Source organism: Marmota marmota, unplaced genomic scaffold, assembly GCF_001458135.2.
Source record: "Marmota marmota marmota unplaced genomic scaffold, marMar, whole genome shotgun sequence".
In the NCBI taxonomy this organism is placed as follows: domain Eukaryota; kingdom Metazoa; phylum Chordata; class Mammalia; order Rodentia; family Sciuridae; genus Marmota; species Marmota marmota.
Genome location: NW_026000048.1, coordinates 17,175,118 through 17,247,206, shown reverse-complemented (window position 1 = coordinate 17,247,206; position 72,089 = coordinate 17,175,118).

The window sequence follows — 72,089 nt, the reverse complement described above, 5'->3', positions numbered from 1 at the left end:
CTGCTGCCTGTTTTCTTAATCTCAATTATAAACTTACATGGTAATTTATTGATTTGTCAATATTTACTATTTGGGGGCTGGGGCTCTAGCTCAGTGGTTGAGCATTTTGTCTAATATGCACAAGACCCTGGATTTGATCCCCAGCACCACAAAAGAAAAGAAATTTTAAAAAATAGTAATAAGTAACATTTAACATTGTCTATTGATTTCTTGCTATAATAAGTCAAGATATAGCTCTTACATTCCACCATCTCCACTTTCCCAATCCCAACCATCCGATATATGTATGAAGTATAAATAGAAAGCATGTGATAGAATTATTTAAATAATAATTAGTTAAATCAATACTTTATATTTACATTCTTTTGTTTGTGAAATGCTATTTTGCTTCATGGCCAGGTAGTATACTATGATTACATTTCCTTTCTTGAATAATTATTAGTCTTTATTGACTAAGATTATGGATTTTTCCCCACCTTCTAGAATGAGGTTTAAGTATAGCAATAAAGATAAGGTAGCAAAAAAAAAAAGAAGAAGAAGAAGAAGTTAATTTTTGGCATGCCTAAACTGTGATCTAAAATTTTATATCCATTCTACCTATTTTAACGATAAAAAAAGATTTAAAAAATTGAGGCTTAGAGAGAATAAATAGCTTTCCTAAATTCACACGGCTGTTAAGTGGTAGGTCTCAGTAAAATTGAAGACTGTTGCCTTTAGGGCTATGTTCCCAACAACTGCTTTTCTGGTGGAGATAATGTCAACACCCAGGCTACAATTTTCCAAGGGGCCAATCTCATACTATAGTCTCTGGGTACCTTTAAACCAGTGGTTCACAAACTTCCATTTGCATAAGAGTCACCTATAGAGTTTATTAAAACAGTTTCCTGGGCCCCACCCCCAGATACTCCAATTCAGTAGGTAGGGATGGGGTCAGAGAATTCACTTTTCCAACCAACTCTCAAGTATGCTGCTGGAACAGAACTACCTTTTTTTTTGGCGGGGGAGGGAGGGAGATACTGGGGATGGAACCCAGGGGCACTCAACCCCTGAGCCACAACCCCAGCCCTATTTTGCATTTTATGTAGAAACAGGGTCTCCTTGAGTTGCTTAGGGCCTTGCTAAATTGCTGAGGCTGGCTTTGACTTGTGATTCTCTTGCCTCAGCCTCCAGAGCTGCTGGGATTACAAGCATGCACCAGTGCAGAACTTCTTTTTGAGAACCACTGGTCGATTGAACAGAGACCTCTATGGATCAGGTGCCCTTCCTGCTTGGCCAGAGCTATCTCCACTTCACTGGAGAAGAGTACGTGAGACTGTACAGTGCCTACCTCTCGCCATTCTCCCAAAGCCCTGACTGAGCCATGAAGCCAATCTGAAGATGAGGAAAAAAGAGAGAGAGAGAGAGACTCCTCCACTTTGTTCAGTGTTTAGTTTTAATTTAGAAAAGCCTATTTCCAGAGTACCTGTTATGACTGGAATCTGAAATCTCCCCCAAAGTCACATGTGTTGAAGTCTTGTCCCTCAGTGCAGCCACATTCAGAGGTGGGGCTCTTGGAAAGTAATTGGCATGAAGGATCTGACCTCATTAGTGGGTTAGTCCACTGATGGATTAATTCGAGAGATGATGGAAACTCTAGGAGCTGGGGCCTCTGTGGAAGAAGAACATCACTGGGGGCACGCCCCAGAAGGGCATACACGTCCTGGCTCCTTCCTCCCTCCCTCTCTTTGCTTCTTGGCCACCATGAGGTGAGCAGCTTTGTTCTGTTATGCCCTTCCGCCATGATGTACTACCTCACTAACATAGTACTAGAACCTGAATAGCTTCATTAATACCATAAAAAGATATTCATTTATTAAAGAAAATTCTCACTATAAAGTTAATGGTAAGGAATAATCCTCCAGAAAGGAGAACGTCAAACACAGAACATGGTCTCTTGTTGGTGACCATCAATTTACAATTAGCCTTTCATGGCCATTGCAAAGTCGATGAGCAAATGAGCACGGAAAGGGGCCAACTCAGTGCCCCTCTTGCTGGGAGTGGAGGCTTAGGGGAGAGTCACTGAGTTTAACTAGTCATGAAAGGGGGTTCCTCACCTGCCTCCCTCCAAGGAAGAAGTCCGAAACTCTGTTTAGAAAAACTGAATAAATGAGCATTTCTAAAGGGCTGCATCATGAAAGAAAACACCTGGGAAAGAGAGAATATTAAACCCAAGAGAGGAGAAGGCTTAAAAGTGAGAAGAAGCAGAGTTTATCCCATGCTTCTAAAATATCAAAGAGCTAATCAATTTAGACAAGGCATGTGTTGAACTAGTGTATATGTTATTCTATTTTTAATATACTGAACAGATAATGTGAGTTTAACTTAAATGTTTTCTATTAAATTAAGGATTGATAACAAGGAAATAGTGATTTATCCTTGTACTTACTAATATTTCCTAATCTTGAAATAAGCTCTCCATTGAGGGTTGTTCTTTGGTAACAGAACCATCTTAACCAGGAAAAAAAAAAAAAAAGAACCAGATTTCCAATAGTAAAAACAAAACCTATTCTTAAGTTGATGACACAGTTTTCTTTTATGAGTAAAGAAAATTTAGAAAACAGGAGCTATGGGCATAGCATTATTCCTGGATTGATTTCGGAACTCACTGACACTACCAGACACAAGGCTGTTTTCTATTTTTCTGCCCATTATTCTCAGTAAGTTGGCTTGTCGGCATCATCCCATACTATAATTCTGTATCCCCTAAAAAAATAATAATAATTCCTGGTTGTTCCCCTTCCCCCACCTACTGATAACCACTATTCTACTTTCTGTCTCTATGAATTTAAATATTCTAGGTGCCTCATGTAAATGGAATAAATAAGGCAGACACAAAAAGACAAGTATTGCATATTTTTGCTTATGTCCTCAAGGTTCATCCATATGGCTGAATTTTTTCCCTCTCATTTGAATGGACATTTCATAAAAGAAGCTTTGCAAAAGGCCAACAGGTGTATGAAAAATACTCAAAATCATTAACCATCAGAAAATGCAAATTAAACCCATAAGGAGCTATCACCTCACACCTGTTAGTATAACTAGAATCAAAAAGACAAAAGACAACAACTGTTGCAGAGGATGTAGATTAAAGGGAACCCTTGTACACACTTGTTGGAAATGTAAATTGTGTAGCCATTATGGAAAACAGCATGGAGGGGCTGGGGTTGTGGCTCAGAGGTAAAGCGCTGGCCTAGAATGTGTGAGACACTGGGTTTGATCCTCAGCACCACATAAAAATAAAATAAAGGTACTGTGTCTGCCTACAACTAAAAAATAAATATTAACAAAAAAATAAAAGAAAACAGCATGGAGGCTCCTCCAAATATTAAAACAGAACTCCCATGTGATCTAACAATCCCACTACTGGCTACATATCTACAAGGAAATGAAATCGATATACTAGAGTTACCTGAACTCCTTTGTTCACTGCAGACTTTTCACAATAGTTAAGATAGCGAATCAATTTAAGGGTCTATCAGTGAATGAATGAACAAAGAAAATGTGGTTTCTGTACATTGTGGAATTTTAAATGACTTAAAAATGAAAGAAATTCTATCATTTGTAATAACATGTATGAACCTAGAGAATATTATGCTAAGTGAAATAAGCCAGGCAGAGAAATAAGACAAATACTACATGATCTGACTCATATGGAATCTGAAAAAGTCTAACTCACAGAAGTCGAAAGTAGAAGGGTTACCAGGGTGGGGGGTGTGCCAGGGGGAGATGTTGGTCAAAGGGCACAAAATTTCACTTAGGATAAGTTCTGGGGATCTGTTGTAACTATAGTCACAACAAGGTAAATATAGTTAATATCAATCTATTATTGAAAATTACAAAGAATAAATTTAAAGTATTCTCATCATTAAAATTGATAAATACAGTACATAGGTTAATTATCTCAATTTAGCCATTCAAAAATGTATACATTGCAAAACAACATGTTGTATATGATAACTAAATATGATTTTTATTTGTCAATTAAAATAAATACAAAATTCTAAAAAATTCACTCCTTCTTAAAGTCAAATAATATTCCATTGTATAAATATATAACACACTATGTTTATCCACTCATCCATTGATGGACACTTGAGTTGCTTCTACTTTTTGGCTATTGTGAATAACACTGCTATGAACATGGGCATGCTTTCAATTATTTTGGGTATATACCCAGAAGTAGAATTCCTGATTCATATGGTACTCCTATATTTAATTTTTTGAAAGACCATCATACTATTTCTCTACAGTAGCTGCATTATTTTGTATTCCTTTAGTTTCCATTTCTACATAGGAAATGCCACATGAAAAAAATCCTTGGATTTCTTGCAGAATTCCTATCAAAGAAATCACATTTCACAATGGTCTCTTTCCCTCTATAAATGCCAAAAGTACTCTCATATTCAGTCTCTTTAAAATATGTTTGAAAATCTTTGGGCAACATGGTATGCCTCTTTTTACAAAGTAATAAAAGGTCTTATGGCTTTTTATCTTTCCCTTCTCAGTTGAGAAGAAACTCAGAGTTAAGAACACATAAACTCATGTTTTCTAGTACATGTTTCCTCTTCCTGCCCCATCCTATACTCCAAGTGTACAGTTTCTATCTGTGATATTTTACCTCAATTGTACTGATTTGGTAGTATCTGCTTCTTTATTTCCTTCTGGAGAAGTAGCTAGCCAGATCTATAATGATGGGGCGATTTTAACCTACCCAGATACAAATACAAAAATATAACTCATTCATTTTCTATAACAGTTTAATAAACCTCTTGTTAGCTATGGCCAGGCTGGGGGAAGGCTATTTAAACTTGCCAATTCATGGTATCTCAGCTTCATCAGGTTAAATAGGCCATTTCATTTAGGTCAGTCTCTTTCAAGTAACGTTCAGTATTGAATATTTTCTCCACCTGTGCCATAGGTTGACCATTGCCTCCCACCAAAATTCCAACTTGAATCTGTCAGTGTAATCTTATTTGGAAACATACATACTCACACACACATTTATATGTTAAGTCCTAGTATCAATATGATGATATTTGGAGGTAGGGCCTTGGGGGGTAATTAGGTCATGAAGGTAGAGCACTCACAAAGGGGATTAGCACCATTATTAATATGATGATGATGATGATGATGATGATGATGATGTTCTAAGGATTGAACCCAGAGGTGCACTACCACTGAGCCACACCCCCCTCCTTTTTGTTTTTTGAGTCTTTCTAAGTTGCTGAGGATCTCTCTAAACCGTTGGGGTTGGTCTGGAACTTTCAATTCTCCTGCCTTGGTCTCTCAAAACAACTGGGATCACAGTGGGGTGTCACTGTGCTTGGTGGATTAGTGCTTTTATAAAAGAGAGCCCATTGAGCTTCTTTTGTCCCTACTGCCATGTGAGGACACAGAGAAAAGATGGCAATGTGCGAACTGTCGAGGAATCCACAGCATCTTGTCTTGGACTTCTTGGTCTCCAGCTCTGTAAAAAATAAATTTCTGTCACTTAAGCCACCTATATGATATTTTGCTACAGCAGCCCAAAAGGACTGAGTCAGACCTCAAAATGGGAAAAAAGTATAAACTTCCGAGGCATTCAGCTTCCCTCTCTTGCTGCTTAAAATAAGCTCCATATCCCAGAATGCTGGACCAAGGAGGGAAGTGGGGACTCAGGGCTTCCGCTCCCCCTACCTCTCTTCATTCCACAGCCTCTGGACCAAGAGGCACCAGCTTTTCCTACCACCCGTGAACATCACAGACTCGGCTTATAGAAAAGTCTCTAGATTTTGATGTACTAAAGGGAGCTTAAGAAACTTTGAAAATACTTCCGCTATTTCAAAGTCTGGCTTTCCACCATCTTGCTTGTGGACTCAAACATCCTATTTTGGATATCAAACATGTAACATTGATTCTTCCTTTGTGCATTTCTGTGTAATAATCTTAATCCTTCCCAAGGCAAGGAAGCGCCCCTGGCAGAGTCAGTGAAAAATCACATAAGCACTAAGGGCAGAGAAGAAAAGCAAAAGTGCCTTGATCATCAGATAGACAGACAGACAGGCAGACAGACAGGCAGATATCCTTCCTTATTGGAAGGTGGGGGAAAAAATCCATTCCTTAATTTGAGGTGTCTTAGTTTTGGATTTTGTAACTTTTTTTTCTTTTTTTTTAGGTACCAGGGATTGAACCCAAGGGCCTCACACATGCCAGACATGGATATTATAATTCTTATTGCAAGTTTTTAAAGTACTGAATTATCCAAAAGTGTCAAGTTTATAGAGTACACTTTAAAAATGTCCCACTATGGCTTGCACACCTGTAATCCCAACGATTTGAAAGGCTGAGACAGGAGAACTGCAAGTTCAAAGCCAGCCTCAGCAACTTAACAGAGCACTAAGCACCTTAGCAAGATCTTCTCTTAAAATAAAAAATAAAAAGGGCTGGGGATATGACCCTGGGTTAAATCCCTTGTACCAATAAATAAATACATATTTTTTAAAAAAATTAAGATGGACCACTTCACTGGGAAGGAAAGATATGAATATACAGAACATGAGAGCTACACTAAGGCCACACGTGAAAGCACATACAGCCATCCCTCAGTATCTTTGGAGGATAATTCCAGGACCTCACCAGGGATGTCAAAATGTGCAGATGCTGAAGTCCCTTATATAAAATGACATAGTACTACCTACATGCATCCTCTGGATACTTTAATCCTCTAGATTACTTTTAATACCTAATAATAACACAAATGCTGTGTAAAAAGTTGTTACCCTATATTTATCCTGTATTGATTAGGGAATAAGGACAAGGGGGAAGAAAGTCTGTCCATATTCAACACAGACACAATTTTTTTTTCCCTGAATATTTTCAATCTGTGGCTGGTTGAATCTGTGAATGAAGCAAGTAGATCCAGAAGGCTGACTACAAGTAGCGTATCCTCCCTACAAAAGCAGAGCAGAAACCAGAGACTTCTGGCTGAGGGGTATCCAAAAGCAGGAGGCACAAATCACAAATAAAAGTGCATTTAGAAGGCAGGGTCCAAGGGGGAGAGGTAATCTAGACACCATTTCCCAATCCTTTTTAAGCCATGGCACACCGAGAAATAAAATATTGGCTTGGTATGCTGGCATAAACTAGAGAGTAAGGGAAGGAGCTACTTATAAAGTATTTAGTGAAAAAATCATTTCTTAACCTTTTGTAATTATAATAGGAAAAAGAAAATGCCAATTAATAGGGAATATATTAAATATGAATTTGTACAAATTTCCAAGCAAAATCATTTGATTTTTTTTCTTTTTTTGTGGGCGGGGCGGGGCTGGGGGGGGGGCGCGGGTACTGGTGTTTGAACCCAGGGGTACTCCACCACTGAGCTANATCATTTTCTTTAAACCCTTTTTGTAAATTTATAAATAGGGAAAAAAAGGAAAAAAAATTGGCCCCAATTAAAATTTAAAGGGTAAATGGGATAAATTTAAAAATTAATTTGAAATAAATTTGTTGAAACTTTGAAAATTTCCAATGACCAAAAAAATTTCCCAAGTTCGAAATCAATTTTTTTTGCTTTTTTTTTTCGTTTTTGGGTCGGGGCGGGGGCGGGGGGGGGCGCGGGTACTGGTGTTTGAACCCAGGGGTACTCCACCACTGAGCTACATCCTCAGCCCTTTTTATTTTTTATTTTGAGACAGGGTCTCACTAAATTGCTCAGGCTGGCTTCAAACTTTCAATCCTCTTGCCTTAGTCTTCCTACGTGCTGGGATTACAGGCATGCACAGGCTCATTTTGATTATTTAAATGAGAAAACTGAGCTTATATCTAAGAGTATAAACTTTTCAAAACAAATTATGCCAATAATGGCAAAAAATGCCAACAATGAAACAATTTAAATGAAAAACTTTTATGAGTTTTAAATGAAGAAACTGCACAAATATGTGCTGGAGAACTTAAAGCCATTTTTATATCCATCTAAAACATTCAGCAGTTGAAATATTTAAAGCCTTCTAATAGCTATTTATAGTTTTTATTGATAAATATAACCTTTAAATGTCTAAAATGTGGATGGATTCCGAAGTCAATCGGACCTTTTCATGTATAAAATTTCAAAATAATGGAATTGTGACCCATAGAGCGCCCATATGTATGTAGTTAAGGCAATTGAGTGGCAGCTAGTCTAGACACACTACTACTGCCCAGGCCCCAATGGACAGAAGTAGAGTAATAGGTGAAGCAGAAGGTTTGGGATTCCCCCAGAAGCTGCCCCACCAGGAGCCCCTGGCTGAAATGAACACATCTGCTCCTGACTGCCCTGACCTGGGCTTGTGCTTACTTCCTGGGGATCTGGGACATCAACTGAACACACCAGGGCTGCTTGTCCTCAACAGACACTGACCTGCTCTGTGGCTGGCTGAAGGTTGAAGTTCTGATGGTGGGAGCCTCGTTAGCCCATATAGTGTGCTGTGGTGGAACAGCACAGTGCCCGTGTCATTGGGACTCTCTGCCCAGGCACCAGCAGGGCAGTCTGGTAAACTACTACCCTCACCCTCTGGAGGGTCCCAAACAAATCCACTTGCATCTCTAGGTGACTCCCCAGAAAGCACCAGCCACACCAGGCCCCACCAGGAATCAAAGAGAGTGACAACCCATGGGTACATGTGCAACCCATGAGTGGCATATATGGGAATTAGAGCAAAACTGTTATGTCCAAAGGCCAGATATGTGAAATCAGCTAACTGCGTGTGTCAGGGATGGCAAAAAAAAAAAAAAAAATACCAATGGAGCAGGATGGAGAAACTACCTTCGACAGTAAGAGGGGATAAAAATGGATAGGCAAAGACAGCCAGAATCTGGTAGTAGAAGCTAAGGAGCTAATATGCCATTTGAAAATAAAGATCCACTAAAAAGTATTTGGCAGGGCTAGGGCTCAGCAGTAGAGCACTTGCCTAGCAAATGTGAGGCACTGGGTTCCATACTTAACACCACTTAAATATAAATAAATGAAATAAAGTAAAGGTATTGTGCCATCTACAACTAAAAGTATTGTTTTAAAAAAAAGTATCTGGCAAAGTATAAGCTGTGCTCTTCAATATGGTAGCCACTAATGATATGCAGTCACTTAAATTTGCATTTGAATACATTAAAGTTAAATTAAAAATTTAAATTCATTTCCTTAGTCACACTAGTCACATTTCAAATGTTGAGGAGATAGCATGTGGCTAATGGCTACTTTACTGGACAGTGTCACGGTAGTAAGTTCCAACGGGCAGTGCTACGTACGTCAAAGAACCTTCCTTCCTAACTGTGGATAAGTATTTTCACTTCAGGTCTTTAGCATCAGGGAGTAATCCAACCTCCAAAAGTGATTCACCTCCTGCTTTCTGAGACAAATTCTGGAGGTAAATTCATTAGTAAAGGTCTCTTTTTATTTCCTTTCCAAGTCAGGGTGCAGAGATATGCTGATTCATACTGGTCTGTGACTGTTAAGTTTCCAAGGATTTTGTAAGCCAGCTGTTAGACATAACAATACTTAAAAATTAAATTATACAAGCTTGCTATTAAATAAATTATATTAGAACACAGGCAGTTAATAATCACACCTACAGTTCCTAGATAGTTTTCTACACTTCATTTTTTTAATTTGTTCTTTTTAGATGTACATGACAGCCGAGTGTATTTTGACATATTATATATACACGCAGTATAATTTATTCTAATTAGGATCCAGTTCTTGTGGTTGTACAGGATGTGGAGTTTCACTGGTGGTACATTCATATATGAACATAGGAAAGTTATGTATAATTCATTCTACTGTCCTTCCTATTCCCATCCCCCCTCTTCCTTCATTCCCTTTTGTCTAATCCAATAAACTTCTGTTCTTCCCTCACACACCCTTTATTGTATGTTAGCATTTGCATATCAGAGAGAACGTTCAACCTTTGGGGTTTTTTTTTGGGGGGGGTGTGGCTTATTTCACTTAGCAGGATAGTTTTCAGTTCCATCCAGTTACCAGCAAATGCCATATTTTCATTCTTCTTTAAGGCTGAGTAATATTCTACTGTGTATATACACCACATTTTTAAAAATCTTTTCATCTGTTGACGGGCACCTAGATTGGGTCCATAGCTTAGTTCTTGTGAATTGAGCTGCAGTAAACATTGATGTGGTTATGTCACGGTAGTATGCTGATTTTAAGTCCTTTGAGTATATACCAAGAAGTAGAATAACTGGTATTGCTAACTATGCAAAATGGAAGTTTAGCGTATCTGCAAGTAGAAGTGCTGTATAATGGTGTGCTTACCACACATCTCTCCCCAGCTTTACACTGGTAGCTTGAAAGTGGCTATTGTTGGGAAAAGTATAAACAGCAGCCATACCCCAGAGAAGAAAACCCCAACATGGCGCCTAAGCACCTCTTCTTCCTACCTTCTTCTTTTCTGCAGTGGCGCGAAAAGTTCCCCCGTGTGAACTCTCCCGCCGGCGCCAATTTCAAACCTCGCTGGCGGGGAACCTTAGCCCCAATGAGAACTAATTCCTGGGCTCCAGAGCTGATATCTGAAAGAACTTGCCAATAAACGGGTTGCCTGCCATTTATCTAAACCCTACCATCTCCCCCTTAGTTCTATATAAGCACACTGCTTTTTGCAATAAAATTGGAATTCTCCCGGCGAAGTGTCTTTGCGTGGGGAATTCTTTCAGCTATGGGAAGAGCATTGAAACTATGGACCCTAAAAATAGGGCTATTGGGTCATAATATCCACTTTGGGGATATTATACACAATGCCGCTATGAACATACAAATTTCTATGTGGACACAAGTTTTCATTTCCCTTGGGTAGGTACCTCAAATGGAATTTCTATGCCAAAGGACAGCTCTCTTTGGCCTTTCAAGGAAATACCAGCCTATTTTCCGAAGCTGCTTCACTATTTCACATTCCCACCAACAGTGTTTGAGGGCTACAATTTCTCCACATTCTCACCAGCACTTGTTATTACCTCATTTTTTTTTTATTATAGCCATGCTAGCAGATGGGAAATAGGATCTCAATGTGACTTAAGCTCCTCTGAACCTCGAGACTTCCTGGGGAAGAAAAGAAGTGACACAAGACCTGCATTTGTAGTGGGATACTGTTGGCTTGAGTTGAAACTTGCAGAAAACAGGTCTCTGAAGCCAAGGCTAAAGTTAAAGAGGGCCCAAGGGGCACAGCATGAAAGAAATTCAGAAAAAGAAGGAGCCATACTGGGCTGGGAAGGCTCATGAGGGTAGCTGGGTCTGGTCTGGGTCTTGCAAGATGGTGGAATTTGGACAGCGAGAGGAAGTCAGAGGACTTTTTTTTTTTTTTTTTTTTTTGAGAGAGAGAGAGAGAGAATTTATATATATATATTTTTTTTTAGTTTTCAGCAGACACAACATCTTTGTTTGTATGTGGTGCTGAGGATCGAACCCCGGGCTGCACGCATGCCAGGCGAGTGCGCTACTGCTTGAGCCACATCCCCAGTCCCTCAGAGGACTTTCTGATCGAGGGAAATAATGTGATCAAGGTTGTGAGTGATGTGAGCATGAGAGTGACAGAGGATAAGGAGAAGCACAGAGAGCCTTGTCAAAGGGAGACATGGGAAGTAAGAGGAGTGGAAAGGGGCCAGGGGCCATTCTGCCTTCGTAATGGGCCGCTTGAACTAAAGGAACCAGAAGGTACCTGAAGCACACCACGTTGCAAATCTGCAGTGCATTAAAGTCCATCCACACTTTGATACTTGGGTCTCCTAAACCACTGGCTCTCGTTTATTCAGTCTGTTATGGTTTAGACGTGGAGTCCCCACAAAAGCTCACATGTGAGGCAATGCAAGAAGGTTCGGAGGAGAAATGATTGGGTTGTAGCCTTAGCCTAATCAGTGAATTAATCCCTGGTGGGATTAACCGAGTGGTAACTAGTTGGAGGCAGGTGGGGTGTGGCTGGAGGAAGTGGCTCACTGGGGGTTATGGGGTATATATTTTCTATCTGGAGATTGGAGTCTGTCTTTGCTTTCTGATCACCATGTGAGCTTCTTCCCTCTGCCACACACTCCAATATGATGTTCAATCTCACCTCAAGCCCCAAGGAATGGAGCCTGCTGTCTGTGGATGGACAGCTCTGAAACCCTGAGCCTCTGAATAAACCTCTTCTCCTCTACAATTATAGAGGGTCTTTTAGTTGCAACGGTGAAAAAGCTCACTAAAACACTGTTCCCTCAGCACAAATGCATTGAGACTTCCACGTGGGCAGTCCCTGTGCTGGGAGCTAAGCATCAAAGACAATCAATGGCTACTTTTGTCTAATGCTGGAGATTACAAGGAAAAAGAATTTTGCGGGGTCAGGGAGGAGGGTACTGGAATGAGCCCAGGACACTCAACCACTGAGCCATATCCCCAGCCCTGTTTTGTATTTTATTTAGAGACAGGGTCTCACTGAATTGCTGAGTGCCTCGCTGTTGCTGAGTCTTTCTTTGAACTTGCGATCCTCCTGCCTCAGCCTCCCCAGCCACTAGGATTACAGGCATGAGGCCACTGCACCCAGCTGACAAGGAAATTCTTTTAATGGAATTATAATAGCTAAAACCTTTTTGGGTCAGACACTATTCCAAGTGTTTCATGTGTTTTAAGTCATTTAATCATAATAACAAACCTGTGAGATAAGCACTATTTATTAAACTCATTTTATAGGTGGGGAAATTAAAGACTAAAGACATTAAGTAACTCACACCCAGTCACATGGCTGGTGAACCATAAAGCCCGCAGTGGATCACACAGTATTAATTACTAGGCCGTGCTGGTCCCTCTTGGGGGAAGAAATGGAAGAAAGCACCTGTGTGGGAAAAGAAGGGTTCAGCTATGAAAATAATTAAATAAGCCGAGCACAGTGGCGCATGACTATAATCCTAGTGGCTCAGGAGGCTGAAATAGAGGGATCAAGAGTTCAAAACTAGCCTCAGCAACAACAATGTGCTGAGCAACTCAGTGAGACTCTGTCTCTAAATGAAATACAAAATAGGGCTGGGGATGTGTCTCAGTGGTCGAGTGCCCCTGAGTTCAATCCCTAGCACCCTCCCCGCCCCAAAAAGAAAGAAAAAAAGATGATAAAATATGTCCCTGGTTCACTCCCAGGCTTACTTCCTAGGGCTCAGGATGCTGCTCCACCCTCTACCCCTCACCTTCCCTACTCCCAAAGTATCCAGACCTGGGGAGGATATATGCTTGTTGCTTAAACAGTGTCCACTCCAACCTCCAATCCCATCCTTGTCCCTCCTGATTTTTCTTTGGGGAGCTCTACTCCTCCTGGTGGAAAAGCCCTGTGTTTGGGGTAAGATTGGCCCTCACCCTCACCTTCAGACAATCACCCTGATTGTCCAAAACAAGTCATGAGAATTCCACCCCACTTGCCCAGGTGATGGATTCAGAGATGGATAGTAATTGAAGCCTAAACCAATAAGCCCTCAGCCTTTCCTTGACCACAGTGATTGCGAGAGCCCTCCTGAGGGGTGAAGGCAAAACCTAAGGTGGAATAGGAAGATGCATAACTTTGTTTTGATGTTTGAGAAGTGAGAAGCCCTCACTCTCTGAGCCCTGAAAGTGATTGGCATTCACCTTAAGCCAAGAGAAAAAGCAACCTTGGAATAAATCTCATCCCACTGGAGGCAGAGCAGGAAACTGGGCCCTTGCTATTACTGAACCAGCAAATCCATCCAGCCCAGCCCTGCCTAACTTCTGGGTTTTCCTGGGAAGCAAATCAATGTTTCCTGGTTGCTTGAACCAGTTTGCATTGGATTATGTTGAAACACAAGCATTCCTTAATGATCGAGGTCCACAGGAAGCCCTAGAACTAAACAACCCCTCCAAGAATCCAGCCCAGACCTCTGCATCTTCTGGCCCAGACAGGAGTAGGTCATTCAAACCTATTCACATAGGAGCCACTTCCCAAAGGCCCAGGAGGCTCTGGAGAGAGCCCAGGGCCCACAGTGTGCCAAGCCTGCTGACAGGGTTACTGATTCCAGACAGTCTCATGGGCTCCTTTATTCTAACATTACATTTTTCATTTTCTTGTTTGCATTACAAGCATTTACTTTTAATTTGGATAATTTCCCTCTTTTTCTTTTGCCTGCCTTTAAAGCAGATCTGCAGTGTGATGCTGCTTTATAAACTGCCCTTGATTTTGTGTTCATTTGTTCAAGTATTTGGTATATTTGCAGCCAAGAAGCCCCAGGCTCTGGATCATTATGTACCTCTGTTTTCCCTTTTTAAGTATTCATTTAAAACGCATAATGCTACCACACTGGCAGAGCTTTCTGGCATTCTTCTGATCACTAATGCCTCTTGCAGGTTGAGCCCTTCTTCCCTGCACCTCAGTCGGTTTCTGCTCTGTACGTAGTATCTCCTAAAAAAAAAAAAAAAAAAAAGATTGTTGCCTTTCGGTTTCCCCCTACTAAAGTCCTAGCTACACACAAAAGAGCCCATCCATCAGATCAGAAGAACTTTCTTAAGAGATTCTTCTGAAAGCTCAATAGCAGCAAACAACATAATCCAGCAGCAACACTTGCAAAACATGGAGAGACCCAGGCTCTCCCTATGCTTAAAAACCTCATGGAGATGTACAGAAGCACTGGTGTAGACAGGAAGTATTTCCCCATAAGTCAGTAAGAAGGGACAGCGGTTGGTGATGTGTGCTTTGATCTGCTGATCCCCTTATCGGATTTCTTTCTTTAACTCTACTGGTGGGGAGGATTGTTCACTGGAATCATTAATGCCTCTTGCAGGTCTTGGCTCAGACCTAGCAGACTAAACACACCCCAGGGAAATGGCGGGTAGTTCCAGTCTGTACACAGAAGAAGCATCAAGGCGGTGGAAGTCTACAGAGCTCCAGGTGTCTGATTAATGTCACTGACATTAAACTTCCAGAAGATTCTCTAAAAAAGAAATCAATATTATTTCAATTCTACTCTTCCATAAAAGAGGCTGTGGCCTCACAATGGATTTGTTTTCATCCCCATCACCCTACCTTTAAAATAAAGAGGCATGTCAGCTGTGACACACACCCCCACATGCCAGGCAGCCCTCACAGCCTGCTCAGGGCCACACACTCCCACTGTTGCCATGGTTGGCTCAGAGGAGCAGCCGCCGGGAGACAGCATGGAAATAGAGTGCACACTGGTTCAGTCCAAAATATCGCCTGGGATAATGAACAGAGGTCCATGAATGTTGAAAGCCAAAAGGCCCTCTCTTTTGTTAGGCTGCCCCCAACTGAAAGCAGTCCAAAAAAAAAAAAAAAAGGAAAGGACAAAATAAAACAGACTTTGTCTTATTAACCTGGCACGCATGCCTGGTGATCGGTGGCTTAGCTGGCAAATTGCAAGGGCCTCGATGGGAGATTCAAAATGCAACAAGTGGCTGTCACTATGGAAACCGTTCAAATGAACCCCAAGAATGAAGGACCTTGGCCTGGGGAAAATGCTGGAGAAAATGTGGCTCTGAATGTGCCCTCCTCTGAAGGCTGTGCTGGGGAGGAGGTCAAAGCGATTGAGCAATGTCTTTGCATTCTGAAGTCAATGCAAGAAGTTTGCCCTCAGGTCACAGGATTTAGGAAAAAACTGATATTCTCTGTCCCACTCAGCTTGGGGGGAACGAAGGCTGCATGAATCTTGGGAATCTCAGCTGGCTCCAGGGCACAGTTGGCCCCAGGCCTGTTGCCGCTGGGACCTCGGAAGAGTGTCCGCCCTGCAAAGGCCCATGGCGCCAGGGCTGGAAACCCTGGATGAAGCCAAAGGAAGCAACATTCATCTACGATAGGAAATTAGACTCCGGCTCTGGCTAATTCAAAGCTGTGGGCAGTTAAGTATTGGGCTGGCTTTTTCTCTCGGGAAGTGATCGGATTCAAGGTCATATTTTTAAAAAGAAATTTCCCCAGAAAAACACCATTTTCAAGATAAGACAAGGCTTGAGTCCAGGCACATGGGTCAAGCATAGGGTCCTACCCCAAGGTTAGGGCTGGAGATCCAATACTGATCTTAATGGCATCTGCTGTCCCTTTCGGCTCTATGATTCTGTGATAATTGGCTGGCGGCTATAGTGATTTTCCAGTACACCATGATTACAAGGCACTCTTTCAATGTACCATGTAGACATTCTAAATAGCATGGTTGTGGACAATTACCCAGTCAGGAGATTATACAAACGAAATAACTAACACAGGAGTAGGGTCCTCTTTCAGTATCGAGGAGCAGAAGAGGCTCTCTAATCATGAGGCCACAGCCCTCCAGAGAGGCATTTTAGGAGGTACATGTGTATTATTTACTTTGGGTCTCAGTGTACAAATGTCATTCCATGCTTGGTGCTCTCAAAGTAACAGTAGCAATATTAATAATAATGACAACATCAGATTGAACACTTACTAGATTCTGGGCGTATTCTAAACTCAGGTTGAGCACCCCTCATCTGAATATTCAAAATGCTCCAAAAATCTGAAATTTGCTGAGTGCACAAAGTTACTTAAAATATTGAATAAAATTACCTTCAGCCTATGTGTATGAAGTACATACAAAACATAATGAGTTTTGTGTTTAGTCTGGGGAATACTATCCATAAGATAGCTCATTAAAAATGCATACAAATTTTCCAAAACCCTAAAAAAGAAAATCCAAAATCTGAAACAAGCATTTTGAATAAGCAATACTCAACCTGTACTTTTGTGAGTATGAATTCTTCCATTCAATCGTCATAGTTACTTTTTGAGGCGTTCCTATTTTCCAGATCCTATAGTTAAACACTGTCCCAATCTTGCCCTAAGAAGTTTATATTCTGGCTGGGTTCGAGGCCTGCCCCCTGTCCCTGTGCCCCAGCTGTGTGGTTCTGAGGTGACATGGTCTGGGAGCATAGAGCTGATACACAAAGGGTGTCTCTCACCTGCCCCCACGATGGTGATGGCACAGCCACGGGCCACTCTCTGTGGCTTCCAGACAGCATGTGAGCTGCCCATAGGGAGCTGGAGAAGAGGCATTTGCTGAACCTTGGTTCTAGGAATGGAAGGGGCAGGCCGTGGCATCCCCACAAAAACAAAGGGCAAGGGAGCACGTTGAGACCCTTCCATAGGCTTCACCCCAATCCTCCTTCCCCCTCACTCAAAGCATTGGCCACGAAGGTTCTTACAAGATGTGAGGGGAAGTCACAGAAAAACTGCGTAAATTTACAAGTTCGAAGAAAAAGAAGAGTGACAGGTAATGCAAAGGGACTCCAGCCCCTGGTTAGGCGCATAAAAACAAAGCATGCTTTCTGTCCCTCTGGAAATCCCTGGTGTCTTAGTCTGAGTAATTTCTTTTTTCTTTTGCAGTCCTGGGGACCGAATCTGGAGCAATCTACCACTGAGCTCATCTCAGCCCCTTTTTTTTTTTCTTAGATAGGGTCTCCCTAAGTTTCCCAGGCTGCCCTCAACCTTGCCATCCTCCCATCTCAGCCTCTGAGTCACCGGGATTTCAGGCGTGCGCCACCACACCTAGATGACTGGGTAATTTATTAATAATAGAAATTACTTTAAAAATAAATAGAAATTTAGTTCTGGAGACTGGGGAGTCCATGGTTTACCCCACCCAGACAGGCTGTCCCTAGGCGGTCACGCTCCTGTGGCTCTAGCTTGCACGCTGTTCACACAGGTCCAGGCCAAGTCCAAGCAGGGTTATGGTTTAGATATTAGGTGTCCCAGAAGAGCTCATCTGTGAGATAATACAAGAAAGTTTACAGGTCAAATGATGGGATTGTGAGAGCCTTAACCTGATCAGTGCATGAATCCACCTGATGGATTAACTGGATGGTGACTGTACGACATTTTGTCCCTAGTGAAAGAGCTCTCTCTGCTTCCCGATTGCCATGTCCTGAGCTGCTTTCCTCCACTACACCCTTCTGCCCTACCTTGAGCCCAGACCAAGAGAGCTGGCCATCCACAGACTGAGACCTCTGAAACCATGAGCCCCCAAAACTTTTCCTCCTCTGTTTTTGTCAGACCTTTTGGTCACAGCAGCAAAACAGCTGACTAAGACACAGGTCCAGAAACCTGTCCTTTGTTCCTGCTCAAGGCAGGCCACAACTCGCCACACCCCTGGATAGGTGAGGCTCTCTCCTTGAGGGAGTGCCAGGATCCAAGCTTGGGAGAATATTGTTGGAAACCTCATTTGTCCTTGTATCCAAACTGCTCCCCATTGTGACCCGTTGGGAATGCCTGTGTCTCTCCTTAATCAGTCCAGAATCCCTAGGGAATGCACTATGGTTAATACCTCTCACACTCAACAAGGGAGAAATCCTGGGTCCAGTTTCCAACTGAATGTAGTTTGAGGGGATTTGGTCTTAAAAAACCAAAGGTGGGGGATGGGGATATAGCTCAGTTGGTAGAGTACTTGCCTCGCATGCACAAGGCCCTGGGTTCAATCCCCAATACCACACACACACACACACACACACAAAAGGAGTGGGCATCAGGGACCCAAAAAAGATAAGAACTTGTGAGTACTCTACATGTGGGGAAAAAGGAAATTCTGGGGAGAGAAAAGGTCAGAAGTGGAGAGATCCAGAAGTCCAGTCAGAGGTCCGGTCAGCTGCCACCCTCTCCCCCTCCCACTCCATGTCCAGTCCCTGGAGTTAACTTTCAGGATCACTGAACTTGTCTCGGTCCCTTCAACTTGCTGCCACATCTCTTCCTTCTCTCTCCCACAGAGTCCTGAAAAATGCTGTACGTCCAACACTTTCCAGCACTTTCTAGACCGTGACTGAGAATTTGGAATTGTAACCCTCAATGGGAATCAGATCTGCCGGTAGATTACAGAGAATTGGGAGCAGTAGGTGATGCTCCTCAGCCCCACCTTCCCCAGACATTCCCTCCATGGGGCAGGAAAGAGGACTGGGTATCTGTGCACCTCATGTCCTGGCCACAGGTGGCTACACAGAGCCCAAAAGACAGGGCAGATCCAACGTAAGCAATTTCCCCAGCTCAAAGTCAACCCAACGGTGACACTATGAAATAGATATTTGGTCTTCGTCCATGTTTTCCAAAACACAGCTTCTGAAACCCTTAGGCTCTCTGGAGTGATAAGAGTATCTTTTGCATAGTCATGAGATGAGTGGTAGCTGGGGCCCCCTATATAGCCTCAGGATGGGGACTGGTCACCAGAAGGATTTTTAGCCCCAACCCCAGGAAAGGGAAGAGAGCTACTGGTTAAGTTGATCCCCAATGGCCAAGGACTTAATTAACCATGCCTAGGTGAGGAAGCCTCCGTCAAATCCCAAAAGGACTAGGTTCCAGATAGCAAAACACACGGAGGTTGCTGGAGGAGGGCATGCCCAGAGAAGGAATGACAGCTGTCCATCCTTCCCCACGTGCTTCGCCCTATGCATCTCTTCCACCTGGCTCTTCATCTGTATCCTTTGTATCATCCTCTATAATCAATGGGTTAACCTAACTAAGGTTCCCCTGAGTTCTGTAACTCTATCAAGTTAATCACACCCAGGGAAGGGGTTGTGGGAACCCCAGTTGATAGCAGGTCAGTCAGAAGCATAGGTTCTAACTTAGGGGGAGCAATTAGAATCTGAAGTGGGATCATCTTGTGAAACTGGGTCCTCAACCTGGGGGATCTGACGCTATCTCCAGGTCGATAATGTCAGAATTGAGTTAGAGGACACCCAGCTGGTATCCCCTTCAGAATGTGCAGAAGTGTTTGCTGCATACAGAAACACAGAGAGGTTGAATAAAGAGTAGAAGGAAAAAAAATCACTTTGAGTTTGTTGTTTGTTTTCATATATGAGACCCACACCGGATTTACCAAACCAGGGACTTACATGCTCACAGGAAATAGTGTAAAGGGCAAAGTAGTGCTTTTGAGAGTGGAGATGGTAATACCATTCAGATGGTAATACAATTCAGATTTTGGAGTCTGGCACAGCTGGATTTGACTCCCACCCAAATCTGCCATGAACTGGCTTGATGACTTGGAGAAATTGGTATCATCTCAGCCTTGATTACGCCATGTAAGACAAGATCAATAAAGCAGTTTTCTGCATCCATTAGGTTGCTTTCAGCTGCAAATAATAGGGAATCCCAACTCAAAGGCTGAAAGAAGAGGAAGGCTTTTTTTTTTTATCTCATGTTGACAAGAAGTCTCAAATCAGGGCAGCTTCCAAAGCCAGCTCACCAGGGCTCTGGCTCAATTTCTCTCAGCTTCTCAATCTTTCCTTCCCTGTGTGTTGACTTCATCTTGGGGCTGGAAGCCCCGCAGGTGCTGCAATTCCAGGCACCATCTAGATAAAGGCAACATGCTCTGGAAAAGAATGAGGAGAGCAAAAGTCTTCACATTTCGTATTCAAATTGGAAAAACTTTTCCCAGCAGTCTCTCGTCCCTGCTCATAGTCCAGATGTGGATTGCATTCAGGGCTGCAGATGACTTGCATGTCACCTTTGTGCATAATGGAGGCACTACTTCCTCAACCAAGACCTGATCTTGGGGACATCCAGCTCCTGACCTTCAGATGACTGTTTACATGTGTGTCCTCATGGGAAGGTGTGACTATGGCTTTATCTCTAGACCTGCACGGTTCAATATGGCAGCCTTTAGCCACTATTTCAATTGACTATTTCAATTTAATTTTAAATTGGTTAAAAATAAACACAACTTATAATTCAGTACCTCAACTGCTCTAGCCACATTTCAAGTCCTCCATAGGTACATGTGACTAATGGTTACTAGAGTGGAACAAAAATTCTCATCATCACAGAAAGAGAATGGAGACAGAACTGCTTTAAGATTCAGCCAAAAGGCCAGAATCTCCATGCCTGAACATTCATATATGTCTACGATTAAATGTGTGCCTCTTAGATGTGGGATCTTTGTGCTGTGCTCCACATGAACACACACCTGTGTTGACCCTGACCTTGTGCTCATTTCTAACCAATTACTGGCAAGGAGGACAAGACTCTCAGGAGTGGTTTGGCTTTGACTAATCATAATTCCACCTGGTATTTGAAACTGGACCCTTCCCATGGCTCAAGGCCACTCAGAAGGGAAAAGAAATCACAAAATCAACACTGTACCAACAAAGGGACAGGGTAGATTTGGAGTTCGCATATAACTTTGTTAGATGTCAGTGAGAGTTAAATAATACAACCAAAGCGGTTTGTCTGGTGCCTGGAACATGATAATTCCTCAGTGGATTTTAGCTACGGAAATCTGATGGATCAGTAATTACATCTTGCCAGGCGCTCTGGTGGATGCATATAGTCCCAGCTACTCTGGAGTCTGAGGCAGGAGGATCAGTTCAGCCCCGGAGTTCAAGGTCAACCTAGGCAACATAGATAGACCCCATCTCACGATAATAATAATAACAGCATCTAAATTATGTTTTGACCACTGCCAGAGCTGAGCATCTCACAAGAATACAAAAGAAGAACCACAGGGGTTCCCCCATTCCCCCCTGAGAACAAGAGTGAAATAGAGGACGCTTGTCACATCTCCTTCCGATCTGGCTTTTCAGGAGGGCATTCCTAATAGGGTCTTAGCCCTCCATTACCCCATTGTCCTTGAGCCCTCTGAGGGGGAGTGTCTGTGTGGAACAATTCAGGTTTTGAGCTGACTCAGGCAGGCTGGGCTAAAGCCAGTAGGCCTTCCTCGCCTCAGATGAGAACACCAATGAACATGCCTGTCACAGACTCCTCCAGAGAGATGACGCTAGGCTCACAGAGATGAGCTCTCTCAGATAAACCTTTGCAAGAGCTTTGGGATTCTTGGGAAATACCCTCAGTGAGCTCAAGGAATGTAGTTGCTTTCATCTTTCTTACCCTCTAAAGAGTGGGTGTTTCATATTCCAAAGCAGGCCAATTTGTCAAACAAAATAATGAATGCTCATGGTTAGAAATATCCAGCCACACCAGAACATTTTGACTTCAAAGGCTATATTCTCCTTCATTATCAGAGATTACTAAATATCAACACATTAGGATGGAAGCCACAGCTCATTAATGCTGAAGATAATTGCATCAAGCTGTCCATACTGGCTTATCCACTGGGCTAAATCTGTTGTTTATCAAGATTTTCAGTAGGGAATATATTTGCATATCTACTAAGAGTAAATGCCTAATAGAGTAAAAAGTTTACCTCTAAGGTGGTGGTCTCCTCTACCAGTTTTGGTCTCCACGCCTAGATCTTGAAATTGAGCTTCTATTAACCTCATAGTCACCTGACTTGCACAGAGCAAATGCTAAAAGGTGGTGGAACTCCGCCAGGAAAATAAAGTCCATGTACAGAATTTACTTAAGAGGAATTTGAGACCTTCTGTGTTTTTAGAGTGTCAATGGCTAATATGCACCAACTCCGTGTAAAATTACAGTAAGAAACTTACGAATGTCTGTAACAGGTGGAAATATCTTTCTAGCCATTATCTCAAACTTAACACAATTGTGCTTGCATCCCCAAAGCACAACTCTAGAATTCCACTGAATAGTGGCATCATCTGGTGGACATTGGTGATACTGCACTTCCCCTGAAAGTTTTGTCATCCTGCCATGAGAAATATTCATGTCTTAATTGTGCAAAGTTGCTCAGGAATTCCTGTAAACCATTGAAATAATCTTTGTTAAGCATCTTCAATTAAGCTACACATCTCCCAAGGAATACAGCACTTACAGGCTACTGTAAAATAGTATCTGCTGATAGAGTCTGTCTCTATACTTTTCTAATTGTTTTGTGTAGAGATCTTATCACCTCAAAAGGTTATGAACTCCTTGAGGGCAAGTCTTTGCCCTCTTTCTTACACTTTATACTTCCTATTAGTAGGTTCTCAATAAGAACTGGTCAAGGACCAAATAATTTACAGACCCATGAGCAACTATATTAAAGAGGTCAGAGGATGCAATTCAAAATGTACAGAATTTGGAGGCCTGAAAATAGAGTTATTTTTGTACACTGTTGTTGGGATTATGAATTGGTACAGCCATTATGGAAAACAGTATGAAGGTTCCTCAAAAAACTAAAAATAGAACTACCATAACACCCAACAATCCCACTTCTGGGTACATAGCCAAAGACAATGAAATCAGTATCTCCAAGATGTATCTGCACTCAGATATTCTTTACAGCATTGTTCACAATAGTCAAGATATGAAAATAAAATTCCATTGACTGATGAATTTAAAAGTGATATGTAATATAATATACATATGATGGAATATTATTCAGCCATAAAAAAGAAGGAAATCCTGTATTTGTAATAACATGGATGAATCTGGAGGATATTTTGCTAAGTGAAATAATCCAGATACAGGAAGACATACAGCATGATCTCATTTATACATGGAATCTAAAAAAGTAAACCCATAGAAGCAGAGTAGAAGGATGATTGCTAAGGGCTAGAAGTTAGAGGAAATGGGAGTGAGAGGACTTTTTGTCAAAGTGCACAAAATTTCAGTTATAAGAATTAGTATTGTCAGCCAGGTGCGGTTGTTCACACCTATAATCCCAGTGACTGGGAATGCTGAGACAGGAGGATCACAAGTTCAAAGCTAGCCTTGCAAATTAGCAAGGCCATAAACACCTCAGTGAGACCCTGTCTCAAAATAAAATACAAAAGAGAAGCCAGGCATGGTGGTGCATGCATGTAATTCTAGCGACTCAGGAGGCTGAGGTAGGAGGATCTCAAGGTCAAAGTCAGCCTCAGCAACTTAATGAGGAACTTGCAACTCAGTGAGACCCTGTCTCTAAATAAAATATTTTTTTAAAATAGGGCTGGTGATGTGGCTCAGTGGTGAAGTGCCCCTGAGTTCAATCCTTTGTGCCAAAATAAATAAATAAATAAATCGTATTATCCAAAAGGCCACATTATCAAAAACATTATATAGACTCAATGCAAACTCCATCAAAATACCAATGACATTCTTCACAGAACTAGAAAAGAAAAACAGTCCTAAAATTCATGTGGGAGAATAAAAGACCCAGAATAGCCAAAGCAATCCTGAGCAAGAAGAGTGATGCTGGAGGCTTCATCGTATAGATCCCAAATTACATCATAGAGTTATAAGACGAAAGCAGTGTGGTATTGGCATCAAAACAGACACGAAGACCAACAGAACAGAACAGAAGATGCAGACACACTGCACATGGCGTCATCTGATATTCAACAAAGCTGTCAAAACATAAGTTGGGAGAAAGACAGCCTTTTTAACAAATAGTGCTGGGAAAATGGATGTCCACATGTAGAAGAATAAAACTAGATCCCTATCTCTCACTCTGCACAAGAGTCAAAGTGGATCAAAGACCTAGGAATTAGACCAGAAACTTTGCAACTACTAGAAGAAAATGTGGGTTCAACATTCTAACATGTTGACACAGGGGCTGACTCCCTCAACAAGATACCTTAAAGGGCAAGAAATGAAACAAGGAATCAATGAATGTGATGGCATCAAATTGAAAACCTTCTGCTCAGCAAAGGAAACAATTAAGAGCATGAAGAAGCTGGGTGTGATGGTACACGCCTGAAACCCCACCAACTTGGAAGGCTGAGGCAGGAGGATCATGAGTTCAAAGCCAGCCTCAGCAAAAGCGAGGTGCTAAGCAACTCAGTGAGATCCTGTCTCTAAATAAAATACAAAATAGGGCTGGGGATGTGGCTCAGTGGTTGAGAGCTCCTGAGTTCAATCCCCAGTACTCCCCCCCCAAAAAAAAAGAAATATAAATGGCCAACAAATATATGAAAAAACGTTCAACATTCCTATCAGTCAGGGAAGTGCAAATCAAAACCACATTGAGATTTTACCTCACTCCAGTTAGAATGGCAATCATCAAGAAGATAAGTCATAATATGCTAGTGAGGATGTGGGGGAAAAGGTACACTCATACATTGTTGGTGGGATTGCAAATTAGCACAATCACTCTAGAAAGCTGTGTAGAGATTCCTCAAGAGAATGGGAATAGAACCACCACGTGACCAGTTATCCCACTCCTTGGTATTTATATGAAAGAATCCGAATACTGCAGTGATACAGGCCCATGGATGATTATAGCAGCCCAATTCACAACAGCCAAATTATGGAACCAACCCTGATGCCTGTCAATAGATGAATGGATAAAGAAAATGTGGTCTATATACACAATGGAGTTCTACTCAGCCACACGTAAGAAGGAAATTAAGACATTTGCTGGTAAATGGATGGAACTGGAGAACGTCATGCTCAGGGAAATAAGCCAGACCCACAAAGTCAAGGGTGGAATGTTTTCTCTCATATGTGGAGGCTAGAACAAAGTAAGGGAAAAGGGGGTGGGGAGATCCCATGAAAATCAGTGGAGCATGGGAAGGAGATTGAGGGGAAGGGAGGAGGGACACGGAAAGGGAGGAGGGTCAGGGAAGGGAGGAGGGTCAGGGGAAGGGAGGAAGTGTGGAATGAAATTGACCAAATTATGCCTTGTACATATATGAATATACCACAGTGAATTTCGCTTTTATGTATATCTATGAAGCATTAATTTTAAAAAGCTATAAATAAATAGAAGAAAGACCAGTGGAGTGGAGAAAGGAGAATAAGGAGAGGGAGGATGGGAAGGAAAGACAAGCATGGGACTGAAATGGAGCATTCCAGGCACATATGATTATGTCAAAATGAACCCCAATGTTATATATGACCAGGATGCACCAATAAATTTTGGGATTAAACCCAGGGGCATTTACCCACTGAGCCACATCCCCAGCCCTTTTTTATATTTTATTTAGAGGCAGGGTCTCACTCAGTTGCTTAGGGCCTTGCTAAGTTGAAGAGGCTGGCTTTGATCTCACAATCCTCCTGCCTTAGGTTCCCCAATTGCTGGGATTACAGGCACGTGCCACCACACCCAGCACTAATAAAAATAATTTCAAAACGATGAATATGGCCAGCACTAATAAAAACATTTTTAAAAATATGACTATGGCAGGCATAGAGGCACAAATGTGAATCCCAGAGGTTAGGGAGGCTGAGGCAGGAGATCACAAGTTCAAAGCCAGCCTTGCCAACTTAGCAAGGCCCTAAGCAACTAAGTGAGATCCTGTCTCTAAATAAAATATTTTAAAAGGCTGAGGATGTGGCTCAGGGGGTAAGTGCCTCTCAGTTTAATCTCTAGTAACAAGAAAATAAAAAAATAAAAAGATAAACTCTAAAGATCTCTTGTACAACATGGTAACTATAGTTTGTAATAATGTCTGTGTACCTGAAATCGCTAATAGAGTAGATCTTAAATGTTCCCACTACACACAAATAATGCACACACTTAAGAACTGTGGCTCAGTGATAGAGCACTTGCCTAGCACGTCTGAACCCTGGGTTAGAAGTCCCAGCATTGAAAAAAATAATAATTTTTAAAAACATCCACAGGAGGGAGAAGGTGAATTGCACAGAAGATGGAAGGAGACCCTCCATGTTATACAGAATACATGTATGATGTTGTGAGGAGAAAAAAAAAAAAGAAGAAGTGTATCATATTAGATTGGGTAGAGAGATGTGATGGGAGGAGAGGGGAGGGGGAAGAGGGGATAGGAAGGGCAGCAGAATAAAATAGACATTATGATTGCTGTATGTATAAAGGTGACTGTATGACCAGTGTGATTCTGCAACCTGTACAATCAGAAAAATGAGAAATTACACCCCATCTGATTCTAATGTATGAATTGTCACAGTAATTGTACTGTCATGTGTAACTAATAAAAAAGTCCACAAATAATTAATATAAGAGGCAATATGTTAATTGGAGTAACAATACATACCTATATAAAAATTATATTGTACATCTTAAATATAGACAATTTTTGTGTGTCGATAAACAAATAGAAAGCATAATACCAAGGTTCTCATTCCAAATTTTCCATTTAGTATGTGTGGCATTGGGTAATCTTTGATAGTTGGTTTCTGAATCCATAAATTGGGTATATTAATGGCTCTACCACGACATTTTTTTGAAAATCAAATGTGATCATCAGAGTGAAAGAATAGAACAAATTGTGAGGTCATTGTTAGTTGCCTTTACTGTCCCTTCGTCCTCCCTCAACATTTCAATATGCATTTTTTTTGCTTTAAGTTATTGTTATTATATCCACTATGATCATCTAACCATAAAAGTGCAAGATAAATTTTCCCGTTAAGCCCAGGACCACACTGACTATCTCTCTCCTTGGACATGCAAAATGCACCAGGCTCCTTCCCACTTCTCATGCCAATCAAAACAAGAAGAAAAAAAAAAAAAGACCCAGGTAGGGGAGATTTGACTGGGGAGTTGCTCACTGAAGATGGTGTGGATCATTGATTTGATTGGTGGTTCCATTTGATGGAATTTGACAGTCACAAGGGGATGGGAGCCTGTGGGCTCTTGCACAAGCTTAAGAGACAGGCAGTTGTGGGGGAGGTGAGAGCTCCCCTCTCCCCTCCCATGTCTGCTCTGAACTGACCACACCCAGAGACACCTGGCAACTTGGAGAACCCACCTTTAAAACCCAAACAGGAGAATGAGTCTGGAAAAGTGTTGCTTTTCTCTCTTTGGGGGCTGGTCTTGTGAAAGTGGGAATTGACTTTCTCAGAAGGAGAATAACTAAGGGAGTTTTGGGAAATAGAATTTATTTTCATCTAAGTATAAATTTCCTATAGGTCCTGGAGGGAGCAGGCAGAAGATGATCCCCAGCCCAAGGTCTCCTTCCCCCCGAGGGCAGCCAGTGGGGCAGAGCATCACTGGGTTTATAGAACTGACCAGGCTTCAGGATGAGATCCAATTTGGATTAATTTCCCAACTTTGTGACCTTGTGGAAGGGTACCCTCCCTCTCCATGCCCTTCAACCACTTCTGTGTATTGCTCTGTAGTCCACTGGGGACAGTTCTCCAGGGAAACCTAAGAAAGACAACCAGGCAGAGAGTGGAGGGCCCCTCAGGCTGCAACCCTGGTCACTCATGCCCTAGTCATACTCAGTCCCAGGAGCCAGGGTGATGCCAAGGGCTACTTTGACCAGCCAATGGCCGACTCCCCGCTTCTAGGACTAAAGGTTCCCCAGGGTCCTCAGCCTATTTCTACCCACAGACAATTCACCCCTTATCCTTCTTCACCAACACGCCTCTTCTTAGGCAGATTTTGCTTAGCCCTGAAGCAAAATGCCACCAGTTCCCACTCACCTTCCCTCTGCTCTTGCTGGTGGTGGTTGGCAGCCTCTAAGACAGTTTCCATGATCCCCATTTCCCAATATTCATGGTCTGAGTAATCCCCTCCCCTTGAATAAACTGCTTCTAAAACAATAGAATATGGTGACTCCGAGGGGATGTTACTTCCACGATTAGGTTATTAAACATTCTAACTCTCATTTTACTCGAACATTCTCTTGCATGCTTTAAAGGCAAACTGTGAGACTGGGAGAAGCCAGTGGCAAGAGAATGAGGACAGAATCCAGCCAAAGCTCCCAGTCCATCAGCTCTGGAGATGAGCCCTCCATGACCATGTGAGTGAGCTCACAAGTGGCCCTCCCCTGGCCACGCCTTCAGATGGCACACTGCAGCGGCCTTGGCTGCAGCCCCATGGGAGTCCCCCAAAGCACAGGGTCTCCTATGTCCTGCCCAGATTCCTGACCCATAAAAACTCTGAGATAATAAGTATGCATTGTTTTAAGCTTTTAGTGAATACATGGGCTTTCTGCATCTGTGTGTCTCAGGAGCATTCTTGGCCCCAGCCAGCAACTGTAAGAACAGCCTTCAACCACTGGATTTGGATGCAATTCCCCAGCCTCCAGATCTGAAGTGGGATGACTCCAAACAGTCCCTCCAGGGGTTTCTAGTCCACTGAGCCCCCACTTGCTCAGAGAGGTAACCCTCTTGTCTAAATACCCTTAATTGGCTTTTCTCCCTCATTTTCTCACTTCCCCAACTCCTTTGTAGAGTTTCCCCAGATTGCCTCTGAGAAATTAACTTGCACACATATGCTTGTCTGCTTTTGGAGAACTTTAATACAGATCTGTTATCACCTTTCTGGGTTTATAAAAACAGACTCTTTTCCCAACATGTCAGAGTCCTATTTGAGTTGGATCCTCACCCTGAGGGTCAGTGGAGGGGAAAAGCCTCATCCCACCGCAGTCCTGGACTCACTATGAACCGGCGTGGCCCTGGAGCAGTTTTTCAAGACCCACATCACATCCCATAAATCTTCTACCCCTTCCTCAGGGAAGCCTTTTCTCACCCAAACTGAGCTAGCTGCAAAGAGAGCTTAGAGTTTGTGGTCAAATTTCCTGCCCTGGGTCTACAAGTACCTAATATTTCACTGAAATCTTCATTCCTAACAGTTCTGTCTGCACTGAATGGAATGGGCCCCACCCTTCATTCACTGTGCTTCCACCAGTGTCAGGGAAGACCCACTCAGGCAACATCTCTAAGTGGGTCCTTTATATCCCACAAGCTGTCTGCAGGTATTTTAGAGGCTGAGGAGAAAGGTCGTTGTAGTTTGAATGTGTCCCTCAAAAGTTCATGTGTTGGGGACTGGGGGTGTGGTTCAAGCGGCAGCGCGCTCGTCTGGCATACGTGTGGCCGGGGTTCGATCCTCAGCACCACATACAAACAAAGATGTTGTGTCCGCCGAAAACTAAAAAATAAATATTTAAAAAAAAAAAAAGTTCATGTGTTGGGCCGGGTGCAATGGTGCATGCCTGTAATCCCAGCACCTCGGGAGGCTGAGGCAGGAGGATCACAAGTTCAAAGCTAGCCACAACAAAAGCAAGGCACTAAGCAACTCAGTGAGACCCTGTCTCTAAATAAAATACAAAATAGGGCTGGGGATGTGACTCAGTGGTTGAATGCCCCCGAATTAAATCCTGGTACCAAAAAAAAAAAAACCCAAAAGTTCATGTGTTGGAAACCTAATTTTCAAATGTATATTTGTAAATTATATTTGGAAGTGGTGCCTTTGAGAGGTAGGTAGAATTAGATGAGGTTATGAGGGTATGACCCTTATGATGGTATTGGTGGCTTTGTTAGAAAAGGGAGAGACCCAAGTGAGCGAGTCTGTCTCACAATATGATGCCCTCCACCATGTTATAATACAGGAAGAAAGCTCTCGCCAGATGCAAAGCAGAAGCTGGCCCCCGTGCTTTTGGGCCTCTCGGCTTCCAGAACAGTGAGCCAAATAAATTTCTAGTTTTTATAAATTACCTGGTCTCAGCTATTTTGTTATAGTGACGGAAAATGGACTAAGACAGGAGTTAAGGAAGCAAAAGCCATTGTGATCACCTTGCATATTTTAAAAAATCATTAAAATATCAGGCCCGCCAGTCCCCCCATTCCCACTCCTGCTTATTTCTGCAGCAGGGTCTGTGTTGGCGAATCAGCTCTGGATGCTAATTACATCCTGCTGGGCTTTCCTGGGAGTTCTCTCTCAGCCTCACTGGATGGGAGCCTTGTCCATTCAGCATTTAATTCTAAAGGATGCCCCTCCACATTTCCATAGATAATGCAGAACTTGTTTATTGTCCCAGTTTCTCCAGAAAAGATCCCCAATACAAATAGGATGAACTCATGTACTCTAAATATGGCAATTATGTTATCAAAATTCCCAAAGATGGATCCCCGTTGCACACCAGGCAATCAGTAAAGCTGGGTGAGAATTGGAGGTGCCTCCTCCTCTGCTGACTACCCTGCCCTCAAACCCAAAGTGCTTCTTCATAGAGACCCAGTGGGGCCTTCACCGCCATGCCTTCCAAAACACAGTCCTTGGTTTTATTCTAGAACCTTCTACCTGGTCCAAACTCTCTCTGATGAGCTGTTTGATATCAGGTGGGCCAGGATCCTTGGTAAGGGTATATAGTTCTCCATACTCTCATGAGATGGCCAAGGAAGTCCAAAGTCCTTAAACTAGCCCTGCTGTGCCTCAGATTCATCTCTTAGCAACAAGAGCATCATGGCTGGTTCCTGCTCTGATATTCCCTAGTGGAAAAACTGTGGGTACATGGGTGACTTCTCTGAGTTCCACCTTCTTCATCGGTGAAGCAGACATATTAATATCTATCTCACAGGGCTGTTTTGAGGGCTAATTGAAACAATTTCAGTTATGCAGAGTGAGCTTAGATCAATAGATAGCCCCCACTAATTACTCTAGGCTGATACATAAGCCACTAGCCCCATGTGACTGTTTTACATTTAAACTTAAATGAATTAAAATTAAAATACAGTTCCTCAGTCCAACTAGCCACATTTCCACCACTCAATAGCCACCTAGGACTAATGGCTACAATATTAGACATTTCCATCTTTACAGAAAGTTAAGGGGGAATTTTAAAGATCTTAATGCCCAGCCACACTCCGGAGCAATTACAATAGGAATTACTCAGAAAGAGACACTGCTTTTAGGGTATTGTACTGTTTTGTTTGGGGGGCATTGGTGGGTTGGTTTTAAGATTCCCAAGTGATGTCAATGTGCAGCTCAGTCCACAAAGACTGGCCTAGACAAATTCTCCACAACAAAACTATTCCTGAATATTTTACCTGCACATACTAAAAATCTTTGGCCACTGCCTGGGGAATGCTTTAGAGATGTGCCCCTCCCCACTATCTATGGCATTTATAGCCCCTAGTCTTCATTGGAACATATTATGGCAGGGAGCACATGGTTAAGCAAAGCCGTTCACCACATAGTGGCCAGGAAGTGAAAGAGAGGAAGAGGGAGGGGCCAGGGTGCCACATGCTCTTCAAGGGCAGGACCCAATGACCAGAAGACCTCCCACTAGGCTTTCCCTCTTAACAGTTCCACAGTCTCCCAATAGCACCACAGGCTGAACACCAAGCCTTTAACACACAGGTCTTTGAGCAATGCTCATCCCAACCCCTCTTACCTCGACTGCTGCTAGAGGCTTAGAACAAAATGAACAAAATGCTACTTGGTCCATTAGGGCAAGTAAGAAGAGTTAGACCCCCTCAATAAATCAGTTAAGTGTGCACCAGGAGTGGTGGAGCACACCTATAATCCCAGTAATTGGTGAGACTAAGGCAGGAGTATCATCAGTTCAAGGCCAGCTTGGAATACTTAGTGAGATCCTGTCTCAAAATAAAAATTGAAAAGGCTGGGGATGTAACTCAGTGGTAGAGGAGTGTCCCTGGGTTAAATCCTCAGGACAAGAAGAAGAAGAGGAGGAGGAGGAGGAGGAGGAGGAAGAAAAAAAATTGCATCTGCCCAAAGTTACTCAGCAAGTGAGTTATAAGTAGATATAACTCACTTGTTGTTTTAAGAGCAATTCAGGAGAATTGAGCATCCATGATACCCGCTACAGATGGGCTCTGACATCAAGCCGCCTGGCTTTATATCCAGCCTCTATACCCCTAACAGTAGCACACCCTTGCAAAAGACTCTCTAGGGCTTTCTCCTTTGTAAAATAGGAATAATTATAGTCCCCACCACATTGAGCTCTGTTCTGAATTAAATGACAAAAGGCCCATCCAGGTCTTAGCCCCTGTCTCCAGCAAGTAGCAAGGGTTCAGGAAACTTCAGCTGTTACTATTACTAAAGCAGACAACTGGGTGATGCTTAATTTCCTGAGGGAAAGCATGAGCACCAGGAAAAATTCTGGTTAACAGAGCCAGAATATGTGGCCTCAGACGTGATGGGACTGCCACCAAGCTCTCTGGAAAGCTCTGGGCTGGTCCAGTCTCTGGGCTTGGGATGCTCTCTAGGAACCTAGTCCCACAGAACCCGTAGCTTTCAGGGCTGGAGGAATTTGGGGATTTCTTTTTGCAGTCCTCATGGACCAGAGAGAGAGCCCCTGGCTGGCCTGGCTTCCTGCAGAGAAGCTCCACTCTATGTGGAGGGGTCTGGGTAAGAATTCATTTGATTAAAGAATTCCGTTAAGAAGAAGGCAGAGGGGAAGAAGAGAAGAAGTAGGTTCTAGAAGAAGTGAGTTCTAGTTCTAGTTTGAGAGTATAATCTCTCCTTTTGTTGTAGTGGTGCTTGGGATTGAACTCAGGGCCTTGTGCATGCAAGGTAAGCACTCTACCAACTGAGCTATATCCTCAGCCCTAATATATCTATATCTATATCTATAGATATGAAGTTAGGGGATCATCCCTAACAGGCAGGGACATTTTTTTTTTCCTTTTAGTTGTTGATGGACCTTTGTTTTATTCATTGATCTTGGTGCTGAGAATCAAACCCAGTGCCTCACACATTCTAGGCAAACACTCTGCCACTAGCCATAACCCCAGCCCCCAGGCAGGGACTTTTTAGCAGGGCTATTATCGGAATTAAGTGCTATGAGTTGATCAATACCCAATCTATAAGTATACCAAAACATCACACTGTACTCCTTAAAGGTATATAATTATTATATCAATTTTTTAAAAATACAGCTGGGCATGTTGGCACTTGACGGAAATCCCAGCAACTCAGAAGGCTGAGGCAGGCAGATCACAAGTTCACAGTCAGCCTCAGCAACTTAGCAAGACCCTGTCAATAATAATAATTTAAAAAATAGAGAAAGAAAGAAAGAAAAAGAAAGGATGTAGTAAAGTGCCCCCCAGTCAAAAAAAAAAAAGAAGGCGGTGGCATCCTCATTCTTAGCAGGGGCCTCTCCATCACACAGAGTTCCTCCAGGGGGCACTATACCCATTATATTGAATGTGAATGGCACCTCTAAAGGGTCATGCAACTCCAAGGCCTTGACAATTAGATAACATAAATTTCTTGATCCATTCAGAAAGATCACAGTAGCAATAAGAATGTCTTTGTGTGTGTTCTGAGTCTCATAGTTCATATCAGAGGGAAGGCAAAATTTTTCTGTCACAGGCTAGATAATAACTATTTAGACTGTACAAGTCGTAGTCTGTTATGTGATCTCAACTGCCCAAAAGCAGCCATAAGCAATCAGTAAATGGATCAGCACAGCTGCATTTCAATAAAACTTTATTTATTGGCACTAAAAAAAAAATTAGGTCCCACTCTATGTTGTACATTTTGTGGGTTTTGATCAATGCATAATGATACACATCCCCCATTTACAGTACCATACAGTATAATTTTTGCCCTCAAAGTCCTGTGTTCTTGGGGCTAGGGTTGCAGCTCAGTGGTAGAGCACTTTATTAGCATGTGTGAGGCACTGGATTCCATCCTCAGCACCACATTTTAAAAAAGAGAGAGAAAAAAAAATAAATAAAGGTATTGTGTCCATGTACAACTGAAAAAAATTTTTTTAATTATTGTTTCCTACCTAGTGATGCCCGTCTGATTTTTAGCAACCACTGATCTTGTCACTGTCTCCATAATTTTACCTTTTCTAAAATGTCGAATGATTTTTCTTTTTTGAAAACTTTCTTTATAAGCAACACATGCAGAGGTCCAACAACAGATACAGTCAAAAACCCGTTTCCCTCCTTCCGTCCAGCAGTCCCGGATCCAGCCTACCAGTTTCTAACTCTTCACACCTACAGAGGCCTGGGTGTGATTTTTGAAGGGAGATGTTGAAAATGAGGTGCTAGAGAGACAATTAGGGAATGCGATCAGCAAACATCTGCAGCAACAGGAATTCCAGTGACAGGTCAAATCTGAATATGTAGATTTAGGAGCCTCTGCCCAGCGGTGACAGGCGAGAATGGATGAGCTCTCCAGGGGAGAAACAGAGTGGGGAGATTAGATCAGGTCAACCCTTGGGGAATTCCTTCGAGGAGAGAGGCCTTGCAGGGAGCGCTGACCTCGGAAGGGTGCAAACAAACAAGCGGTTTAGTCAAGGAGGGAGGGGAGGGGAGATTATGCTGAGTCCTGGGATGAAGGCAAGGATTCAGCCAGTAAGAAAGGGGATACCATGCCTTTGCCACCAGAGCAAGGAGAAGAAAGGCAAACAGAAAGCTGTGGAATCCAGCAGAAAGAAGCCTTGGGGAGAGCAATTCAGCGGGAGCGTGGAACAAAACCAGATACTGAATTAAAAGGGAGTGCAGGATGAGGAAACAGAGGGACGCGGAGAAAACACTTTATGACAGGTCATATCTTTACCCAAAAATGTGGGACTCTGATGTATTCCAGAGTCCAGACGTCTTTGGATGTGACAAAAGTAATTCAGTGCACATACTTAATTATATAATTATATAATACATAATTATGGATGTAATACACCCGGCAGAGTCTCGGATAAGACCCCATTATAAAACGCATTGGTATTTCTACAGTGAATCCTATGAATATTCACACCAAGTTTCACCTCCATCTTATGAAAATCCTTTGGGTTTTCAGAGGTTTTTTTTTTTTTTTGATTCCACAACAGAGAAGAGACCTGAGCCTTTCCCCCGCCCCCAACTTTTAGGTAGAACATCATGGCCTTATTTTTATGCTTGGAAGAAAGTCTTAGGCTGCCATGAAGAAGGAAGGGCCCCCAAGTGGTTTCACACAGGCTTTCTTCCTTTGAACTGGGCTAAAAGTGGTTGAAAGACAGAATCCAAATCTGATTAATCTGGACCCTCAGCACAGGGCATAGTAGCTGGCATGTATTGCCTGTCCAATTATCTCGGCTGCACTGAATTTTTACTATTTCTAATCATTGCTTTGCACAGGCCTGATCACTGTCCCAACTTGTCCCTTTCTGTAGCCCAACCTCCCACCCTTGTCACCCAAGCTCCAGAATTCCTTCTCTATTGATATGCAGCTGGCACATCCTATTTCTCTTCTTAAATCCAAACTCAATAGCCATCTGTTTGTTCTAGTATTCCAGCACTAATTGCCATTCCTGATTTTGTTTGATATGTTTGACCTGGTATTTTAGAACTAACTCTTAATTGTGTTTTTATTTAATATGGATAGCACATATAGAGCAAGAGCATAAGGAGTGCTATATAAATGCAAATTTTATTGTATTTCACTCCAGACCTCAGAGACTTGCCAAACTTGGTTCCACTCTGAAGAAGTTTTCCCCTGAAGGGCTGAGGGTGGTTTCCTCACTCTCCCTAATGCAGCTTCCTCAAAACTGGACAACAGGTAGAGAGAGCCCATGACAGAGCAGCCCCCATGGGTCTATCCAAACCTGGAGCTTCAAAAATTCCACTGTGTTTTGCATAACATTAACAGACCTCCCAGCAAGCCATGATATTTTTTTTAATCTTGCTTTTGCAAACCGATCAACCTTTCTCATTAAGAAGCTCTATCCTAACTAGGTCCCTATGATGTTATTTAAAGTTTAAGTCTGCAAGGGCTGTTTTGATTGTTCTGCGTTTTGAAGCATAGAGTCAGCATTACAAAACGGTGTCATTAACCAGTAGATAATTGGCACAACTTGTAATGCTCCATTGAAATTTTTCAAGATAAGCAATTCCATTTCCAGAAAGTATCTAAATCTATCATTATAATGAGATTTCAGATCCTGTCGGAATCAAGTCAGGCACCAACTGATACAGCCAAGGAATAACTCTTGTGACCTGTGATTATCCCATACAGGAGCCCCTGAGTCAACAAGCCACGCTTGCTGCGATGCTCTATGCAGCCAAGCTGGCCCCCGTGGCCCATGAGTGTTGAGTGCTTCACAGTCCAGAGTCTTACTTTTGAACTTCTCACCCTGACCCATTCCTCAGGCCACATTCCATGCGGTTCTCAATGCCTTCTGGCTTTTTACATCATTGCTCATTTTTTCATTTCTGCTTCCCCCTCTCTAGGCTTGGCCTTCCGATTATCTTCTTAGCTATGACCTTGGCTCTCTCTCAGCCTATCTGTAACTGAATGAATGAATGGATTTTATTTTCCATTCTCTCTTCGTCCCTGATTTCACCCTATTGTGTTCCTGAAACAGTCCAATGGGTTATATATGTCTGCAATGTGAACAGCATATTTGGTTTCCATCACTGAGGACAGAAAATACTTGTCATTTCAGTAATCCTTATATCTTTGATGGTTTATTTAATAACATTCTTTGTAACCCAGAGCTGGTCATGGAAAATTACTAACATTCTCCATTTGGAAGCATGGCCATGCCAGCGAAATGTTGCCGATATTATAAAGTCTCCATTGATGTTACATGCAAACAGAATGGCCATATTAAGAAAGATATTGTTAATACATGTATTATCTTCCACGTATCACCATGAGGTTGAACAGGTCTTTTACTTTTCTGGCCTTTAGTAGACCCGATATAGAACACAGCTATAAAGATTGTAGAAAGTGTATGTGAACTAAAAATCCAATCTTTGTTCATACTGGGTGTTTCAGTCGACTTTTTCACTGCTGTGGCTAAAAGACTCACCAGAACAATTGTAGAAGGAAAAGTTTATTTGAGGGCTCATGGTTTCAGAGGTCTTAGTCCATAGAAGGTTGCTCCCTTCCTTGGGGTTTGAGGTGAGGCTGAATATTATGGCAGGACAGTGTGGCGGAGGGAAGCAGCTCCCATGATGATCAGAAAGCAATGAGAGAGAAAGGAAGACTCTACTCTGCAGATACAAAATATATACCCCATAGCTACGCCCCCCCAAAGAACATTTTCCTCCAGCCCCATTCCAGCTGCCTCCAGTTACCACTCAGTTACTCCCATCAGGGAGCAATTCACTGATTAGGTTAAAGCTGTGACCCAATCGTTTCCCCTCTGAACCATCTCACATCATCTCACACAGGAGCTTTTGGGGGACACCTCACACACAAACCATAACACTGGGGTGGAAGTGCCAGTAATGACCAGTGTGACCCAGAAAGGGTGGTTGAGAGGCAGAGAGGGGGGCCCAGAAGATTATCCAAAGGGTCAAGATCCTCATAAATAATATGAGAACTAAGGCTATATAAGGGTTCTAGAAGCTGAAAAGCCACAACTAGAAGTAACTAGTAGCAGTGTCTTCTAGGAAATCATAACACCAGGAAGACTTCAGGAAGGTCAGGGCAGACATCCAGGAAGTCATAAGAACTCTCTTAAAAGGAATGGTGGGGGCTGGGGTTGTGGCTCCGTGGTACAGTGCTCATCTGTCATATATGAGGCACTGGGTTTGATCCTCAGCACCCCACAAAAACAAATAAATAAAATAAAATAAAATAAAGATATTGTGTACAACCACAACTAAAAAACTTTTAGAAAAAGGAATGGTGGTTAAGAGTCTTGGTGAGGGCTGGGGATGTGGCTCAAGCGGTAGCACGCTTGCTCGGCATGCGTGCGGCCTGGGTTCGATCCTCAGCACCACATACAAACAAAGCTGTTGTGTCCGCCGAGAACTAAAAAATAAATATTAAAAAATTCTCTCTCTCTCTCTCCCACTCTCTCTTTAAAAAAAAAAAAAGAATATTTGATTTAAAAAAAAAGAGTCTTGGTGAAGAATCAGCTTACTCTCACATCCATATACTATGTGAATGATTCTGGGCAAACTACTAATCTCTCTGAGTCTCAATTCCATCATCAGAAAAAAAAAAGAAAGAAAGAATAGTAGTGGAATATATCCCAATGGAGTTGTGTGAAGTAAACCAGATAATGTATATAGGTGAGTGCTTAGCCAAGTACCTGGCACCAAGAAACCATTAAATAAGTGGATATTAATATAATACCAGTAATCAAGGGAGTGTGTGTGTGTGTGTGTGTGTGTGTGTGTGTGTGTGTATATATATATATATATATATATATATATAATTTTTTTTTTTTTTTTTTTTGTGGTGCTGGGGATTGAACCCAGGGCCTTCTGTATGCAAGGCAAGCACTCTACCAACTGAGCTATATCCCCATCCCAAGGGAGTGAAGTAATAGCAAGACATGAAAATAATTGCCATTAGACTTCCCTCTATGTTTTATGGTAAAGCAAGAATCGGGACCTCAGACCAGTTGGTCTCCAAACCCCAATAGAATGAGCAGGAATATAATTATATGTGGTCCAATCAGGGCCTTATAGTTAAGAAGAATCCTGACACCTGTTAAATCAAACTAAACTTGGCCTGAGGATCCTGTGAACATGAGTCCTTATATATCAAACTGCAAAGTAACCTAGTACCCAAAAGCTGAACTTGGGAGGAACAAAGAGCTGAGTCTCAGCCAATCATAGCAGTAGAGCTTCAGCCAATGACAAGCAGGTGGCCAAGTGTTCAAACCATGTTCAAATAAGACAACACCAAGCTGTAGCCAATCAGCTGTCTCTGCACCTCACCTCGGTTTCATTGAGCCTGGATCACCACCCTCAACGCCCCCCCACACACACACACACATACACACAAGGGCCCCACGTCCTCAAAGCAGCTCTTCAAAATCATGCTTTGGAACCAGGCCCTTGGCTCACTTAAAGGGGTGCCTAACAGCCAGCTATATGAAACTGGCTGTCAAAAATATGATGCTGTGGACTTTGTCCCTTATGCCTCAGGGACTTTAGATTACCACAGCCACATGCCAGAACCTCTCAGAGCAGCCAGTGCATGCTAATCTCATGGAAAGTGTGATTTCTTCCCCCACCCTTCCCCTTATTGAGAATCAAACCCAAGGGTGCTCTACCACCAAGCCACACCCCCTAGCCCTTTTTACTTTTTATTTTGAAACAGGGTCTTGCTAAATTGCCCAGGCTGGCCTCAAACTTGTGATCCTCCTACACCACTGCGCCCAGCTTGGAAAGTGTGATTTTTAAACATAAGTCTGGTTTTCCTCTTTGACCTTTAGGAAACTCATAACTAAATTTGGATGCCCTAGAGCAATGATTCAGTCCCTTCTAGTTATACGGCTCACTAAAAATATACTTTCCTTAGTGTAATCTTAATATTCTGAGTCTAGACCAGGGGTGAGAAAACTACAGCTCACAGGCAAATCAGGCCAGCTGCCTGTTTATTATTCCATTAAAAATGTTCCAGTGCATTTAAGAGACAGGCAGAATTGTGACAGAAACAGCATGGCCCCCACAACCAAAAATCTTTACTTTCTGGCCTTTTACAGAAAAAGTTGGCCAATCCCAGCTACAGACTTATTTTCTTTTAATCTTATTATCTTGGTTTTTACCCCATTATGTGTGTGTTATAACCAATCTCTAATCCATTTTGAGAGATAAACAGTCTAAAATTAAAGAGAGACCAGGAGGGCCATTTGATTCAGAGTAGTTCCTAAGCCCAGCAAAACACACACACACACACACACACAACTGTCTTCAATGAAATTGGATCCACCCCACCTCTGCTATTAGCACAGATAATCTTCCCAGTACTGGAGTTACAGCCAGAGTAAAAAAGAACTATCTTCCTTACCCATATTGGATTCTAGTCTTGGGTCTTGGCACGTCCTCTTTCCAAGACTTCATTAAAGTTGTTTTTCTTCTTAAACGTTTTTTGTTGTTGTTGTTTTACTAATTCCTCCAAATAATCAGTTTTCAGCAGGTCCTACTAGAAGCTAAAAGAAGAAATATTGGGCAAGGAGAAGACAGGGGTGCCATGTGGGGGGCTAAGAAGGCTAAGAGAGCTGGAAGACACTTGCGATCCTTCCCACTCAGCGCCAGGCTTGACATGGAAATTGGATCATGATGATGACAATTATGAAAAATAAAAACCTTATTTTTTTCATAATTAAATCCACATGCAGATGATAATTGCTATTACACGTTTAATGCCCGGACTTGTTTCTCTTCCCAAAAAGTGAAAAATCAGTCCAGCTGCAACTTAGTAATGCTCTTAAATCTGACTTAATAAGGAGCAAAACATTTGATTTTCAAGGTATTTGGTATTTGGTTCTCTCTAGCTAACAGTTTTTCTTTTTCTCTCCAGTTTAGTTAGAGGAGGCTTTCATGAAAAACCACTAATTTAAGGCTTTGTTTGGGTAAAAGTTCATTTTTTTAAAAAGCTATGTGCTTTCCAATATCAAGTTTTAATTAACAAAGCATTGCATGGTCTTCTTTAGCAAAATCCTAAAACTGCCATTGAGTTGGCCATTACAGTGAGTTGCCAACCAGCATATCATTGAAACTGCATGATGTTCGTATTAGTCTTTCACACTACCTAATGTTAGACTGAAGAAATTTATGGCTTGGGTTAAAATAAATATCAGGTCCCTGAGAAATTTACAGGGAAAGTAAATTTCCCTGAAACTGTTCACGCCTTAAGCAATGGCAATTATACTTTTATCTTACAGTAAATACTGTTTATAATTCAGAAAAAAAAAATCTCTTAATTCTATTCTTACAGGACTTTCTCTTATTTACCTAAAAAGGAAACTAATGTTTTATATTGTCAAGGAATCAGAAGAAAAATCACCAAGTTATCTATCTTGTGAAACTTAAAGCTCATTGGCATTGCATGTAAAATCTGTATCAGGATACATTGCTTCATTTTGTTTCTTTAGAACAGAAAAGAATTCAAATCCTTGACATTCTTGGCCGCTTTTCCACCCACACAGGGAAACCAGGAGGAATTCGAGAATCAAAGAGAGCCGCATTCCTCTTTGCCACAAAAGTACTCACGCTTGGCAAATGGTGAAGACGTGGGCCATCATTTTTAAACGATTGCCAAGCGGTGCAGATCTCGGGCAGAGAGCAGATAACAAGAGTCTCAGCAGTTCCTTCCAGCACTGTCTGTGGCAATCGACAACATAGCATGTTGCAGGAAAAATTCCAAATTTCTCTGTCCCAAGGGGGAAGCGTTACTTAGCAGCACCAGCTTCCACGGATTCAGGGGGACAGGAGCGCTTTGCTTTGGGGAGGACTTTGATGTCCCTTTAAGTGTTTTCTGCATCTATTCCAATAAAATGGATGTGGAATTATATTTATTACGATCACGAAGATATGCGAATTTATTTATAGTCTACCCGTTCTTTGCATAGTCCTAGCTGTCAACATCGCCTTATTTTCCTGGAGTGCCTTAGGAGCCAGGAATGTTTTGTTTCTTAAGCTTCCACCTGGAGAGCTAAAATAACAATCTTGTTAATGAGAAGACAATAGGGCTAACTGTGCTGTTTTGCAGTGTTTCCACAAGCCCTACCTTTTAATTGCCTAGTGCTGGCAACTTAACAGACTGTAATGAATACATTGTTCCTCTCTTTCTCGCACATAGCTCCTAAAGTGCCTTAGAAGCAGAGCTGGTTTTGTGTACAGAGTGGAGAAGACTCTTATTAGATGCTGGCGGAAGCATTTGGAATGAGGAGTTTATTTTGACTGGTGAGGTATGTCTTGATAGTTTGCATTCAGATGCAAGAGGAAAAAGAGATAAAGTGGATTAGCCCCAATCATCTGGGAGATGACATTTCTTGCGGTGTTTGAAGTATTTTATGAATTAGAGAATGAGACTGATTTTGAAGCCTAAATTAATTTAATCTGTTTGCTTTTGTTTGATGCCGCAGCTGCAGCGACACACCCTACTTCTTTGAAAATCTTCAGCTTCAAGGGTCTGGGCTTAGAAGAAGGGGCTGCAAAGTGGTGGTGCCCTGCTTGGGTGGGGAAGGGAGTCAGTCGGTTTTCAATTTCCCCTCGTGGAAGTCTGGCATTCTCTGAGAGTGTTTTTGTCTCAAACATCAAGGTAGATATTCTCACACTTGCTTATCATGCCTTTTATTAAAGGAGAACTTGCCAGGCGAAGCAAACACAAGGGAAAGAAAGGAAATTATTATCCCGATTCTTTCCTCACTAGCACATTTTCATTAGGGAAAAAAAAAAAAAAAAAAAAAACCTGCAGGGTAAAGATGAAAGAGGCAGAAAGGTTCCCATTGGTCACGGTCCATTAACGGTGACTGACACCCAGTTTGCCACACAAGGCTCTACCATAAAATTCAAAAACTTCATAGTTCATAGCTTCCCTAGTTGTATTTCAAGTTGGGATTTCTTTGGTGCTGTAGATGTGTCAATATGTTCAAAATCCAGATAGTATCCATGACTGGATATCCTGTGATCTCATCTCCATTTTGGAAGAAGAGCACTGTCCATTTCCAAGCAGGACAGAGAGGCTATGTCTTGACAGTACACTAACTGAGTGTTCCCAGATCAATTTTCCAAAAATTCACAAGGTTATTTACAGGGAGAGCAGGTCAACTTGGTTTGTCTAATTATCAATCACAGAATCAAGTGATACACTGAGGAGCATTAGACCATTACCACGTTCAGGGAGAGCTCAAATAACATAATTTTTTTTCCAGGAAATCAAATAACATAATTCACTTCTGAGTTGGTCTGGAAGAAAAACAGACTGGCCAATTTTAGAAAAGGAAGTTTTTGAAATTAAGAAGAGGCAGAAAGTGTCTATGGACAGTCACATCCGACTGGACAGTCCATGTGGTGGCAGATGCTCATGCCCTTTAATGTGTATCTGCCTTCCTAAATAAACCTCTTTCTATGCCTTATAAAAAAGAAAAAAAAGAAGGAAGGGAGGGAGGGAGGGAGGGAAGGAAGGAAGAAAAGAAGGAAGGAAAAGAAAGTCTATGTGGCATTTGTGGATTTATTTCTATAAACCGTAAGGTGAAGAAAAGTTTTTGATATATTCTCTGATGAACAGCTCATTTATCTCAGGGCATTTGCTTATAAAACAATACCTGCTGCTACCAAGGTGGGAACATGGGGGCTGAATACCTCCCCTATTTCCCACCAGGACCAGCTGGTAGAGTTAAAACTTTGTCCCTTCCTATGGGACCCAGGGTAAGCCTGTAACTTTCAGTGAGATTCTCTTCTGCACAGGGCAGCTCCCTGGGAACAATAAAATACAACCCATCTACAGCCTCCCTCGTAAAACTTACCCTTTGTATTGTGAAATATTGTTGAATGTTGGGGAAGGGTAACACTAGCTGAGTGCGTTGCCCACGCCCATCATTCCCCCAACTCAGGAGGCTGAGGCAGGAGGATCCTATTAAGCTCAGCAGATTAGCAGACCCTATCTAAAAAAAAAAAAAAAAAAATTTAAACAGCACTGGAGATGTAGCTCAGTGGTAGAGAACTCGGGGTTCAGTCTCTAGTCCTGCTTATATATTTGAAAAGAAAACATCACTTATTAAAATGGAAGCAGCCATGCGCCATTTATTTTCACAAATTCATCTTTTCTGAGATCCACATTCATCCTCTGCTCAGAACAAACTGTACAGATCCTGGGGGCAAAGACATACCAGCGAGTTGTTCTCTAGCACAAAAGCGGTTCAGACAAATCTGTGGGCACAAACACCTCCAATGATCAAGTGTTTGATGGGCAGTTCTATAGTTCTTCATGTCAAAGATCAAATATTTCTACACAGTGAGGGGGACAGAGTATAAACAACAGTAGCAAAAAGAGGGAAAGAGTACGGTATCTCGGGGGTCCCAAGTCCCTAAGGAGCTCCCAGAAAGCTGGTGCTGCGCATGCTCCTCCTCCGCCCAGCCCTCTGCTTTCTGCGACCACCCACCAGGTGTTCCCATCTCTCCCACCTGGGGATTGAAACTCTTCCAAGGACAATGAAAGCAGGATTTCACTACTAATGGCAGTTGAGGCAACTGATCAGTCACAGGAAATGCCTGTCATGTCCCCAATTGTGCCTCGGACAAACGTGTTTCCAGACAGTAGTGGCCCCGGGCAGCCACACCTTTGTGATACATCAACTGATACATCTCTCCAGGCCGGTGATGGTGTGCCATGCCACCCCTGGTCCTTGCCCTGGTGCCTATTCACAGTGGCCACGTCAGCCCAGACTTGGAAGCCAAGTCCAAGACATTCCAGAGCAATTGGTTTTAAAGAGATCTCCGCAGCGCTCAGGTCTGTTTGCAAAGCTTCAGATGTGGGGCTGCTTCTTCCATGCTGAGAGTTTACTCTTGGCAGCTCCCAGGGCTCCATTTAAATGGCTCTCTCTTGTCTAAGAAACTGTCAGTTTATGGCCAAAGAACTGGGCACCACCATTTTCATGACCTAAGGAGTGATTCCTGACCCAAACAGTTCTGGCCCATACATGAAGTGTTGAGGATTCAAATTTGGAAATCAATTCTTACAACGGAGTTGGAAGAATCAGGCTGCTTGACAGTTTAAGCCTAGAACATTCTAAAACAATTATATATAATAAATCTCTAAAGCCATGTGGACTCACTCTGCCAGGGCAGAATAACCCCCAAGGTATATAGAAGGCCCTGAGAGGTTAATGATCTTCCCCCAGTGAATAGGGACAACTCCAGGGGAGACCAGTAAGGACTCCCAACTGCTCTGGCCCCAGCTCTAATTTTCATTTAAATCACTTAATGTAAGTCTCTCTTTCCTCTTCTGTAAAATGGGAATGATAATTCCTGTGAAGACAGAGGATTATGTGAAGCATTTAAAATGGGACTTTATGTTGTCAGCACTGCTCCATAATTATTCCAATCCTCTTGTTATTACAGCTGGCAATCTGCATCATCCTGAACTCTGAGAATCCCACCACCCCCTGCAGTGCTGGGAGGAACCCAAGGCCTTGCATATGCTAGACAAATGCTCTACCACTGAGCTACAGTATCCCTAGCCCTATTTATTTATTTATTTATTTGGTATATATGACAGCAGAACACATTTTGATTCATTGTACATAATCACAGCACAACTTTTCATTTCTCTAGTTGTACATGATATAGCGTTGCACCACATGTGCAGTCATCCATGTACCTAGGGTAATGATGTCCATCTCATTCCACTATCTTTCCTGCCCCCTCCCTGCCCCTCCCTCCCCTTTGGCCAATCAAAGTTCCTCTATTTTTCCCACCATGCCCTTTATGGATCAGCATCCACTTATCAGAGAGAACATTCGGCCTTTGTTTTCTTTTTTTGTTGTTGTTTTTGTTTGTTTGTGTTGCTGGGGATTGAACCCAGGGCCTTGTGCTTGTGAGGCAAGACTCTACCCACTGAGCTATATCCCCAACGCCTCCGCCTTTGGTTTTTGAGACAAGATCTTGCTAAATTGCCCAGGCTGGCCTCAAAATTGCAATCTTCCTGCTTCAGCCTCCCAAGAGGCTGGGATTAAAGACACCTGCCACTGTGTCTGGCTTGAAGTTATGTTTTCTTGTCTTTTTTGGAAGAAAACTCCTTGAAAACAACTTAAGTGTAGCCTTAGTCAATATAAAATGAGAAACAATTCTTCCAGGAATACATGTCTTGCTAGTATTGGATTTTAATAGAACACTACACTATAAAGCAAAATGCTCCTAATTACTACTCCTCTATGAACATGACTTTTACATAAATATGCAAAAGCTCTATATAGTCATATATATGTGCAAATATATTTGATTCCTTTTGTGCATGTTAAGGACATCAAATTATTGATTCTTCGAACATCTACTGTGTAAAATGCCATTCTAAATGCTGAGGAAGACAGACAAATGTTAGAAAAAATTATCTTAATTCAATCAGTTTAGGAACCTGTTATCAAAATAATAGTCCCTGTACTAGTCTGTCATTTCCAATTGATCCTGTTTTAAGAATAATTTATGAGCATGTGGAGTACTGAAGGAGTTCAATGAAGGAAAAGGATGAGCCCAGGAAGAAAAGAGTAGTGTTTATGAGGTCCACTACACCCCTAAATCATAACATTATCATTATCATCATATACATTACAGAAGGAGTCAGACCAAAAAAATAGCACACAAATAAGAAACTATTGATTAAATTGATAAAACAATGATTGTTAAATTTGGGGCAAATTAGAGTGAATGAAAAACATTCATACTGGCATGGGAGAAGAGATGTCTCTGAAGAAGGGACCAAGGAGTTCCCAGAAAGAAAGGGGAATTGGACTCAGGACCAGAGGGTTCTCGGTGAACAGGATGGAAATGAACTCAGCACGCACTGGTCAGTTTAGACACTTCCTTTGAGACTCAGTAATTCTCCTATTCCCCAATTCCTATCTCAATGTCAAGTGATCTCCCAAAAGGAACCAAATTCCAATGCTTCTGTTCAGCCTAAAATTCTGGAAAGAAAGAAGAGATGAGAGGTAGAAGGAGAAGATGCCTTTTCTAGCTACCCCTGCCCCCCCCCCACACCCCAGTGAAGCTGCTCCTAGACAAATTTCCTCTCCAGGCCCTGCTCCAGGGTGACAACTGTCTCTACCTGTCACTTGCTGTGCCATAGCATAGATTTCTTTTCCCCTATCTCTTCCTCAAAACAGTATGCTCTGTGAGGGATGTTCACTCAGCCTGTCCTGCTCGCAGTTGTGCCTACTATGTACCAAGAGGGGCCCTTGCTTTTTGTGTGAAGTTTGTATACAGTAGATATGCATGTGCCAGATGAAGGTATTTCAAAAGAAAAGCATAGTGGGGCAAGTGGAAAGCCCGAAATGTGACCTTGAAGGAAGGTTCTCCCTGCAGGAGATCTGGGAAACCTGGGGAGGGGTGGTCCCACCGGCAGAGGACAGAGCAAGCATTGATGTCCCCAAAGTAGGAGCCCCCTGGCCAGTTGAAGGAGCAGCATTGGAGGTGGGAGAGAGGCTAGAGGAGAGAGGCCACAGGTGAAGACCTGGGATTTTACACTGAATGAAATAAGAAGCCTTTGGAGGGTTATGAACAGAGAGTTTTTAGTATTAGTGTTTGGGACACTGCCTCTTTCTCATTAGACAACATTTCTTCTATCACTGGCCCAGTCTGCATATTTAAAAATAGGTTTATTATCAGAATTTTAAAAATGATATGTCAATCTATGTAAATGCTCACCTAAAAACAACTATATAAGAATGGTTTATTTCCTCAAAAATGTCTTGCAAAACATGTTTTTGTTTTTGTTTTTTTAATTTCAAAGATTTATTAAGAAGCTGCTTGTGTTAACTTTCCTTTGCTATAACAAACTTCAGGAACAAAAGAAAAAGAGGAAGAGAAAGGGGCTAGAGCCCCATTATCCCCTTTTAGGGCACACCCCAAAGTTACCTAAGACCTCCTCTAGGCCCCTCCTCTTAAGAATCCCACCAACTTCTAATAGTGCCAGAACTAGGGACCAAGCCTGATTCAACCCATGGGCTTTGGGGGGACATTCCAAATCCAAAGCTCCAGCACCTCAGTACACATGTACACCTCTCATCTCTTTCACAACCTTATAGATATGACAATACTTTGATAGCTCTACCTGGGTTCCAATCTCAGAACTACTGAATGTCACTCTCTTGGTCTGTTCGTCTTTCCCCAAAGATATGACAACCTGGTCCTTGCTGGTTACAGCCAGGCGGGTAGAGGGGAGATGAAGGGAAAATGCAGACATCAATAGGCCAATGGGATGGTCTAGGATGAATTTTTTTCTCCCCAGAATGTTCTCCACATGTAACCATCGCTTACTTCCACGTCCCACCCAGGAGTTATCCTTGTAATAATAATGCTCACACTTTATTTATTTATTTATTTATAAATTTATTTATTTATTTTGGCAGTGCTGGGATTGAACCCAAGGCCTTGCTCATGTTAGGCAAGTGCTCTACCACTGAGCTACAACCCAAGCCCAGTGTTTATACTTTCTTAAGAGAATATTGAAGTGCTTTTCCAGAGATGCACTGCATTGTCTCACTTGGGAAAGTTAGATACTTGACAGATACCCAGAAGGTCAGCAGCTGACAGGACCAGAGATCTTAGGAGGCTATTGTGTGGGCCTGGCTCCCATCAATCGCAGATATTTGATGTAGGCAGTGTTATATCTGTGTTACGTTATCAAGTAGAGCTGCACGCTGTCTTGGCCATGGCCTTTACACTATTTATCTATAAGCCCTTTGATGTCCTAATTATATCTGACTTGCCTGGATTTAAAGTTCAGTGGCCAGAATCCAGGGCCAATGTTACAACGTACCAAGAGCTTTGTGATAGCCCTAGAACAACACAACTCCTAGAGAAGCAAAGCATCCCAGGAAAAAGCTTCCATAACTATCTCATCAGTGGATGAATCCCAGGACATCATGGACACAAAGAATACCTGTGTGTAGGCCAGCAGAAATAAACTCCCACCTCTTGCTAGAAAAGTCTTATTTCTCATTACTTTAATTAAATTCCTGGCATCATCCCTGGCAAAAGCTTTGTGTTCCTGCAATCATGCAGGAAAAAGCCTGGAACCCCACAACAGCAATAAACCAAGAACTTGAGTTTGCAAGTCCCTGTCTTCTCCCCTGCCTACAGTTTCCACCTCTTGCCAGTCCTCCATTCAAATTATTAATCCATCCACTGGATTAATCCATTGATGAGGCTACAGTCCTTATTACAGTCCTTATGATCCAATGACATTTCTAAAGCACCACCTCTGGATATTTCTGCATTGTAGATCAAGTCTTCAACACATAAACTTTCAGAGAACATTCCAAATGCAAAACAAAACAGTAATTTAAAGTATTTAAAGCCCAAATGTAGAAATCAATTCAATTGCCCCCTGAGAGAGAAAAATTCCCCCAAGTTCTAACCAACACCATGAAATTAATGCTTTTTTTTTTTCGTTCAACAAATACTTATTAAGTGAATTACCATGAAAAAGATACTAAACATCTTGAGTATTGGTTTCCACATTAGTGAAAAAAGGGATAGTAATAGTATCTATTTTAGGGTTGTTAGGGTTGTTCTGAGTATGAGATGGGTTAATTTATGTAAAGTGCTTAGAAAGCTCGGGCACCTGGCTGCCTCTTAGATACCATCTTAGGCATCTCTCTGGCACTTAACTATAATTGAGCTAGACTTAGTCTTCTTTTCCCTTTCTCCAAGTCTTCCCACATACATTTTCTTTCATGGAAATACTCTTTCTGCCTCTGGATGCCTCATATTTGCCCTTCGTGTGTCAAGGGAAGAAGAGCAGAAAAAGATTTAGGGGCCAGAGCTGACCACATACACACAGAGTATGACTGTATATCTGTGTGTGCCTGTGCACACATATACATACCTATATGCACGTATCGTTCAGCAGTGTGCCATTGCAGGTAGAGACTGTGTCTACATGAAATCATTGCATTCCAATAGGACCGTGAGGCCCTAGAGCCAGAAGTAACCATACAATTTTCCTGATCTTTATCAGAGTTCTTCATCCTATTTTGGTCTCAGACTTTTTAAAAAAATATCATTGTGAATGCATTCAGGAGATTCAAAAAAAAGTGCACCATGAACTATTAAAAGCATGAAAAATTGGTCCTGTGACTAAAGTTGTAATGATTAGAAGAAAGAAAAGATGAAGGGTTAACCAAATGCCTCCCTTTGGACTTACAGGTAAATGCTGCATCTATAGAAGACAGACAGAGACAACTTCCAAATGTAACCAGATAGACTTTTTTTTTGGTACTAGGAAGGGTGAGATGGGTTAATTTAAAGGGGGCACTTTACCACTGGCTACAACCCAGCCCTTTATTATTTATTTATTTATTTATTTATTGTTTTGAGATAGACTCTCACTAAGTTGCTGAGGCTGGCCTGAAACCTACCATCCTTTTGTCTCAACCTCATGACAGCCGTGTCCTGCCCCCACCCTGTTAGGACAATTTTTGAAACAAGAGAGTCCAAACACTGACCACTGTATGTTTGGGTCTAAGAAATCTAAACTCTTTCCTAAGATTGAGAAACTAGCAGCTCTAACTTAGAATCTTGGCTCTACCACTAAACAGCTGGGTAATTTGGGGCAAATAATTAGCCTAAGTCTCAATTTCCCTTTCTGCTAAATGGCAATAATAATAAAGCCTACCTAATAAGTTTTTGTAATGTTTAAATGAAGTGATCATTTGTTCCTGGTTGTTAGCAACAATCCAAGAAAAACTGGCTCCCTCGTTCACTTCCTGCCTTAGTCCTTTAAAGGTGGAGTTAATCAACATTAAGAAATTGTAATTAAGAAATACATTTTATTTCTAAGGCCAGGCGCAGGCCTGTAATCCCAGCAGCTCAGGAGGCTAAAGCAGGAGGATGAGAGTTCAAAGCCAGCCTCAGCAACGGAGAGGTGCTGAGCAACTCAGTGAAACCCTGTCTCTAAATAAAATACAAAAACAGGACTGGGGAGGTGGCTCAGTGGTTGAGAACCCCTGAGTTGAATCCACAGTACAAAAATAAATAAATAAATAAATAAAAAGAAAAGATGGAGTTGGGGTTGTGGCTCAGAGGTAGTGCACTTGCCTCATATGTGTAAGGCACTGGGTTTGATTCTCAGCACCACATATAAATAAGTGAACAAAATAAATGTCCATCAAAGTCCAAAAAAAAAAAAAAAAACAAGAAAAGAAAAACATTTAATTTCTAAAAAATATATGTGTACATAAGGTTCAGTGCAAAAAAATATGATATCTTAAATTAACCCATAAATGCTGTGTTTGGAAAGAAAATGGAATTTGTTCCAGAATAACCCTTTTTAAGCAAAAACAACTTAGAAAGTAGAAAAAAAGTTGGGTGTGGTGGCATACACCTGTAATCCCAGTGACTTAGGAAGCTATGGCAGGAGGATCGTGAGTTCAAAGCCAGCCTCAGCAACTTAGGGAGGCCCCAAGCAACTCAGTGAGACCCAGCCTCTAATAAAATACAAAAAGGAGCTGGGGATGTGGCTCAGTGGTTAAGTGTGCCTGGGTTCAATCCCTGGTACCAAAAAAAAAAGAAAGAAAGTAGAAAAAGCACTCTTAATGGATATGCAGTTGTCCATTCACCCCCCAAAAAAAAATCAATGAAAATGTTTAAGTGGCCAATATTTTAATTCCACACTGGGAGGAAAAGAGAGATGAAGAATTAAATTAAGATCAACAGATTCCTCCTCGAACATAAGTTTCACCACACATTTTGAGTGATAGAAATAGAAAGGAGAGCCATGAAGGGTGCCACATACCTGTAATCCCAGCAGCTCAGAAGCCTGAGGCAGGAGGATTGCAAGTTCAAGGCGAGCTGCAATAACTTGGTGAGGCCCTAAGCAACTTAGTAAAACCCTGTCTCAAAATAAAAACTAATTTTTTTTTAAATGGCTAAGGATGTGGTTCAGTGGTTAAGTGCCCCTGGATTCAATCTCCAGTACCAAAAAATATATATTTACATGTTTAAATAGCAAGGAGGTATGTTTCCTTTGTCCATACTTTTAGGATAAAAGTTGGGTAAATGGTACATTCCTGAGAAATGAGTAAGTGCTCATGAACCACACTGTTTCCAATATGACCTGGGAAACAAGTGACAACATCTGGATCCTGGAAGGATTCATAAAGCCAACCAATGTGTCAAAATCACACCAGACACAGGGCTGACTTTGCCAATGCTGTTGTTTGTGCAGAACTCATTCCCTGAAGTCAAACAGCCCATCCCACTTATGTAGAAATTCCAAAGCATTCAATAGATTCTCAACTTTTTGCCAAAAGATGGAATTCTAGTTTAAGGCTCCAACTCTTTGTTCTGTTTGCTTGTATTGGGGGTGACCTCAGGGCCTCATGCATGCTACTCAGCTACCCTCCAAGCCTGTAAAGTACTTTTGATTTTTTTTTTTTAACTGGTACTTCTGACAAGATGCCCTCCTTGACCAAAGTTTCGTCAGGCTCCCTGAGCCGCCTTCTCAGCCAGACACCAGCCTTTATATTTCTGTGTTGATCCTCGCATTGCCCATTTTTAGCAAAAATCCTGCTGAACCAGCTTGGCAAGAATCCCTGAATTTGATATCTGGTCAAATTCTTCATCCCCCTCCATGATGTCTGAGGATCCTGACTTGCCTTAGAGAAAATCCTATTAGTTGGTGTGGCCAGATTCACCCCTCATCCCTGATGATTCCTACTAGTGATTTTTCTATCCACTGGCCCCCACCCTGCTCCTCAACTATAAACTCCCACTGGTCCATGCTCTATTCAGAATTGAGCCCAATTCTATATTGAGGTCTCTTTCCCCCGATTGCAATAGTTCTTGAATAAAATCTGTTTAACCACTTTAACATCTGCCCATTGTGGCTTCTTTTACATCTCCCAGCCCAATCACTCACCTATTCCCCAGACTTGGCTCCCAATTAACTACTAACTGTTCCTCCAAATCAAATACATCCTTAGAAGATAGACCACCAAAGCACAGTGGTACATGTCTGTAATTCAAGATACTCAGAAAGCTGAGCTAAGAGATCACAAGTTAGAAGCCAGCCTGGGCAACTTAGCAAGATCCTGTCTCAAAATAAAATAAAAAGGCTGAGGGTGTAGCTCCATGGTACAGTGCTTGCCTAGCATGCTTGAGGCCTGGGTTCAACCCCAGTCCCTCCAAACAAAAAGATGCTGATTCCCCACCAATAAAGATATGTGAAAAACTATGTTGTAAGCTTAGAAAATAAAATTAAAGGAGGGGTTGTGGAAATCTTTGTATTATTTGAACAAAAAATCCAAGGTGATTTCTTGAAGGGTGGCAACTGTTTTTGTTCATGTTCAAGATTTTTGTTTGTTTTTGAAAACAAGTGTTGCCCAAGCTGGCCTCTAAATTGCAATCCTCCCATCTCAGCCTCCCAAGCTGGCATTATAGACACACCATCATGCCCAGCTAGTTTTTTGTTTGTCTGTTTGTTTTGTTTTGTTTTTTAGTCACAGCTCTTATACTCTTTAGGTAAATCACAGAGACATGACATCTAGTTACTTGAAGTCATTTAACAGATGGTCTCAACCCCGGCTAATTTGACTTCTTAGCTCTACTTTCAGTCTCTAAATTAAGTTCTTTCTTAATTCTTTTTTTTTTTTGTAGATGGACAGAATGCCTTTATTTTATTTGTTAATTTTTATGTGGTGCTGAGAATTGAACTCAGTGCCTCATACATGCTAGGCAAGCGCTTTGCCACTGAGCTACAGCCCCAGCCCTTTCTTAATTCTTTAGTCTCTGAAAAAGCAAATCTCTTTCTGCCTGAGTTCTCCAGTTCTTCTTACCCTCCCTTTCAGGCCAACCAGACCTTAAAGAGTTTACTGTCATATCCCTGGACCTCAGATCTTGCATTATTCTAACCCCACCCTGACCTCCCCACCCCTGATTCCTCTGAACTACTCCTTCACACCTGCCTCATTCTAAGCCTCTTCCTCAGCCTCCATCAGCAGTGGGTCCTGAAGTCTGGTAAGCAGATTTCTTCATTTCTGTTTGAGCATCTGTCACACTTGTCCATCCTATCATCCATCTGGAGCCTCAAACCCCCATCTTGGGAAACCCCAAATCCCCTAACTCCACTGTCTGATCGCATCAGCTTCCACCACCTCTGACCCACCCAACAAGGGAAAGTACATATGCCATCATTGACTTCAACATGACCTTCAACTTTCTGAACTCAACGTTTTCTTTCTTTCCTACAAAAGAAATCTTTCAGCCGGGTGTAGTGACACATGCCTGTAGTCCCGATAACTCGAGAGACTGAGGCAGGAGGATCCCAAATTCAAGGGCAGTCTGAACATCTTAGCAAGATCCTGTCCCAAAATAAAAAATAAAAGGAACTGGGGATATAGCTCAGTGGTAGAGTGACCCTGATTTCCAACAAAAGAAAAAGAGAGAGATTTTTTTTCCCCATAAGCAATTGGGGTTTAGATTGCCTTTCAGTCCAAAAGAGAATAAATGAGACGATATGGAATGAGAGGCTATTTAAAAGTCTTGAAGAGCCATACCAGCTGGGTGTATAATCCCAGCGGCTCAGGAGGCTGAGGCAGGAGGATCGAGAGTTCAAAGTCAGCCTCAGCAAAAGTGAGGCACTAAGTAACTCAGTGAGACCCTGTCTCTAAATAAAATACAAAATAGGGCTGGGGATGTGGCTCAGTGGTCGAGGGCCCCTGAGTTCAATCCCTGAGCTATACAAATATCAAGCTCAGTTTGGGGTTCCAGAAGCTTCCAGCTGAGCCAAGGCCTCCTGCTTTTGTGGGGCAGCACTGACCCGTGCTGGGACCACAGACCTCTCCCCATGGGCATAGCCTGGCCCTGGGGAATCAAGGTCTGAGAAGCCACCCAACCAGTGGGGACAACCAGGTTTGTGGGGAGGCGAGAGGGCTGCCAGTACTAAGTACATCTAACCACCCTTCTGTTGTTTTTCTTCAAATATCTTCCAAAGGGGAATGTCTTTAAAAATCCAAGAGCATTCAAAGAACAAAGATGTGAAAGAGGCTAGGAAATAGGACCCATGAGGAATAGGGAAAAGAAGCTCCGATTCTTAGTCTGAGGAGGAGAAAACCTAGAGGCCATTCAACAATGGCCTGCAAGGTTTAAAGCGCTATTCCTCAGAGAATAGAGACCAGCTGTTCACCGTCTCCAGCGAGGCCAGAACAAAAGGAAATGAGCTTCAGCTTCCACATGAGTGATTTAAGCTAGAAAATCATCTCTGCCAATGAGGATATCAGACTTGGGATAAGTTATCAAGGGAGATCAGGGGCTCTCCTCTGGAGCTCTTCAAAAAGCCAAGAGGCCCATTTTCCTGGGTGGGTCAGGTGCAATTCCACCGGCAGGCGGACTGAGGAGGGGACTGGATGAGGCCCCACCCTCAGCAGCAGTGGGCTTCCATGACTCTGTAATATTCACAAATAGCCAGTGTTTTGTCCTCTCGGTCTGTCCGGTGACACAATAGTTTTTAGACTCTGGCATTTGCAGAATTGAGTCAGGCAAGAAGTGATAGAGAAGGCAGGCATTCGAGGAATGGAAAAAGGAAGAGAAATTGATTAATTTTCCATGGGAGAAGGAGCACGAACCTGCAAATAGCTAAACTTTGGTCCTTAGTTACTATCAGTTTCTAAAGTAAGAATCTCTCACTTTCTCATATGAAAATAAGCCTCCACAAAAAAAAAAAAAAAAACACTAATTGGCCCTTTTTTCCTTTCTTCCCGGGATTCCTGGCCTCCCTTTGAGTCCTTCATACCCTCCCTTTACCCCCGCCCCCATATTACCCTGTTCCAGCTTCCTACAAACAAAATCCAAAGACGGTTCTTGTTAAAAATCCAAAGCCTAATTCTTTGGCATAACACTACCCATCTATTAAACTCTAACCCAGCACCTGACCCACCCCTACACAGGAAAGCATCCATTATGCAAAATGCTTGGGATCAGAAGTGTTTCACATTTGGAGTTTTTCAGATTGGGGAATATTGGCACATATAAATAATGAGGTATTATTAAGGGGGATATGACCCAAGTCTAAACACACAATTCACTTATATTTTTTATATATATCTTTTTAAAATATTTATTTTTAGTTGTAGTTGGACACAACACCTTTGTTTATTTATTTATTTTTATGTGGTGCTGAGGATCAAACCCAGGGCCTCACATGCGCTAGGCGAGCGCTTTACCGCTGAGCCACAATCCCAGCCCCATTTTATATATATATATATATAATATTATTCACATAGCCTGAAGATAACTTTATACAATATTTTTAATAATTTTGTGCACAAAACAAAGTTTCACAGTATAGAATTTTCTATTCATAGCATCATGCTAGCACTGAAAAAGTTCCAGATTTCGGATTTTCAGATTAGAGATGCTTGGCCTGTACATTTTTCTTATTTTTAAGATCTTTGGACATCTGTTCATTCTTTGGGCCCTCTGTATGAAGCCCAACACCAGAGATGGACTTCTATGTCTATAGAACCAGTGTCTCTGAAGCACATGTGTCTCCAGCCATAGCCAAACCTGCTGGACCAAACTGCCCCAGAACCACCACTCCTCTATCTATGGATGGCAGAGCCACCCCAGAATTGGGCTACTCCCACCCAGAGACAAACCCTGGGAATCACAAGAAGGAAGGGATCTTACCTTGTGTCCCATCCATCCCAGTATATGTCCCTGGGATGGTCCACTCACAGGACTACCTTCCTTGGGCCACTGTCATGGCGAGTACTGAGATGTGAATCCCAGCAAAGCTGGGTTTTACCTGTCCTGGTCACTGTGTGTGTCTCCAGGGCTTAGAACAGTGCCTGAAACATACTTAGGGAACAAAAAAAGCATTTGCTGACTAAATAATGATTGGCATTGCAGGAAAGGCTTGGAGACCATCCATTTCCACCTCTTGTTCCAGAAAGAGGGTGTTCAGAACCAGGCCTTTCCCAGTGTTTGTGGCCCTTAAAGACCCACCTGTACCCCTGGAAATAAGTAGCTCATCCAATCAAATAGACCATGCTAATATGTTAATGGGTACCAGTGGGTAAATGCATCCCCCTCCCTCTGGGCCCTTAGTGGAGGCTGGCCTCCCCCAGACCCTTTTGCACCAGCCCCTACCCTTGCTGGGCAATGGGCATTCAGCCCCAGATCCAGAGCTGAAAGGAGCCTCCCCTTCCACCACCCGCCTGAATTCTTGAGTTGATGCCAAGAAACAGCCAGCTGGAGCAGAACCAGCTGAGATGAGAGTTTTACTCCTCTGCCAAGGAGAGATTCTGCTGACTGTCCCCAGGAACTCACACAGCGTTGCCCAAGTGGAGTGAACACAGAGCAAGCCCTGGGCCGGGGGCGGGAGCAAGCTGGGGCCTCTCGGAGGCCCCAGGGCACATGGTCATCACTCACTGCCAGCAAGTCCTCACCCTGAGGTGAAGGGCACAGAGCAAAAAGCACCAACTGATGGTGATTCCAGCTCCCAAACCTGGCTGTGCATTCCCCAGAACCACCCAGGGGCTTTTTAAAAATAGATCCTTTGTGTCCTGGCCCAGTTTACCAACCCTATAAGAATCTCAGAGGGTTGGCCCCAGAATCTATGCTTTTGAAAACACCATGAGTAATTCTCACAGATAACCCAGTTTGTGAGCGACTGTCCCACTGCCTGACTGACCTATATTCCCTCCCCTTTTTATTACTCTCATTCCCCTTTGGGAGGGAAGGATCATCACATTACACCAATTGATGGTTCCCGTCACTGAGTCTCTACTCTCTCCTGCAGGATGCGTTTAAGCCAGGGTCCTCTTGGTCACATGGGAGTGGACATCCTGAAGCCAGGACATCAGGATGAAGTCATCTCTGCTCATTCCCAGCTCAGTTGTGAGTTAGAAGATGAAAGGCCAGGGAGAACATTTCTTTATTCAAGTCAACAAATCTTAGTGCTTTTTCTGTCCCGGAGAGCAGTAGCCAGCATGAATACACCACACCCCTTAATCCCAAGAATTCTACAACACAGTGGAAAACTGGGCTTGTAAATGGCTACCTAGGAAGAAAAGATGGGAATAAGCCCCAGCCCCTGAGTGGAGACCCTCTTTGTCTGGACTATGTGCTGGGAGGATTGGGTTCCATCACAAGCTGGAAAGTGAGGCTCCTCACACAGCAACCGGCAGGCCCTGGTCCCCAGCCAGTTCCAGGAGAGGGGACACCTCAGGAGTTCTGAGTCTGGCTTATTCAGTTTCACCTCTTCACTGGTTCTGGGCCTCTGCAGGGCGTGTTCACCTGACCTGGCTTCTGGACTGATTCCATGTGATTAAGCCTTTGTGCTTGAGTTCCAGACTGGGGAGCCAAGTCTCCATCCATTTCTATGGCCAAGAAGTTGCTTTGACACTTGCCCAGTTCCTTTTCTTGCGCATTCTCCTGGCCCTGAATCCTGCTTCACAGTCTCTAAACACACTGCTAGGCTCTGTCTGCAGCCTGTTGTCCATTGTCCCTGTCACCATTCCCCCACCTCTGGCTGCAGCCCCACCTGTTAGGAAAATCATGTGTGATAAAAATAGATTCAAATATTCACTTCCTAATTCTCCATGACCCTGGCCACGTGCCCTGGGAAAGATCTCTGCCTCCTGCCATGCCCATCCCCTGATACCCTGCTCTGCCGTCACTTCTTCCGGTTCCCTTCAGCTGTTCTTCTTCTCCCCATCTATTCTATCTCTAACGTGAGCATTTGCTAATATGAATCACTTTGAAAGGACACACTTAGAGGATTCTATGTGTAAAGGACTCTGTGATTTCTCTATTTTCTATTACTGCCATGCAATCAATTGTCCTTTCAGCCAATGATTTGAAAGAATGCCCTTTTAATGGTTTCATCTCTATCAGATTAATGCTCCTTGATAACAATGACTGATTCCTTTATGGACTTAAGAAGTTGGTGAGTGTGTTCATCTGTAGGAGTTCTCAAACCTCACTGTGGCTCACAATTACATAATTATCTGGGATGGCTGTGTGTGTGTGTGTGTGTGTGTGGTACCAGGGAAGGAGCTCAGCGCCTTGCACATGCTAGGCAAGTGCTTACCACTGAGCTACCCACCCCCCATGCCCTGGAATGCTTTTTAAAAACACGACACCAGGACTCCACCTTCCAGTATTTCAGTTCGATTGGTTTAAACTTGGGCTTTGCATCAATATTTTTTAAATACTTCCCAGGAGATACTAATGTGCGTCCAGTCTTGGGATTCACTGATTTATATAGGAAAATCATGTGTGATAAAAATAGATTCAAATATTCACTTCCTGGAGATCTTTTGATTTAAAACAGTGGCTCCTAACCACATTCTTCTCATGCTAGGCAAAAGATGAAAGCCCACCCTGCCCCACCCATTCCCATTCCTAGGAGAAAAAGAACAGTGTGATAAAGAATCAGAAGGCAGGGTGCTCATGATTTTACATCCTGAAACAATGCTTTAAAGACAGCCCAGCCAGAGGCTGGGAATGTAGCTCAGTTGGTAGAGTGCTTGTTTTGCATGCATAAGACCCTGGGTTTGATCCCCAGCACAACAACATCAACAAAAAGATAGCCCAGACAATTTATGATGTATTAGTGCTTTACAAGGTTATTTAAAGAACACAAATTCATTGGTAGCATATCACCAAGGATGTGGCACAAGCAAATATTAGGGGAATGCCATGAACATCAGGTTCAGCAGTGAGCATATGGACAAATGGCCCTTGAACTACAGCACATTCATAAATGCACTAAAGACTGGTTACTGGAAAATAACAGACCAGCCTATTACAGGTGGTGCACACCTATAATCCCAGCAGCTTGGGAGGCTGAGGCAGGAGCCAGCCTGAGTTCAGAGCCAGCCTCAGCAAAATTGAGGTGCTAAGCAACTCAGTGAGACCCTGTCTCTAAATAAAATACAAAACAGGGCTGGGGATGTGGCTTAGTAGTCAAGCACCCCTGAGTTCAATCCCTAGTTACTCCCCCCTCTAAAAAAGAAAAAAACAAAGAAAGAAAATAACAGGCCTAAGAAAACTGTTTATGAAAATTGGTACCATCAACACCAATAACATCATAAACATCTCTCAAACTAATAGGAATTTATTATTAAAAACATAAAGTCAGGTACAGTGGCATGTGCTATAGGCCCAGCTATTCAGAAGGCTAAGGCAAGAAGAACCCTTGAGTCCAGGCATTCAAGGCCAGCCTGGGCAACAAAAGGAGGACTTGTCTCTTTAAAAAAATAAAATATAATAAATAAAAGCATAACAGGCAGCAATTTGAAATCACAACCATATCCAGACAAGTGAGACAAGCATCCTTCCCCTGGTTTGCAGGAATCCTCAAGCGTCTAGGCTTAGTAAAGTTACCACATCTAGCATGACGGCCAGCGCCTTAGAATAACGGAGTGTCATCAGCAAATGCTAGGAATGAAATTGATTTGGTTGCTTAATGATACACATAACTTACTCCTCACTACCCATGTGGTAGAATAGTGGTTAGGAGCTCCATAAGTTGAACACAAAAGTGGAAATTTATGAAATTTTGCCTCATTTGTCCAAGAGAATCCTCCTAAAAGGCCATGTATATTTCAATCTGTTTCAGCCCATGAAGAGAACATTCCTGTTAGAGATTCCTGGATTTTTGAGGAATGCCATTTACTGCCATTTTTATTGCAGTTTAAGACAGGAAAACTTATATTATTCTTTTAAAAATGCACATTTAGGTGCAAATCGGACCCACCTGGTTACAAATACTCCTAGAAGCAAACAGTTTTTATTCTAATGTATGCATTCATTTACTCACGGGACAGACAACTGTCTTTAATAACTGATAACTTCAGTAACTGAGAAAGTATATATACCAAGCATGCATGTGTTGGGGTGGGGGGATCAACTTTGAATAGAAACTTTTCCAAAAGCACATCTGGCATAGCCTGAATGACTTATCCAAGTTTTTGATGGAAAACAAATTTTCCTCCAAATGGCACTTTCTGCAGACCAAGAAATTGGGAGTGGGGGATCATCCTAAAAAATAGAACTAGTATAAATTCAAATATCCAGGTCAAACAGGACCACTAAGATCTGAATATAAGAGAATCCAGAAACCATTAGAAAGTCTAGAATCTTGGAGTCTTTTTGCAAAGATACTAGAAGTCTGAGGCACAGCTGAAATGGAAAAAATAAAAACTTAGTTTGTGTTCCTTCTCATTCTCTGAATTTCCAGAAACAATATACCTGCCAGTTCCTAGAAATTTAGGAGCTTACAACATGAATATCATCACTTTAATGAGCACCAAATATATCCTATAAATATGACATAAGATACTTTCATTCTGCAAGTTTAAAACTAAGGTGAGAATTGATATTTTTAAGTTTCTATAGAACAGGAAGTTCATTTTTTTTTACCTCAGCATCTTCCAATTCTTAGTATAATATCTTTTTTATTTTTATTATGGATTTTACCAAAAAGATGGCTTCAACTGGATGATGGGCCTTAATACTTATACAGCAGAGAGGTCCTAAGGTTAATCGACTCTTCCAAAGAGCCACTTTCCAGAAGTCACAATGAGCACAACAGATTGGATAGGAACCCATCTCTCTTGCTAATCAGGGACCACATCAGTCAGTTACCGGCACCCTACATTCACATATAGCCTTACCTCCATGCTTACTAGAAAAATTGACCTCTTGCATTCTGGGGGACACACTCTAACCTTTCAACAGGGATGCCAAATGGCATTAACAGCACCCAGTCTCTGAGAAGAGCATGCCTACTTCTGCTCCCCAGCTTTTTGCCCCTTTTCGAAGGCAAGCAAGCCCACACTCTGGCCACCCACCACTCTTTCCCAAACTTTCCTGGTCATTACAAACTGCCCCAAACATTTATCTGAAACAAAGAAAACAAAACCATATTCCCAGTAATTGTCTTGATGATCTGATTTTAGAAGCGGGGAGCTCTGGAATCATGTTGGGTGACATTCCTAATCAGGCAGGTTTGGGAACCATAGACCCGCCCCTACAGCGTCTGAAGTTGGAATGTGACTTTCATCCTGCTCCCGCAAACAGGTAGACTGCTCTGAGCAGTTGGAACCGGTGCTGGTCTTGCAGATGCAGGACTGACCTCAGCATCCCTGAGAAGGGTCAGCAGTCTTCATGTGCTACCCAGCCTTTAAGTTTTCTGGGTGGGATATGTCACCAGAGGGGTTCTGAGGAGGCCCAGAGAGGGGGACCTCAACTCAGTACACCTCAGCTATTGAGGCACAGAGACTTATTTAGGAAAGAAAGGTGTACACTAGAAAAATTACTGAGTCTAAGCAACTTAGTATGACCCTGTCTCAAAAAAATAACAATAATAAAAGTAAAAAGGGCTGAGAGTGTGACCCAAGGGTTAAGCACCCCTGGGTTCAATCCCTGGTACCAAAAAAATAAATAAGAAAAGTATTAATGGATTAATTAGCAGTGCAGAGGAAAATTTTTATAAGTGAGTGAGTTTCCAGTATCTTTAAGATTGTGAGCAAAGATCTGTAGATTTCCCAGAAATTTGGAAGTGACAGGAGTGTCGGGGAACTGATACTGTAAGGAGCATCAGGTTTGAGAGGAGTAGTGACCCTGGGAGTGAAGACCTGAGTAACTTTAGTAGTGGCTTTCGGGTTAAAGTTGTAATCTCCTTTACCTTCCTTTTATCTTTTTACCTATTTTAAAGTTTCTTCTGTCTTACTGGGTGGAGTGCTATACCGAACGAGAGACTCCTGAGGCAGACTTCATGTCGCTTGGCATTCTCCGGATGTCCACAGCCCCTTGGTATGGGAGAATTGCTGGAAGGATTGTATTTTGTAAAATCAGAATGTAAGAACTTTTCTGGTAAATTCTTTCTCTCTCTCTCTCTCTCTCTTCCCTTGTTTCTTCTATTTTTAACTGTTTCCCCACCACCCCCTGTGCTGGGAAGCAAACTCCACACAAGCTAGGCAAGAGCTCTACCCCTGAGTTGCATTCCCCACCCTTTCATAATTTTTGAGACAGTGTCTCACTAAGTTGCCCAGGCTGGCCTTGAACTTGGAATTCTCCTGCCTCAGCCTCCCAAGTGGCTGGGATTACAGGTGTACACCACCATGCCTGACTTTTAAAATATTCTTTGAAGACAAATGTAAACAAAATCAGGAAGGTGTGTACCAATGTCCCCAAGTTATAGTAAAAAGCTGAATTGTCATGAGTAAGCTTACAACATACATAAACTGTATGTGGACAATCAAGAAATAACTATGGTAACATTTCTCAAATATTAAAAAAAAAAGCATCAGTTTACTCATTTACCATAAAAGAAGTTCAGAGGAAATTCAACCTCTCAGGAGATCATTTTAACAGTGATGAATCAAATTGATAAAAATCTCCTCCCAGCCTTCTAGAAGACAGGAACAAAAATTCCTTGTGTCACTTTAAAAAATGTAAACCTTGTGTTTTGTCAACCAACATCCTTTGTCCAGAAAATCTAGAGGTTTGGGATGAGGCAGGACCCCTGATGGGGAATCAGGATGAGGGATTAACAATAGGAAATGTGGCATCAGGCAAGAGAATGTTCCAGAATAACATCAGTGTCTAACTTCCTTCCCCACATGCACAAAAAAAGAGTATGTGAGGGAGCGTTACAAGCTTAAAAATGTGGCCTAGTTTAATGCAATAGATGAGTTAACACACTTAGAATCTACATTTGAAAATCCACTCTAAAGGGAATTGATTTTGTACACTGTGTAAAATAGGATCTAAAAATAGTGCACCATTTGGGCTTCAGAGAGGACACCAAAAAAAAAAAAAAGTTACCGCTTACTCTGATGTACACAAAATCAGCATTATTTTGTGTTTCCCTTTTCTCAAAGATGCAGGCAGATTACAAAGTGCCACATTATTTGACCAGAAAATTAATTGGTGGGCTTTCCCCTTCCTTCTCAGATCATGTTCTTTTCATAAGAGGTCCAAAAAAAAAAAAAAAAAAGAGTTTAAAGAATGTTCTGGACATTGCATTTCCTTTCAGATAACAGGGCAGAAGTCCCATTACAATCATTAGGGATGCATCGCGGTTGATCTGATGTGAATCTGAAGTTGCTCATTCCAAAAGGCAGGTAAGCCTGGATCACACACCTGTGATTGATCTGGCTGAGCACCAGGACCACAATTGTTTCTTCATGTAGCTGCAGATGAACAAAAGCAGGCTGTTAGTAAAATACGTTTAACTCCTCGTGTGCCTGCACGGGTGGATAATTATGTGGAAAAGTGAAAATGGGAGGTTAGAACCCCCTCCTCCATCACCGGTGAGAAGATCTGGTGAATACAGAGTCAGGGAGCCCAGAGAACCTTTGTACTGAAGGAAAAATCAAATGGTCTCTCCCTTCTAGTCAAATATTAACATTCATTTACCTTCATGAACAACAGCATAGTATTTTCTGAGTTCATCCTGTTGCATATCCCCCCCTCCCACACCCAAGATTTCTGCTAGGATGTACTTCCTGCGGTAAATGATGAGCAGTCTTCTCAGAGCTCTTGGAAAAGCATTAGCCTAGTGCCTGCTTCAAACAGTCACTAAGGCTTAGCAATAAGAGAACAAAGTAAATGACAGTCCTGCCATGGTCCTATTTGAAATGCTAATTGTTTAGTATAAGAATCTTCATCTTGGGGCCTGAGTTGTGGCTCAGTGGTAGAGCGTTTGACTAGCATGCTTGAGGCACTGGGTTCAATTCCCGGCACCACATAAAAACAAGCAAATAAAATAAAGGTTAAAAAAATTGAACTTAAAAAAATGAATCTTCACCTTTATGATCAGAATCAGTTAAATTCTCACCACACACACAAATACCAAGTACACATGGTGAAGAATGTTGTGATGATTTTCAGATCCAAATTGTCCCCAGATGGCTATGTGTGGAAGGCTTGGTCACCAGTCTGTGGTGCTGTTGAGAAGTGGTAGAACGTTTAGGAGTTGGGGCCTACTGGAAGGTTACCAGGGATGTGCCCTTGAAAGGATGCTGGGAGCTCACCATCCCCCATATCTCCCCCCACCCCTTCCTGGCCTCCAGGATGTGAATGACTTCCTCTGCCAGGTGCTTTCACCATGATAGGCTGCATTATCACAGGCTGAAAAGCAACCAGTCAAGTGATCATGAACTGAAACCTCTGAAATTGTGAGCCAAAATAAATTTGCAAAATAAAAAAGTATTTGCAAACAGCATGTCCCGGAGCATGCTGGGTTCTAACGCCTGTGTTCAAAACTCATCCTTTGAGAAACTACCCTTGAAATGATGGGACGATTTCCAGACCCAAGCTTGAATCACCCAGACAGTCTGTATTCATCCAGCTATGGTGAGTCAGAGGAGACTTTAAAAGAATAGAGTGTCAGAGGCAAATGTTGGCAGTAGCCCCTCAGATGAGGCCAAGGGAGAACGGGGAACTAACTCAACAACTAATTGAGTCACAGGCATGAAGACGGACACATCGGATCATCTCAGACTGGCACCATTAAGTATCTTAATTAGAGAACTAACTCCCCTTGTTCCTATTTCTATGGTCACAAAACAGCTCTATTCCTACAGAATTTGACTTCCCACATAACCTGCCTTTGCTATTGGCCACAGGCTGCCAGTATTCAGTCCCCTTTGGCCTGTTTAGTCATAAAAAATTGGCAGGCACTTGGTCTATCTATCATTCTCTGAGTTTGGTGAATGTGACTCCACCCCTGAGAAACATTCCGCTTCCCACAATCTGTGGGTTGATAAATTAGGTTTCTGTGCCTCTGAGGTTAAGGACCATATTCTCAAGTCTGAAAAATTCTCCAAGAAAATAACAAATTCTCAGATTTCTTGGGCATATGTCTGACTACACGCAGCCCCACCACTGGCCCATCTCCTCACCAAGGTGCTGAAAGTGACCATATCCATACTTGTGCTGACTATAGTTAATAACAATGTATACTTGAAAATTACTAAGAGGGAGATTTCAAGTATTCTCAGCAATGATAGTAAGTATATGAGGAGAAAGAAAGTGAAAGGAGACAGATAAAAAGAAAGATCAAATCTGCTCTTGGTAAAGGGCACCTGTGCCATTCACAATAACCTATAATCAACAGCCCAAAGTAAGTCCTGATATTAGTATTTCCTTCCCTCTCTCCGGAGCCTGACTAAGGGACAGCTGTACAGAAAGATGAGAGAACAATGAACATGTATGGCAGGAGGATTCAAGGCCAGACTCAGCCATTTAGTAAGAAATTAAAAAATAAAAGTAAGTTTTTAAAGGACTGGGGATGTAGGTCAGTGATAGAGCAACCCTGAGTTTAATCCACAGTAACTGACCCCCAGCCCCCCCAGACCCCAAAAAGGCACAAACATGGAGCTCTCAGGTCAGCCCTGCTCCGCTCAGGAGCAGATGGAGCCATTGCAGCCTGGACTTTCCGTCGGACATCCCTTGTCTCCAGGCCCTCCAGGAGGCTCAGCGTTCTCCAGTTGACAGCTCTTTGCCATTCACTCCCTGGGCAGGTGGCTGCACCCTTTCAGCTGCCCCTGCCCTGCTCCCTGAATTTGCCCCGTGGGATCAGTATTCTGCCACATGCTGAGGCAAAGCAGGGAGGAGGCAGCCCTCCTTTAGAGGAAAAACTGCCTGTCCAGTCTTCATAGGGCCATGACACCCACTGTGTAAGATCAGACGTCCCCCACCTGCCCCCAAGTCCTGTACCGTGGAGATACCCTGAACAGATATGCTTACATGGAGAAATGGAAGCACATTCTTTACTGAGAGCCCTAACGACTTGAGCAAAAGTGGGAGCCCCTGTCGTGCAGAATATTTCACATTCCCACCGATGACCTCAGGGTGACTCACCAGCATGCCTCCTCCAGAGACTCTGATCTGGCAAGAGACTGAGGACGGGTTTCCCGCTTGATTTATACCCTCTTGTTTCCTCTCACCTCCAATCATCAAGGAGAGGGAAGGGGGACAGCATAGGGTGTAGCTGGTTCTTGGATGGCTGCAGACTTTCCTGCCAACTGCCTGTAACTTCTGCCTTCCAGCTCCACATTGGCGTGAAGCACCTCTCAGACTTGGACCCTGCCTGCAGGCCTGGATATAGGAGCCTCCCCTTGGTGTTCTCAAATGCACAGGTACCTTCAAGAACAGTCAGAATAGCCAACACCCTACTGTTCCTACTGTTCTTAGAGCAGTTGTGGAAACGCTTTGCCTGTATTAACTCACTGATCTTCACACACCCCTTGGTGGACACTCACTATCATTTTCTTCATATATTAAAGTTGAGGAAAATGTGTTCAGGATCTTGCCCAAGGCCACTCAGCCACCTATTCTCAACAAGACAACAGAAGAGCTTCCCTGTTCAAATAAACTGGCAGTTGATCATAGAAGTGAAAGACCCACATTGTAATTTGTAGTGGTTCTAATCTACTACTCAGAGGATTGGTCCCAGTTTAAATGAGACCTTTTGAAGTTTTTTGTTGAGAGGCAGATAAAGTGGAAAGTATAGGTGGGCTTTGAAGTTGAAATTCCTGTTAAGCCATCTGCTCGTTATGTGACCTTGGACAAGTGATTTAGCCACTCTGAGCTTCCATGTTTTTATTTGCACAATGGGGTCAGATGATAATACACATGTCACTTAGGTATTGGTCTCCCAAAGATATTGTACAGGAAGCACCTAGTGCAGGGCCTGGCACCTTGAAAGTACTCAGTAAATGAGAGGGTCCTTTTCCATTGTCAAACTAAATGACAAAGAGAGATTCTCTGAAAATAATGAATTTATTTGAGAATAAACATCCCAATGTGAATACGCAAAGAGATTGAAGCAAGGGGCAGTTTTTAAAGGGCAAAAAACGAAGAGGATTACATAAATGGCTCTGAATCAATTATCCTTGGCTACAATGATCTAGAATAAGGGTGGCATCAGTTCAAGATTGGACAGATGTCCTTGCACTAGTATTTTCTATGTCGGTTGCAGTAGTTTTTGTGCAAGACTGGTTCTGGCAGGGTGTTTTGTAATAGTTTTTGTTAGGCAGCTTGTGGGTGGGAGTCCTTCCGTCATGACTTCCCCCTGGCTGTTTTGTCAAAGTTTGACACCAGTGACTCCATCTTAAATCTGAAAATTTTCACAATGCATATTTAAAAAAAAAAAAAAACTTCCATAAATGATTTTGTTCTTCTAAATAACATAGCACATCATGTCCCTTACATCAGTATATGTATTAATTATATACTAATAATACTAATCATATATTAATCATGTATTTTAGGTCATTTATACTCCCAATTTTTCAGCCCCCAACATATTCCCAGAAGGCAAGAAACATGTATTCATCTCTGATCTTTTAAGGATCCTAATATATACTATGAGATGAAAAGTCCAAATAGCAAAGTAAAAATATAAGCATAGAGAAATATCTACTTGTGTTTTTAAGTAATATAACATATATATGCATGTATATGCATTCACGTTTTTTGGAAGGATAAACAAGAGACTATTAACAGACTTATCTCTAGGATGGGTGAAACAAAGAAACCTTTCTGTTTTAATCTTTTACTTTTTACCATCTCATATATTCATATCCATGTTAGTCTGTCAGTCAGCTTTCTATCACTGTAACAAAATACCTGAGAGAGGAAAAGAAAAACCTTAAGAGGAAAGGTTTATTTTGGCTCACAGTTTCAGAGGTTTCAGTTCATAGTCAGTAGGCCTCATTGGTTCTGGACCTGTAGCAAGGAAGTATAATATGGTAAGAGCATGTGGTGGATGAAGCTACTCACCTCAAGGACAAAAGGAAGCAAAAAGAAAAAGAGGAGATTGCTGCAGTGTCACATGCCTGTGATTGCAGCTACTCAGGAGGCTGAGGCGGGATAATTGCAAGTTTGAAGCCAGCCTGGACAACTTAATGCCACCCTATCTCAAAATAAATTAAAAAAAAAAAAAAACGAAAGAGGGAAGGGGCTGGGGTCCCAATATGCTCTTCAAAGGCCCACCCTCAATGACCTAACTTCCTCTAACTAGGCCCCGCCTCCACCATCTCCCAACAGTGCTACAGGTTGGGACCAAGCCTTAGCATACGGGCCTATGTAGGGTATCTAAGATTCAAACCACAGCAATTTTACAATTAAAAAGAAGGGAAAAGATGGTTATATGTATAATTATGTAAATGTTTAGATCAGCCATCTGAAAATGTTGCCCAAAAGAGGAAATTTGAGAATCTCAAAATGTAATAGCTGATCAAGGCAAGAAAGCCTGGCTGGATGTGATTCTAACCAAGAAGGCTGCCGCCTAGATCACTGTGATGAACCTTAATGAACACAGGGTGGTTTTTGGCAGAAGGGCACTCAGTGTGGTAAGCCAAATAAATAGGAGTCTCAAAGAGCAAGACATGTCTGTGTTTTTGCTATATTGGCACCTAGGGCAAGTTAGGCTAGCTGCTAAAATAGATAACCTTGCAATATCATTGGCTTGAGCCATAAAAGTTTATTTCTCTGTCGTGTTATATCTCCAGTGAGGATTGGGGCAGGGGTAGGTCATGCTCCACATTCAGGATATAGAAACAGACAATGTAGTCTAGAAATTAGCCAGAGAAAAGGACATTGGTGTTCACACCAATGGTTCCTCTCACACCAAGCAATCCAATTATTAATTTGGGTTGACCAGTAGTCTAAATCTAGGAAGGAATGGATTTGAACACCAGGACCCTGCAGACCCATGAGGTCTTATTTAACTGGTCAGAGAGGCAACCTCTATCATTTTACTATTTCTCTTGAAAATTTCACCCATTCCAAGAACTGTTGGCTTTTACCCATGGAAAAGCACACTTTTGGGTCAATCTGGACAGGGAAATAATCTTTCAAACTTATATTACTCATCAGTGATTAAGTAGTAGGAAAATGTGAGGTCTTTATAAAGGCCAAGTAGTTTCTTTTCTTTCCTTCTTTCTTTTCTCTTTTTAATACTAGGGATTGAACTCTGGGACATTTTAGAACTGAGTTACATCTCCAGTCCTTTTTTAAATTTTTTTTTAATTCTTTTTATTTTGAGACTAGGTCTCACTAACTTGCTGAGAGTCTCACAAAGTTGTTGAGGCTGGCCTCAAACTTGCAATCCTCCTGTGTCAGCCTCCCAAGTCACTGATACTACAGGCATGCTGTGGCTGTTAACAAATTACCACAAACGTGGTGGCTCAAAACAACATGAATTTATTCTCTCATGGTTCTGGATGCCAGAAATCCAAAAATGAGGAGTTGGCATGGCCATCCTCCCTCATAAACCTCTAGGAAAGGACCCTTCCTTGTCCCTTCTAGTTTCTGGTAGTTCCAGGTGTTCTTGGCTTGTGGCCACATCGCTCTAATCTCTGCCTCTGTCCTTACATGACCTTCTTCCTGTATCTGTTTGTATTCCCCTTTGCTGACTCATACAAAGAGACTCATTGTTCAAATTAGGGCCCAGCCCAATACAGAATGAGCTCATCTTGAGATTCTTACCTCAATTGCTCTTTATTCCAAATAAGGCCACATTCTGAGATTCCGGTAAGCATATCTTTTGGAAGGGGCCCCATGCAGCCAAGTAAAAGCTTCCTGCCCAATCTCAGATTCCAATCAGATAGATGCTTAGCAAATGCTGATGGTACAACCCATGGTTTCTAGTTAAATGATGCTATGTGGTGGCTGATGCTAGGACAGGCAGCTGAGGTTGGCACGCAGCCCTGCCAGAACAACGGGGCAAACTTCAAATCAGAAATGCTTTTCCTCATGTTCCACATATTGAAATTATTATTTTAATTTTTATTTGTTATTTTTAGTTAAACATAATGGTACAATTTATTTTGATATATTTATACAAACATGGAATAGATCTTATTCTAATAAGGATCCCAGTCTTAAGGGTGTATATGATGTTGAGATTCACTATGGTGTATTTATATATGGTCTCTCAGCCTTAAAAGGCTGGCTTGAGCCTTTACATTTTGCTATGGTGTCAAATCCCAACAGAGTAAAAAGGCAACCAATCTTTTTTGTAAGAAAAAGCTTTGATATGGTTTAGATGTGGTATCCCCCCAAAAGCTCACATGTGAAACAATGCAAGAAGGTTTGGAGGAGAAATGATAGGGTTATAGGCTTAACATAATCAGTTAATTAATCCTTGATGGGATTAACTGGGTGGTAACTGGAGGCAGGTGGGATGTGGCTGGAGGAGGTGGTTCATTGGCGTCTTGGCTATGGGGTATATATTTTATATCTGGAGAGTGGAATCAATCTCTCTCCCCCTCCCCCAGTTCTCCCTCTCCCCATCCGCCCTTTTCTCTCCATTTCGATCACCATGTGAGCTGCTTCCCTCCATCACACTCTTCCACCACAATGTCCTGCCTCACCTTGAGCCCTGAGGAATGGAGTCTGCTGTCTATGGATCAAGACCTCTGAAACTGTGAGCCCCCAAATAAACCTTTCCTCCTCTACAGTTGTTCTGGTCAGGTCCTTTAGTCAGAGCAATAAAAAAGCTGACTAAAACAAGCTTCCATGTTTACTTAGGGCAGGAGACCCAGAAGTTAAACCCTGGAGAGGAAGCCTTGCAACAGAGCATGCTCAGGAATCCTCATTCCAAAATGAAACAATGCAGTAGGCAGGGAGGCGTCAGGAAGGACAGCAGGGCAGCATCCAGAGATTGGACGGCAGCTCCTGGGTGGAGATCAGGAGGTCTGTCAAGGCAGGCTGAAAGGTCTCCTGTTGCCCAGCCAGATATTGTACCATCACCCTGGGCGACGCAGGTTTCTGCATCAGAATGTTCTTTTATTCTCTTTGGCTGCTATCACATCATCAGGAGTAAAGAAACAGCTAGGTCCCTACCTGGTACTCACAGTTATTGGAAGTAGTAATGAAGAAGGCAAACAGAATGAGCTTAATGTGATTCGACACTTCTAATTGAATTGTATTGCTTTTTTTGGCACACACACCCCCTTTACTGGTTAAGTCTGGACAACTTGATATACGTGCGGAGAGGAAAAGAACACGATCGAACTCTATATCCAGTGCATTCATGCCTTCTCCCTGCGGTCACCAGAGCTGTTGCATTTCTAAATTCACCTTGTTCCCACCAGTCAAAGTATTTCTAAACCTTCCTGTATGGTGTTTTCTTCCCAAGAAACTTAATAATCACACGGAGCTCTTCAGTTCGTTCTCAATGACATCCTAAGACAACTATTATTGTCC